Source organism: Delphinapterus leucas, chromosome 5, assembly GCF_059928025.1.
Source record: "Delphinapterus leucas isolate spDelLeu-1000000601 "Yukka" chromosome 5, BTC_Dleu_Yukka2, whole genome shotgun sequence".
Taxonomy (NCBI): Eukaryota; Metazoa; Chordata; class Mammalia; order Artiodactyla; family Monodontidae; genus Delphinapterus; species Delphinapterus leucas.
The window spans coordinates 30,827,548-30,899,636 of NC_143133.1; the positions used below are offsets into that span (position 1 = coordinate 30,827,548).

At 37.0% G+C, this 72,089-nt stretch overlaps 1 non-coding gene across 1 annotated transcript; it reads left to right on the top strand.

Annotated features, from left to right (window-relative positions):
• The first annotated feature begins 40,953 nt into the window (after nucleotides 1-40,953).
• LOC111171495 (uncharacterized) lies at nucleotides 40,954-54,563 on the top strand. Its single transcript, XR_016393220.1, has 5 exons — nucleotides 40,954-41,009; nucleotides 42,962-42,988; nucleotides 45,665-45,709; nucleotides 53,036-53,068; nucleotides 53,495-54,563. It is a non-coding gene; the product is annotated as an uncharacterized LOC111171495 (transcript).
• The last annotated feature ends 17,526 nt before the right edge of the window (nucleotides 54,564-72,089 follow it).

Genomic DNA, 72,089 nt, shown 5'->3' on the forward strand with positions numbered 1-72,089 from the left:
TCCACCACCTCTGCAGGAATTCCTGAAACAGGAAAGACCTGAGAATCATCATGATTGGAGACAGAAATTTTGATATGTGGGTGGTAAGACTATATTTTTTGACGCGTACTGCATTTATTCTGAGGAATACATCTGATCTGACTGCAAAATTCTGTTCACTGTTGTCCAAAAAAGATTTGATACATGTATTGTATGTCCTGAGTTGTAAACAGAATATCAGTAGAGGGAAATTACAGTGTTGTGTTCATAACAGAGTCTGTAGTTATCTCCATTCTGTACTAACATTTTGTACGTAAGAGTCCAGAAATCTTAAGCGTATGTACACAGATCCCAGTGTACCTGAGTTCTCAAGCTGACCGTTCCCTTTAAGAAATGGTTGGCTTGGGGGCCTCATGTGTCTGATTCTGTTTACTGTGTCAAACAAGGCAAGACTTAGAGCCAGGACAGGGTGGCATTAGGTACATGCTTGTTGTGTTTGTCCACCAGTGGAATGTCTGTGTGACGTTTTGTGTCGTGTTGTTTTGGTGCTGTGCCCTGTCCATAGGGTCTGCCAGGCTTCTCCACAGTTGCCGCTCTGCACAGTAATCAGATCCTCACCGTCAAGGTTCGTGGTTGGCACCCATGCCCGCGCAGTCAGAGCCCGCAATCAGCATAAGAGTGAGCTGCAACAGCTCAACTGGCTTTCCGAGTCCAGTCCTTTCCTCACACACACAGGTTATTGGGCACTTGGAACCTCACCTCCATCAGTGAGGTCAAACGTCCATTAAGAAGGAGAATCTTGAGCCTATAAGAGAAGAGCGTATTGAAGTCGAAGAGAGGCAGGCAAGCTCTGTGAGGCTGTGCCACGCCACGGTGGTTTGATTGGCATGCATCTCAATGCTCTGTGACAGTTTTCAGTGGATTGAACAATCCTAAATACTCTGGACTTCGGCCATCCATAAAATGACAGTCGAGTTCGTGCCGCGTTATGCTGGTTGAGGAATCTGACAGAAATTGAACTGGCGCTTCGTCTCCGGACTTTCCGCTCAGCGTGCAGGATGTAGGTGGCCCCAGGTTACCTGCTTCTTTAATATACAACATTGAAAGAGGCCCAACGCCCACAGCAGAAAAAGATTCATTTCTAACTAAAAATCTGGTTTCCCCATCCCGTTTCAGGGTTCTGTTTCTTTCAAGAAGAGCCAGAGGGTCCGATGTCAGACACAAGCGCCAGTTCTGTTTTGTTTGATGGTTATTATGAGTCTAATGTGTGTATCTTTCTTTCTTTCTTGGGGCCCTCTGATGCCTATTCTTCAACTCTCTCATCTCTGAACTCCAACCTTTGACCTCACCTGACTGATCAGATGGTGTTTCCTAAAATCAATCATGGGTTTCTCTCTGCTGATCAGCAGCTCATTAAACGCCGCCTGGTTAAGGTAGTGCTTACTCTTGCTCAAGTCTGATTTCTCCTTTACATTCGATTTTTACTCTGTATACTGTTGCTTTACCATTTATCTCTCAGAGGCAGAGTGTGGGTGGTGGGTATTTATTTTAAAATATCCTAGAGCAAAATTATGTTTAGTGAGCTGCATGTGTTTGAAATGTATGTGAAAATACCAAAACCAAAAGGTATAGAAAGCCAATCTAAGTTCTTCTTCAATTTAAAAAAAAAAAAAAAAAAGAAAGCTTAAAAATTACATGCAGTGATAGATCCAGTTTCTAAGCTCTCTAGCTTTGGTAATTTATAAATTATTACACAGCATGGCAAGAGCCTTGTATGTTTAATTTTATAGGTTATGAAAAAGTAAATATTTGTCCAACTATAAATGCAGCCATTTTTATTAAGCCAGGTGAATATAACTGTTGCAGCATTGTCATGGATAAAGTTATGCAAACGTTTTCTGCCAGCTCTGAGTATCATGATAACATATACACTATTTCCAAGAGCTGAGAGCGCTGGTTTCTGAGCTGCTTTGATTTCAACAACGTCTACTCAGCTCGCCCAGCATGAATATTTATTTGCTTCCTACTGGCAGGCAAATTGCCTACAGGCTTTACCATTTGTGGTTGTTCTGGGTCTTTTCACAGTATAAACGTGAATTAGATAATAGAAATTTAAAGTGTTGAAAAGAAGACCTGGGTCTTTATCTTTCACAGTTATTGTTGGTCTGTCCCCTTCTCCATTGTAGGGTGACCAAGGACAGGCTGGGCCTCCAGGCCCTCCAGGACCTCCAGGCCCACGAGGGCCTCCTGGGGACACAGGGAAAGATGGCCCCCGCGGAATGCCAGGAGTGCCTGTGAGTTGCTTTTTGGATCAGTTGTTCTCACAGGTTTTGCTTCCTTTAAAGCGCTGAGAATTGGGTTGGAGTTGGGGACGGGGGTGGCAGAGGTCAAGTGAGCGGAGTGGGTTGAAGGAAGTGGGATGATAGGAAAGTCCCCGAGCAGAGAGGGTACTGTCAGCTGGAATCTGCTTTACCACTCAACCCTCGGGGCACCCACGCAAACCACAGCGAGACGCCTGGAGACAGCAACTGACCTGGTCTTCAGGTAAGCCTCAAGAAGTCTGCGAGTGGAGACGCCCGATCTCACTTGTGTCCTGACTGCCATAGAGTACCTCAATGCCTTTGGCTGAAACGGAAGACTAGCTTGAAAAACTAGGTGGGAGATTGATAACATTTTACAAAGGATCAAAATAGAGACAATAAAGTCCTATGCAATTTATGGAAAGTAAAAGAGGTAAATCTTCCTAATATTTATCCCTTGCAAGTAACTTGACCCCCCCAATCACTAATAAAATAGTGAAATTAATGGTTAAAACATCAGTGGTTATGGTTGGAATATCGTTTGTCCTTTGTATGTGAAGCTTATTAATAGAAATGACTTAACAGCGATCTCAACACTTAGATCTAAGTACTAATTTACTTAGTACTTAGCTACTAAGATTGGTCAAGTGTCAATAATAGAGTAGCAGCACAGGGCACTAGATAAATGGTTTGGTTGGGTAGAGACAGCTCAGCAATTTAAAGAAATACATGGAAAAGGTCAAAAATTTGTACACTTATGACTTCAGGACGTGAAATTCAGGTTTATTGCTGAATTAAATTGTTTATTTAACGTATTGATTTAACTTAAATTATTTTCATCAGTGTTTTTGTAGTACAAAAGTAATAATAAAATATTTATCCACAAAGTAGAAAAATTTGAAAATAAAGGCAACCAAAAAAGAAAAAACAAATCAGCCATAGTCATTAATGTTTTGGTAGATTTCATTTTTATATGTATATATTTATGTAATTTTTGAGTGACTCTTTTTTTTAAGACTATAAGGTACTTTAAAACTTTGCTGGGACAACCTTCTTATAAGCCTCATACCCCTCACCAAAAGTTGCTATAATTTGTCATATGAAATAAGGAATTGACTTTCAGCGTAATATGCTGGTTGTTAGAACTGCCTTCACTGGACCATCAGAGGTAGTGGTTTCATCCTAAAAGTGTCTTCTAATGTCTCACCTTTTCTTGGGATGAAACCCCAAAAGATAGAGAACCCATAGCTGCTTTACAGTATAAACACCCCTACTCTTTTTATTTAGAATACCTTCTTGGCATAATTCTTAAATCTCTGCTGTAATATAGATTCGTTGTATTAAATCCTAAAACGTTTATAAAATGCATTTGAAGAAAGAACGTCAGCGCTCTTTAAATGACATTGTATTTGCATTCCTTTCTTTAGCCTAAAAAGTATATATTTGACATTCAAGATCCCTAGTGGATATTGTGAAAAAGAAAAAAAGAAGATTGAAATTGGTTTTTACTGTTTACAGCATTAATAAAATTATCATTATTCTTTTTTAAGGGTGAACCAGGGAAACCGGGAGAACAAGGCTTGATGGCAAGTATCTGAATTTATCTTTTTCGATACTGAAAAGAATGAAAAGACAAGTTACTCAAAACTGTGGTCAAGACTGTGTGTAACAAGTGTGCCTGTTTTGTGATCTGTAACAAAGAGTGAGAATTAGTAAAAGTTAAAAAGTGATAGGGATAACTGAATCACTGTGCTGTACCCCTGAAGCTAAGACAACATTGTAAATGAACTATACTTCAATTTTTTTTAATGGTAAAAAAAAAAAAAAAATGTATTCCTTTAAAACGAACAACCAAAAAAGAAGTGATAGGGCCTGTCCATCACATGCTAAGGATCACATGACAACACACATGCAGAACTGATACAGGAGGAAAAAAGAGGGAGATTCCAGGTGAAGCAAGTGACAAAGGATGCTGAGGAAGACTCTGTTATAAGAGATTAAATTCAGGGATGTGCCTATTAGCTTCAACAGAAATGAGATTTCAGAGGAACCAGGTGTCACTACCTGTGAACTAGTAGAGCAAACCTTCGACAGTGATTCCAGAGGTTTTTCTTTTGCCGAAGGGAGAGAACAGTTGTGCCTTCTTGATCCCTGAAACTGTTAATAAAACGGTAAGTTAGTGGTTAAAATGTCAGCAGTTATGGTTTGAATATCATTTGTCCTTCCACCCAGAGAGAAACAGTGGTGTGTTCCTGATCTCTGTCATTAAAAAAGATCATGAAATGATTCCTCTTGGACTTGCCCGTAAACACGCAGGTCCCAGCTCCTCAAGTTTGTTTATGCTTTGCCAGTGAAAGAGAAGTTAGGGCAGCCTGCTGAGCCCCAAAGAGTAGAATTCCTTCAACCTACCTCTCCCTGTCACTTCCTCCCTGTCTCTGGAGCTACCTTCCTGACCTACTTTGTGACACGAACAATATTGGGGAACACAGGATGACGCTCTAATAACTCAAATTCCAGAGGACAGCTATGTCTCACACTTGCCCTGGATGCAGTGATGACGATCTACTTGATCATGTCCATTTCACACGATGTGTGGCATGCAGCCTGCAGGTGCTCAGGATATAAAATGTATTTAAAAAAAAATAGAAGCTAGGTCTTAGTGAAACGAATGCACAGGAACACGCTAGTTGGTCAAGAATTAAAACAAATGTGTGCATGGGCTAAAGGTCAAAGGCTTCTCCCTGCACAGGATGCCTTCAACAGCCCTCCTGGGGAGACACTCAGCAAGCTGTAGTCCTAGCTGTCATGTAGCTGCCTTCAAAACATCACTGGTGAAATGGAAGCATCCTGGGACCACACCTGACCCACTGCCTGGAAATTCTCTGTTTCTGACCTACAGTATCAAGATAGATATTTGATACAGACAATCAGGCCGGGAGTACTATAATGGATTCTTTTTAAAAAGAATAAAATGAAAGAAAAACAACAACAACACAAGACCATATGTGAAAATTAAATAAAACATCTGTCATCCGTGGTAACTTTGCATACAAGGGCAGCATTAGCTCTCCAGGTTATAGGATCAGAGGGGGTGAAGAGTTTTTGGAAAACTACCATATAAATTTTGAAATTGCTTTATGCAATTGAATGCACCTGTAATTTCTATCGTGGATAACGGTCAAAACATATTCCTCCCATACACTCTTACGTCCAAGGCTACTTAGGATTCTTAGGAGCCATTGTTTGTCCCCAGATGTGCAGAGCCTATGATTTTTATCATTGCCGCAGGCTTTCTACCCTGATGCCCATTTGCAGCATCACAGCAGTGTTCTAAAATAAAAATGGATGTTTAAAAAATTATAATCTTCCTTAAATTCATATACAAGCTCTAGAATACACGGTGTGAATAACAAATTAGTCCCATTTCCCTACCACTCCTAGCTTAATGTCATTAAATATAAATGTTCCACCTAGTCCTAAATGAATTATGTCATTGTCTTAGTTTGCTCTGATTTCCCATTTCATATAACAACTTTTCAGATAAAGATGATCCTGGGTGTTTTTCTCTGAACCTCTCTTCTCTCTTTAAACTCTTCAGATACAGTTCATATTCTCATTTCAAAAAATGAAGCTGAGAAACTCAGTTGAAATCACAAATGTTCAAAGGATATGTCTAATGTAGTGATCTTCTAAAGTACAGCATTGTACTGTTCTTAAAGATGTAAAATTCATTTCTAAAAGAAAACTTGTATAATATATATTTAATAAGTAGACAAATAAGTATATATCTCAGTGAATTTTCACAGTGAACATAGCTGTGCAACCACAAACCAGATCAAGAAGTAGAAGGTTATCATATCCTAGAAACCCCCTTTACCCACCCCCCATCACCATCTCCCTCTTCTGCCAACACAGATTAATTTTGCCTGTGTTTGAATTTCATATTACTAGAATCATACAATATGTAACTTCTGTGTCTGGCTTCTTTCATCCAACAGTATATTTGTGAGATCATCCACCTCTGTTTTAATAGCCTTCACAGCTGGTTTAAAAAAAAAAATTAAGAGGAAGAACCTTACTTCCTTGACTACCCTGTTAAAACTACATCACTCAAATAGCAGTAAATGAATGGTCTGTCTGTCTGACCTTGGGCAAGTCACTTAACCTCTCAATTTTTCATCTGTAAAGAAAGGAAAATCATGCCCTCTCTGCCTCCCCTATAAGGTTGCCAAAGACAAGTGCAATGAATTAGGAGAAAACCCTTTAAAATATATAATGAAGAATTGTATGAGTATGTTATTATTACTATCACTCAGTTGTTCCCTCTACAGTAAATTACAGGTGAGCATGGATTTATATAACAGATGTATTCCTGTAAAGTTCTATATGAATCAGATTTTCATAAATCAACATAGCTTAAATGTGCTGGGAAATTTTGCTATTTAAAGCAATCCCATTCAGAGTCTTTTCATAAAGCAATACAATCCCCTAATTCCTCTTCCCAGCAAAATGAATTTTTACATATTTGCTTAAAGTGAAATATTTCTATTATTTTTAAAAGTATCATTTAAAAAAAATCACTATGGTTACTAACTTAAATAGCACCTGTGTATTTTAACCCATCTCAAAGAGAGAAGATACCGGAAATATAATAGCAGCTTTCATGCGGAGAAAAATTTTCTTTTTCCTTTCAAATATTATACATATGTGTGCATATGTGGGTGTGTGTGTTTTGACTCAAAGTCTGGTAGAAAGAAAAGTACATATTACTAGTAATTCTGGCCTCAGAACAATTTAGGAGTGTATGACTATCGTCTGTGATCCTTTTTACTGATCTATAAAATGTAGGCAATATTCCTATTCCACCTATATCACTGGAATATGGTGAGAAGCAAGTGAAATAATAAAAATATGAAAATGCTTTATGGAACACAGACTTCCATAAATGAGAAGTATTGCTGTTAAGACAAAAATGTCAAATGACATAACATGGCATACAGAAAGACCACTCTATGAGACATAAGGGCTAACGACAGTGTGACTATAGCTGTCAATTAAATTAGAGTGTGTCAAATACTGTGATTGATAATGCAACTTATTCCTTTTGTCCTGTTTGTTGCCATCATTGTGTTTGGCCTTCTCCTATATATCACATCTTCTTACCTCATCACCTTTTCATAACACACCCCTTCCCTTCCACCAGCTCAGACAAGGGAAGATAATATATACCACCACTCTCATCTTTTCCACAGTACGCAAAACCCACTACCTCTGTTGGTTTGCGCCATGGAGGAGTGTTTGCTTACGTGAGGATCTTGAGAGGCACTAGAGAATTTTTTAAAATGTAAAATGTCTCTAATGATGAAATGAAAAAACTAGGAATGGTCTAAAATTAGCTCTTTCAAAACTGTTTATGAGTGTGTCAGGTGGGGAATTCGTTTTCATAATCCACGCTATATATTTTATATCGCAAAAATAATCATCTGAAGATTAACAGCATCTCCAATAGAATAAAAAAGAAGTCCTGCCTCTCAAGCAGTTCCACATTTATTTAACCCTGCTGTGCACCTATTCCATAAACAAGACCTTCAGGTTTTGCGAGAAGTTCTAGAGGAGATTTTAAAAGGCAGAGTCATGAGCTAAAACGAACTGGACTCCATCTAAATAAGGAGAGAATCTCTCTGGCTTATAAAATTAGACTCAAGAATCAAACCAAGAACTGACCACAGCTGGAAATGCTAAAGCTCTGAACCCCGGCACAAACGGTCTTTATTTTTCAGTTCTTCAGGAGGTTAAATAGTTGTTAGAATAGTATTTTTGAAAGTGTCTTTCCTTTTGATATCCTTACTGTTTCTTTCTTTGACAAATATAGTAGTTCTCAAAAACATAAAAGACAAATGATGTATATTCAATATACCAACTAGTCCCAGTTTCCTGCAAATTATTTTTTTGTCCAAAGTGTATATAATCAAGGTTTCATAGACCATATCACTTTCCCTACACTGAAACCCTTCCTTCCTCTCCTGCCCCCCAAATATGTGCAAACTCCATAGCGTATCTATTCATCTCTTTCTGAATTATAAGAGTACTTCAAATGTCATTCGTTGGGCCCTGGTGGTGTCTGAGAGTTCAAAACTCAGAAAAGTTTTCCTGTTATTGTTCCTTAAAGCGAAATTTGGATTGTATCCAAAGAAGTTATAGATACTTTTTAGTTTATTTTGATTTTGCCTGCAAACACATTTAATACATTTGTGTCAAGTGAATATAATGTAGTTTATGGTAGCTAATAACATAAGCATAGATAATTGCTTCTGCTTCATTTAAAATAAAATTGAATTAACCAATATGTGAAGATTTACTTTAAACATATTTAGTTATAATGCACTGCTATCCCACAGATTTGATAAAACTTATCATTTTACTTAATTGTACTTTGCTGTCTCAACCGTATTGAACAGCAGGGTGGCAGACATCGGACACAGTAGCAGGCTTCTCTTCGTGATTTTAATCTGGTGAGGCAAACAAACCTTCAAATCACAAATAACCAAAATGACCAAAATCACCTTAGGATATTTAGTTATTAGACTAGACATTAGCGATGAAATCTTTCTTGGTGAAACTGCATTACTTCAGTTGTGCACGCTACACTGCCTGCCGGGGTGCCTTAGCAACTGTTCTACTGCTTTATTATTCTCACTTAATCTGATTGTCCATGAAGTACATGTAAATGCCACGCCGACAGCGTCCTTCCAACCCACCAGAGCCTGTAATACTTGGTTTTCCAAATGGGCCGAGGCCTGCTCCCCGGCTCTCCCACGGGTACCTAATATCCGCATCTCTATGAGACTGAAGCTCTCATGTGTAGACATTTGGGATGCTCACAGGATCAGACTCCATCCACGTGCCTCAAAATACCCACCTCTTTGCCCCGTCCTCCAGTTTATTGTAGTGCACACCAGTGGTGTGGTTCACCTGCAGAAGAACAGACCTGGGAGAGAGACAATTCACAGTCCTTGAAGGGAGCTCCAGTCATTGGGGCAGAGAATCCCAAGGTCCCAGGAACCCGAAGTACAGTCTAAGGTCAGGAGGTGGGCTACCACAGGAGGAGGTGTGCAGTCAGGGAAGAGACCTCTAAAGTGTGGACCCTAACACAGGAGCCCTCTTGCCCAGGGCTAAGGGCAGTACTGGGGCCATGTGTCTGAATGGACTCAAAAAAATAGACTTCTGCTCTGGTCACCTCCTTCGAGAAAACTTCACACACACTTCCTCATTCACAGACATTCACACTCCCCCAAGCTAAGTTAGAAGCTGCCTTCTCCCCTCCTCCACAGCATCTATCACATCACAAAATAATTGTGTCTGGTGTTTAGTGTATTCAATAAACTGAATGACTGAATAATATGAATCAATGAATCGATAAATCAGGTACTCATGCAAGGAAATCCTGTTTATATTTTTCTCTCATCCAATATCATCGCATGCCAGGAGTAGGATTAAGCAGGCTAAATCCAACAGAAAACTACTTTTTCTTCTGCATCTTCATATCTTCATTCATGTATTATAGATAATTTGAAGTATATGTGTGTTCATGAATATGCACGGTGTGATTTTCATGAGGGACTGATTTTCATGAGGGAAGGTAACTGTAGCGATTTTTAGTCACACTCTGTGACTGTTTTTTAACTAGAGTGTAAATGATCTAGAAGAAATCTTAGGAATCATCTAGTTAATCACTTCACAGATAAAGAAACAGCATCAGAGTGAACAAATAACTTGACCAAGCTCATAGAGTAGTCTGTGGCAGAACTAGGATAGAATCCAGTTCACCCGATTGTCGTCTTACGCATTTTACAGTGTAGATCTGCTAGGTCTACACTTTCCAATATAGTAGCCGCTAGCCACATGTGGCCATTTAAACTGAAATTAAATAAAATTTAAAATCCAGTTTCTAAAAGTGGCGCTAGCCACATTTCAGGTGCTCAGTAGTCGCATGTGGTTACTGGCTGCCTACTGGATTGGGCAATAGAGACTATTTCCACTGTTCCAGAAAGTTCTGTTGGGTAAGGCTGGTCTAGATAGAAAACAGATCTGGACAGTAGATGAGTACATATTAGAGTTCTAAATTTAAGTCTTCCTTCTGCTGGTCGTAGGATATTTAAATTTTAGCAGTTAGTGTTTCTTAGCATTGTTGATTTAAAATAGCAAAAGCACTTGCACTTTACTCAGTAGAAATATTTTTTACTGAGCATAGTGTAGGGTGATAGGCCTTCATGAACCATAAATTTGTTTCCTTTATGGTACACTAGGGAAGTATGCTTAATCACAGAGGGCAGAGGAAGCCTGTTAATTTTTCTTTCTTTACGGGTCATTTCCATTTTGGATGCAGCAAGGAGAAACAGTTTATTAAATATTTAGAAGGGATGGAATGAGCTAATTTAAGACTTGGATATTTGGTAAGAGGTGATAGAATCTCTGTTTGTGGACCTAATCAGAGCATAGATTCTCTAATACCTAGATCTGTCTTTCATCTGCTGGTGGTAGTTAATATCCAATATTTAGTCTTGGGTCCTGGTTTCCTCAAGTGGTGAGAAAAATGTTTGGCTTCTTTAATTTCCTGAGCGTTTAAGAGACCTCCAATAAAGAGGTCAGAGCTTCATGATTTGGGGAAACACCAATAAATGAATCATCCAGGTTTAATATTTTCCCCAAAAAGTCAGCACATGAGGTAGAGAAGTCAAAAAGAATGTATTCTTTTAAAAAATTAATGACTGCATTTAAAACTTTTCATCAAATATTCATGAATTAATATAATAACATGTCATCGTATTGATAGGCTCTGAAGGAGACCTGTTTTAGAGGAACTTCTTCAAATAATAGAAATTATGGAATGATATTATTGAAACAGAAGAAAATCCCAGATACTTAAACAGAAACAACTGCCTCAAACCTGAGAACTTTAAGGAGGAAAATAGAATGACGTCTAACTTCCCATAAGAAGAGCTTGTCTATGTATCTTCTAAATAGATGATGTTGGATGATTCACCCTAGTATTTTGATTCCATTAGGTACTACTGTGATGTAACCATTTTATTTCAAAATATCATTATTTATATAGACTAGAAAAGTTTTGCTTTATATCTTTTTCAATTTGATTAAAAGTTTTAGATGGCCATCTTAAAAAAAAACAGAACACTGAGAACTCTTTCCAGTGATTAGAAGTAAGATAGCTAGAGTTGCAAAACAATGGAGGAAATTCGGTAAATGGAATTTAATAATTTTCATATTTATTAATTCATTGTTTCAGTGTAGTCAATAATGATTTATTTGCTAGGCACTGCTATGTAGGTGCTGAGGATGTAAAATATATGGCCCAAAGAATTTGCTGCCTAGTCAAGTAGATTTGATAAATATGTAAATATATTAAAATACAGCCAGTTAAAATGTGCTAGAGAAACACAGAGGGCAAAAACAAGCTCTGCCTGGGTGCATTGGAGAAGGTTCACAAAGGAAGTGAGTTATGGCTGCTGAGCCTCGAAGAATGATTAAGACCTTTACATGAAGGCTAATGGGAAACTGCTTGGGAAAGATGATTCAATGTGACTGAAGACAGAGTCCATGGAGGACTTGAAACAAGAGATGAGGCTCTCCTATCTCAGCTCTGTCCTGCTCTTTTCTTGTTTATGCTACGTTCCTTCATACCCAGTTCAGCTAAATCATTGGCTTTTACGCTGAAAACATATCAGCACACTCTCTTACATTCTAAACATTTCCCAAAAGTTTCTCGTTTGGCATTTCCACACACTTAAGCTATGGAGTCTGAATCTTGTAAAACATCATTTGAATTATACTCCAGACTCACGTATAATAGTGGCTAGAGTTTATGTTTCTTGACCCTCCCTCATCAAACATCCAAGGAGAACGTGGAATTTTATATAAGTACATCTTAAATGAATCCTTCTTAAGTAAGACAAATTTCCATTATTTATTTCAAATTTCCTCTTACCCTTTATAAACCAAGTTGTATTTTCTGATCTTGTGACCAGGTTAGTAGCTTTCAAAAGGTTATAATTAAAGTCTGCTGCACCAAACCCTTGAGAAAGTCTGATACTAACATTTTATGACTCCAATAAGTTAGATTATACGTGTTATCATTTTTCCCCGTGGGAACAGACTTTAAAAAGTATTTTCTTCATTTTACCTAACTTTTATTAAATCTTGGAAAAATTCTTAACTCAAAAAGCAAATAATTTTAAATGGCTTAATAGATTGGGGCTTTTATTCTCCCCTTCACAGATGGACCACCTCTTTTTTGTTCCCTGCGTTTTTTATTACAGAAGCTGGTTGTATATTCTTGCATCCAGAAATGACCAGCAGCTTTTAGAGCTTTGAATTTTACTGTTAGCCATCAGGGACAGAACAGGAACTATGTCCGCCCCCTGCTCACACAGAACATCATTTCCTAATAGCAGGCAACCAGAACTTGCCTTAAAACACCTCCCAAGAGACATCCTAGAGCACATCATTTAGAAACTCTGCATTCTGTTTAAGTAATTAATACCTCAATCAAATTTCTGCTAACATCAGTAGTCAGAAAAATTCATTAATTTTTTTTCCATTCCATGATCTATCAAACAAAAGCTTTTTAATTAAAAATGTTATTTTTACAAGCTGGAAAGTGCAGCCAATGCATAATGGTTATAGAAACATCCATTTCTTAACTGCCTGCTTTGAAGATTAACATGGGTTGATAATTCTACTTACTGTTTGCATGATGGCTTTTGATATGCATTAGAGACCTTAGACCTGCATCCACATCCGTGACACTCTCCGTGTCAATGAGACCATGTAATCAAGATGATTTTTGCTTTGCCGTTTTAATATAGAAGCCATGAATTGAATTCCTCCACTCACTCTTGCACTTAGAGGTAATCTAGAGGCTGTAAGAATAGGCCAGGGACTTCCCTGGTGGTGCAGTGGTTAAGAATCCGCCTGCCAATGCAGGGGACACAGGTTTGATCCCTGGTCTGGAAGATCCCACATGCCGTGGAGCAACCAAGCCCGCGTGCCACAACTACTGAAGCCCATGTGCCATAACTACTGAAGCCCGCACGCCTAGAGCCGGTGCTCCGCAACAAGAGAAGCCACCGCAATGAGAAGCCCGTGCAGCTTCTGTGTATGATAAAAGACATGTAGAGTGAAGAAAGAAGTAACCTGACAATCACAACATTGTTGGTAAATTCTGGGAAAGAAGTGCTGTCATAGGGGTGCTTTGGAAAACAAAAGAAGGCGACCTAGCCCTAAGGGTGGAGGCACTGAGCCCTGAAATATGGAATGAGTGGAAGAGACAGGACCAGAGAGAAGAAGCCCATTAAAGGAACAGACAACCAGAGGTGCAGAGGTGTAGAGATGAGGAAGCATGGCTTATGTGGCAAACTACAACTGTTACAAAAGCTTGAACTTTTCTCTCAAAATCCATGGAAAGCCATGGAAGGATTTTTCAGCTGAGGCAAGGTAGAAACCAGTAAGCCTTTTAGAAAGCTCCCTCGGGCAGCACTGTGTAGAAAGGGTTGAAGAAGACTGAAAACACAGTGGCTTTTAGATGCGTGTCACAGTAGCTTAGGTGAGAGAGAAGCGGGTTGAACAAGAGCATGGTAATGCAGCTGAAGAAGAGGACAGACTGGAGAATGTTCCTGAGTAAGTATAGTACCTGGTGCACCCGGAGGCGGAGGAATAAACGATCACTCTCAGGCCCGAGTAACGCGCTTTTAGTAAAGGCAATCACCAAATGGGAACTATAGTATTTCTTTAACTTACTTGACTGCCATATTCTACATAATATTTTCCATAATCTTTAAAAATGGAATCTAGTGGGAGTGGGGAAAACAGGAAAGAAAATCAGTGCACTGTGTAATTTCCTACCTGTTTAGAACTTTTAAGTTTTCATAGCTCTCCATAGTCTTTTCTGAAAGACCATGAAAATTAGGTGTAAACATTTATCTGCAGATAAGTGATGTCGTTACTCCACACTTAGAACTTTTCGGTGGCTCATTTGGTTCTTATCTTTTGAATAAGGTTATGTCCATTGTGCAAAATCCTTTAATGAAAAAAGTTAATACATTCTACATCACCCAGAGCCTATACTGAAGTGAGTACATTTTAAGGTTTAAATTATAGTTTAACGCTTCTGGAGTTAAACTTAAAGAAATATAGTTTAACATGTTAAGATTCTGTATATTACACAGTTTCCAATCTTGAGACATATACAAAGAAATGATTACAGAAAATAAAAGAGACCAGATTATTCTCATCTTAATTGGTCGTCTGCAAAGTATATGCAAATATAAAAGTGCCCGCCAAGAAAATACCTAAGAAAGGAGCAATTCATTGATTGATAAAAATGGACTAAAAAGATTGACTCTTTGGTTTGGAAGACTATTTGATTCAAACTTTTTAAGACATGGGGATAACAATAATGGAATTATTTTAGAAATCTTAGAATACTAGAACAACTAGTTTTAATTTTAGGAATAATAAGATACACTAGCTCGACAAGTGAATAATGAATATATGACATTCTTCATCCAAGTCATTATTCAGGCTGAGAATATAAGTAAGTTTAAGAAAGATTAGATAAGTCAGTCAGTGGTTCTATGACATTTACCCATTCCTTTATAAATTTGTATTTGTACTAGAAACTACAAAAGTACTCAAATGTAGACACCTTAACCAACTGGTAGTAGCATACCCTAACTTCAAAATCAGTTTTTGATCAGTGAAGCTTTCATTTGTAAGCTTAAATTTATGACCACAATGTCACAGATATATAATGGGATTATTAATCAGAGAATGCTCAAAAAATATATACATGAGCAAAATATTGATCAAAATAGCTATTTGTGTGTGTGTGTACTTACTCGAATGTATGTCTGTGCCTTATATTCAACATTGCTTTTTCCCAGTTCCTCTCTAAAACAATGACACTATCTTTGGCTTGTTACCACTTTTCCTGCCAGCGAGATCAAAGGAGTATATGCACATTTTTGGTAGCTGAGGATATATCCTTGGCAACATAGTTATGAAAATTTATAAGATATGTATTCACAATTCAAAATTAATATTGTCTTTAAAACTGCTTTTATTTTTGGAGCTTAGCAAAAATGGCCGTAGTTTTCTAACAGTGAGAAAAATAACATATTTATTTTTTATAGCCATCCTTTGACTTTTATTAACTATTGTGTTAAAATATACAACTAATATAATTTCATAGATTTCAGAGTTGTGAGTAATCTTTCTAAATCTCTGACCTACTGTGATCATGCAGCAAAGACCAGATTAGAAAATACCAGATATGTTCATCTCTAGTTAAAACATTTGGTTTAAAATTTGCTCTTATTTTAATCTGAAATATTCCCTTCCAGGGTTATATATCAATGTAATGAAATGCGCAATTTTAGTGAACAATATTTTTTCAAGTGGCAGTTAGGTTTATAGTGGGAAACAAACCTGTTTGCATTGAACATATACATTCTCAGTCTAAACATTGAATTAATGTACTTTTTGTTATATGATTTCCTCTCTAACATCAACATTTTAAAAAGTGGAATACTCTGGAGACACTAGGAAAAATGGAATCATAGGCAATGATAAAACCCAAGTCTTTTCTTCACTCTCAGATCTCCTATCACTACAGCTTCCAAATTCTGCCTTTACTTAGCATTAACATTCACTTCCCAAACAATTTACCCAAGTAAGGAAATGATTACACATGTTTATGTGCTAAGGGGAAGGAACCGGTGCAGAGTGGGCGGCTCTGATACAGATGCAGGGATAATTGATTGAGAAGGAGCCCTGAGGGCGAAGGCAAGGATGGATTCCAGAGTCTACTGGATGCATTTGCCCAGTGGGAGGAGAGCATCTTCCTCCTCTGATATAGTAAGGAGGGCCACATGGGTTTGAGTTGATGAGAGACATGATGTTGGGGGAATTTATGCCTGACAGCCTCTGTTCTTTGCAAAATCTAAGACGGGGAGAATTTTAAATTGAAGGAGTGAGATAAGCGGAGAAAAGGTCAGACCACACAGATAGATGAGATAACAAGCTCATTAAGAAGGTTGAGTAAATTGAAAAGGAACATATATGGCAAAATCTTAACAATTGTTACATATAAGTGATGGATACATGGGTGTACATTATATTACTCTCCCTACCCTTTATTATGTTTTAAATTTTTTGTAATAAAAAGGGAAAAAGAAAAGAATTCACTTTCTTGCATTTCCTAGGCTTGTAGGCCAGTATTAATTTTTTCATATGTCTAACATTCGATGTCCTTGCCTTCAGTGTCACCGAGTCAATAAAACTACATCCTACATTTTAAAAAAGGAATCTATACAGGTGATATTGCACAGTGCACTTTCAGTAACCTAAAGCTGATTATATGAGGAAATTGTTAGTCTTCCTGTGAGGATTACAAAATAATTTATGAGGAACAGATTCTCTGAATGTTCCTAAACGTTGTGTATTTTTAATTAAAAAATTATGCATGACCAATTCTTCCTCTGATTACCACTCTAGTCCTTTTTTTATGTTATAGTCTGAATGTAAGATGCTGATTAACTGAAATGTCACACATTAAAAATAAGCTAGCCGTTAGTTTAATGTAATGGAACAAAGAGCTTCTTACATGGAATGATAGAGTACCTATAACTTTGTTAAAATATACTGAAATTAAAAGTGTTTTTGAAAGAATTGGAAGAAAAGTGCTTAATATTTTTATTTAAAAAGAGACATCAAAAGTCAGAATTACAGCTCTCTTTGTGCTCTTTTCTACCATCCCAAAGCATGCCTCGCTCTAAATAAAGCCAACAGAATTCCAACACTGACTTTGTGGTCAAAAAATTGCTAAATCTCAGAACTGCCACATTTCCATTTTAAATGTAAATATTCCCATTCGTCTTCCTAAATATTATATTTCTTCTCCTCTCCTCCCCTGCCCCAGTGTCACAGTTTATGCAACAGCTGACAGCATCTTTTGTTCCCTTTTCTGGTGCACACTACATGCCACAACTGACCTTGGCATCGCCTAGTTTGTAAACAAGTTTTTGGGCAGGTCAGTTGGCCACATTTCATAAGAGGAAGAATAGAGCAAAACATGCTTCTTTGTAATGCCATTCAATGACTTCCTTTGCAAATCTGCTTCCTGAAGTTTTGCAGATGCAGAAGTCATAGAACGTGTCAGTGTGCTGAGAACCGCGTTGTATTTTAAGTGCTTCTAGTAGCAACATCTCCAGCCTTCTATGTGAGACTGATGTGATAGATTTGCAGGTATCTGAAGAAACAGATGCGCTGGAATGGCAAAGATTCTTTCTGTTTCGTTTTAGTTGAAATCTAGTTGATTTACAATGTTGTGACCCTTTTTTTTAAAGGAAAAAAGCAGAATCCTACTGCATATGCTTAATGTTCTTCAAAAGAGAACAAGAGAGAAGAAAAGACCCATTGTGCACTTCCAACTGAAAATTTTCATTTTCCTTGATGTACAAAACATCACCATATTCAGCATGACAAATATCAATAGAACCTTACAGAATAGGACAGTTTTAATCAGTCATTTAAGTTTAAATGGTTGCAATATTATGTTTATTGAATTGTTTTTCTTTTCCTAGGGTCCTCTGGGGTCTCCAGGACAAAAGGTAGAGTATAAATAATACTGTGAAGGTAATTATACTCCCATCGCCTAATGGCTAGTCAGAGAAGTGAATGGAATTAGCTACTGTAAGTCATGCCAAAGCAGTCTGGTTTGTGCATTCTGCTTTCTAAAAATACAGTCATGTAATGTTAGCCATTAGATTTCTAATCGACTCCATTATAGGAAAGTCAATAAATCCAGAGCAGACTCTTTTTAAGCTGTTTGCCAAACTTGTAGGTTATTGAGGTTTTAATTCAAATCCTTGTAAAACATCATGAGAAAACTTAGAATGTGAAGGGTCATAAGACATTGCAAATTAATTGCATGGTCTTGCACAAATATGTGATTGTTAAATGACTGTTAGACCAGAACAAAGGACATTCTTGTTGCTTGGTGGCTATATTTAAGTGGTCCACTAGTGTCTTCCTTTGCTGAGGTAGCCCAAAAACTGGCTTCCTGACTGTCATTTCAACGTTATCCAGAGCCGTCAGAATTGACCCTTTACATTCTGATGGAGAAGGTCTAGCACTTCTAAAATTACATCAGTACATCAGTAGCAGGTAGATGGCCCTTTGCCAATAAAATATCACTAAGTCCCCATTCCCCATCACACCTCCCACCCCATAAAGATGACAAAAAAGAATATTTAACCTGCAGAAAACTAAAGAAAATAATTGTATTACAACAGGTGGAAAAGTGATTATTCTTTATCTTTGGAATCCATCAAAGTTAGAGATGTTTTATCCCCCAAGCTTGGGCATGTGGCATCTGTTGAAACATAATCCCACAAACCAAGTAAAAGCCAATGCGTTGTGAGACAACTTGTGTATAGGAACAATTTGCTCTTAGCAATAATGTCTCTATTAAGTATGGTGTGAAATTGTAAAGCTACCCTAATCCACATGCGACCAGGATGAAATTACTGCCTCAGGCTTCGGGAAGTCCTTTAATGAGCCACTCAATATAATCACCAAGAAAGCACTAAGGAACTTGCTATCTCAATTTGTTTTGCATGTAATGACTATATTTTTAATAAACTTTATTTTTTAGAGCAGTTTTAGATTTATAATTACTATTTTAATTTTTTTCCATTATTCTTAAAGAAATTTAATATTATACAGCTACTAAGAAAAATCTGTTTTCTAGTGCTAAACAAAAAATAAGCACATCCTATTTAAAAATGGTTTCTACAGAGCCTCAAAGGAAGGTGTGTGAAGGGAAATCACTATTTGAAAACATTTGTTAATGTTTCTGTATCCAGTTAAATGTCAGATTTTCTCAGGTAGTAATTAGCTTTCTGATTCTCAGTTCAACCACCTATGTCCAATCATTGTAATCACCCCAGTGCATGTGTGCACACTTCCAAGTGTGCGTGCACATACACACACACACACACACTTAAGATAATATTTTATGTGTAGAAGTTGTGTTGTTCCTAGCTGGTGTTTACCATTTGCAACATCCTTTCTAGTCTACTTTGGAAGATGTATTCACACTCATGTGGTTTAAACACACTCCCTGAGAGTCTCAGGGAAATGCTTTCAAATACAACAAATTTGAGTTTACAACATGGGTCCCTTATTTGTCTAACTGTGGAGCAAGTGGGTGTTATTTTAATTACCTTTCATTTTATGTTATTTAATTTCATGAAATTCAGGAGTTACTGCTAGGCTTTTTCCATATGAAACTAAGCATATTTAGTTCTCTTTTTTTAATATTTGTTTATTTATTTGGTTGCGCTGGGTCTTAGCTGCAGCAGGTGGGCTCCTTAGTTGTGGCTCCAGGGCTCCTTGGTTGCGGCAGGCAGTCTCCTTAGTTGCAGCATGCAAACTCGTAGTTGCAGCATGCATATGGGATCTAGTTCCCTGACCTGGGATCAAAGCCGGTCTCCCTGCATTGGGAGCGCAGAGTCTTATCCACTGCGCCACCAGGGAAGCCCTGGCAAGTTTAATTCTTTTGTGTGTGTGTGTGTGTTTTTACATATTTATTTATTTGTAACATCTTTATTGGAGTATAATTGCTTTACAATGGTGTGTTAGTTTCTGCTTTATAACAAAGTGAATCAGATATACATATACATATATCCCCATATCTCCTCCCTCTTGCATCTCCCTCCCACCCTCCCTAGGTGGACACAAAGCACCGAGCTGATCTCCCTGTGCCATGTGGCTGCTTCCCACTAGCTATCTATTTTACATTTGGTAGTGTATATATGTGCATGCCATGTTTATTAAAAGCACCCAAATTTAGAGCTATGTGGCCTTCTGATAGCTCTAAATCTCAATTTATGATGTGAATTTCTTTAAAATCATATTAGCATTAAGTAGATATTTACAAACGTGGTTAAATTTAACTTAATGGTTTTTGGAAAAGCTTGATGAATCTGTTTACATTATTGTATATTTGAACACGGTAGATAAGATCTGAAAAACAGCCTCCCAGACATGTTTTTAGCAAAGTAAAGTTATGGCTGACATAACTAATACAATATAAATTTAGAATTGAAATATTTTGTGATTATGATATCAATTTATTTCAATCATGTGTCTCCTCAGGGTTCTGTTGGAGCACCTGGAATTCCAGGGATGAATGGGCAAAAGGTGAGTTCTATAGAATATACTACTCTTGATCATTTGGAGAGGATTAAAATCACAAAGTTTTTCTAGCCAGTAATGTTGGTAATAAGTTTATGTGCTCATAAAAATATTACATATACTTTTGAAATATAGGAATATTATGGGGCAAATGATCAAATTAGTTTAATTTTTAAACTAGTGCATTAACTAGCCAGAAACTCTTAGAAAATTTTCCATTTTATTTTGGCATGTATGAGACACAACTATATGTTTCTCGTAAATATATTTGGAGTACAAAACATGCTGTGTTTAACATTAATTGTGATAAAATGCACTCTGGTTTATTCTTGTCATGGCAGGCTAATATACATTATTTCTTTCATTAACAAAAGTTATTCCTACAGAGGGACCCTATTGGAATCTTGTGAATTCAGAAGCAAGCCGTTTTTACTGTTAAGCAAAATTAGGAGTTAGACTTGCTAAGCTCTTTATTGTACTGTTAATAATGAAGGGAAAAAATGTAAGGAAAATGAACCCACAGCTCTGCATAGACATATCTATGTGCCTGTGTACATTTATTCCTGCAACATACTTGCATCTGGACAAAGCAGCTAGCTGTATCCCACAGGTGGATCTGATATTCTGTGCTCCTCAACACTGCTGAGTTTCTCTTCAATCTGGAACTTCTGCAGAGACCAGGAAAGCCATTGTGGTGGCTACCAAAGCCGCTATCTGGGCCCATCTACCAGGAGCCAAAGAGCTGAGCTAGGGACTTTCCTGTCTCCCTCGGAGCTTTTGGACTGGCCCTTTGAAATCCTGTGGCTCATCAGCTTGTCTTCCCAGAGGACTTTAAATCCATGCACTCTGAATTGAGTTCTGAAATCATAAGGAGCCCAACCCTTACAGACGTCCTTGTGACCTCTCCCATGTTGTCCACATTTTCTTCTCCAATGAGACATAAACAGTAACAATTTAAAACCTACTGAGTGGCTAAGAACATGGGTCTGCCACTTAGAGACTGTGTGAATTTTGGCAAAGTCCTTGAATTCTCTGGCCTCAGTTTCCTCATTTGTAAAAGGGAGACGGTAGCAATTCCTACCTAATAAGGTTAATGTGAGGCTTAATGAGGAAATAGACATAAAGCCCTTATGACCATGTTTGATATTACTATTAAACTTCTCCTTCATCTCATTTTAGTGAAATTCTGGAAATTTGATTGACCTACGTTTTTGGTTTTTATAATTTTTATTTATTTTTGGCTGCGTTGGGTCTTCGTTGCTGCCCGCAGGCTTTCTCTAGTTGCGGTGAGCGGGGGCTACTCTTTGTTGTGGTGCGCGGGCTTCTCATTGCGGTGACTTCTCTTGTGGCAGAGCACGGGCTCTAGGCGCGCGGGCTCAGTAGTTGTGGCACACAGGCTTTTTTGTTCTGCAGTGTGGGATCTTCCTAGACCAGGGCTCGAACCCGTGTCCCCTGCATTGGCAGGTGGATTCTTAACCACTGCGCCACCAGGGAAGTCCCTTGACCTATGTTTTAAGAGACTCTCTTTTTCCAGAATTTCTCGATTCCCAAGTGAAATTAGTGTTGTCAACCAAATCTTATGGTAGCCTGTGGTCCCCAAATCAAATATGGGCTCTCATCAGTAGTTAAATGCCCATGTCACAGCCCTATTTTCCACTTGGTAAAATGTATATCCATTTGCTTCACAAATCCTGGTAAAGACAGAAGATTAACTTTCTGTTTAGAATATTGCAGCTTACGGAGGGAAACATAAGCAAAAATTTGAAAGTGTGTTCATTCTATGAAGAATTTGAAAATTGTGTAACTCAAGATAATATTTAGAAAGGACAAAATAGGCATATAACATAAATGCTGTTTTTAACATTGGGTGAAAAACAAAACTTGTATGCCTAAGGTTAATGTTTTGCTTTCTCTTTGTTTCTTTTCTTTTTCCAACTTTGAGACAATCGTGAAAATTCATAGAAACCTTTAGCCTGAAACAAAACAACTTTAAAACTGTCACATATATGCTTATGAAGACTGCATATTCTTTATTTTTGCAAAGGAAATATGCAATTTCCTTAGCAAGAGAAAGGAATGTGACATTTTCTTGTCCTACTCACCAAGTTTAACTTATATTTCAAGGAAATACACAGTTAATATTTGCAGTTTTATGTCTTGTTATACATCTTTATAGCATTTTTAAAGTGTTTTCTGTAAAACCTAGGGAAGCTAAATGATTTCATACTTTTATGAAGGTATCAGCAAAGTGTAGTTCAAGATTTTTTTTTCCTACTCCATAGAACTTAACTAAAACTTTGTGTTAATCCTAGCCATTATCTAACATTTGTAATACTTGTTACATCATCTTTAGGACAATAAGGTGCAAAAACATGAGTCCACTGAAAAAGCAGATCATTTAGACAGTAAAAACAAAGTTGAAAGTGGAGTAATAATTCTATACTTAAACCTATGAAATGTATCTTGGTTCTCTAGAATTTATTTTCCAGAAAGAGAGCTTACAATGACATTAATCATTTTTTAAAGCACCTCGATGTCCTTAAACTGTCATAAGAAAAAAAATTTTTTGCACATCACAATTTCACTTTTTCCAAAGAAGTACTTCTGATGCTTAGAAGATCATTTTCAAGTAATGGTTAAGGATCAATATGATTTCTAAGCCATCAGGAACATGGCAAATAACAACTAGAAAATCAAAAGATTTCTCTCTTGTAAAAACAAAGAAACTGGTTTAAGCAAATATTTTGTTAGTCTACCCCTAAAATATTTCCCATCCGTTCAGGTTGACAAAATTGGTGATTGGCTTTGGCCAATAACTTGATGATGACATTTTTTTTTACATTATTTTTCTTTAAATTTTGGTCAACTTGATTGCTAATCTGAATATTTCTTATTTGTGTAATGGTCCTCCAGTTCTTCAGATCGTACTGGGAAAAAAGACTTACATAAGCAGTAACGTGGCATTCAACTCCAATCTAGCCCCTTCTGGCATCACAATCTATCAAGGGCTACTAAGCACCCTTCTCTGAAAAGTGGGAGGTGGTGTGGTATGTGGTCCTTGCAGTCCGAGAGAGAAGCCTTCAAGTCCTTGTCCTTCTTTGAGCAGGTTACTTAAATGTTTCTAAGGCTCCAGTGTAACATATTAATATAGACTTTGCAGTATTAACTAGATAATGTATCTAAGTGAACATAATGTAGTAGGGGCTCAATAAATATTATCAAGTATCTGTAGTACTATCACACTTCAAGAATTTCAACAAATGAGCCCTAGGCTTACCCTCAAGAAGGAAGTGAAGCCAGTTGAATTTATGATGGGAAGAAAATGTAGATGCAAAGTCACACATGAAGGTAAAATATTTCTGTCTCCCCTGACTCTTTCTTCACTGATGCACCCCATTCCCAGTAGTTGGAATACAAATACTATAGATAAGGGAAAGAGAAAGAGGAAGACACATCTCACATTATTTCGAAGCTCAGTCACTGGTGTGGGGTCGTGTAGGAGCGCTGACCTGGAGTTGAGATATTCTGTGCTCTTCCACTTTGAAAGTTCCTCTTCCTCTCTAGGCTCCAGGCGGCTCCATTTGCAGAATGAGAGAAGGGGCTGTACTAATTTATTTCTAAGTCTCTAAGAGATACTGTGCATCCACAAAAAGTCACCCAAGTCTCTTTTCCAATTCAACCAGCTTCTAGCATCGTCTGTCTCCAGTTCTGAAAGCAGTTGTTTCCATAATTTGGACTTCTTCCCAATAGCCAAAGCAGTTAGGGTAAATGTAATGCTAGGTCTCACCTGAAAAAGTAAACTGTTGCCTTCTTTGCTTCTGGCTAATTGCACTGGGCACAAAAATTTCTGTAATTCTCATGAACAGATCTTGTTGGTTCAGAGATATTATAAACCTTTTATTTGTGCCCCTTCATTCATTCTCTCTCTCTCTCTCTCTCTGTCACACACACACACACACACACACACATGCATATATGAAGAGATGTATATCTGAATATTTGTCAATTAAACCCTACTTAGATACTGGAGAAGTGGGCTTTAAAATTATTTTGTGGTAGAAGCATTTTTTAGACTAAAGAACCCTTTGACAAAATAAATTGCTGTCTGTAATTTTTGTTTCTCTATATATTTATATATGTATTATGTATATAATTTGTGTTTGTATACATATTTATATATTATATATATTTAAATATATATAGATATATATATATCTATATATCAACTCTTAATAGGTGTTATTAGAACACTGCTTTTTTTCTACTCTTTTCACATTTTCACTTTAATTGGCATACATAAGAATAAATCATCATTATGACAATATATTTGAATAGCAAGCAGTGCCCAGCACTGTGCAAATGCCATAGGAGAAAAGATCTGGGGGTAATGATAGGGCACATTAAAGGTCTACTTTGTGCAGCTGTCACATCCTTGTCTCTGTTACCATAAAATTAATGTTAAAGAGTTTCAGGATTAAAAGCAAATTATTTTGTCTAAGCAAGCTAGAATTTTTCTGAGGATCCAGAGTCATAGTTTTGCTTCCAAAGCAAAAGATAAATATCACATGATCTTGTTTCATGTATTTTTCAAATACTTTCTATAGTTTATTATATTTAAAACTTCAAAATACAATATAAATAAAATATTGATATTAGTGTATCATCTTGAATCTATCCCAGATAGCTGTATGATTTTTAAGTAACATTAAAATTTAATTAGTTTATAGCTATGGTATTAAGAGTTCCTTTTCATCTCTTATCCATGAGTCTCACAGTTCTCCACTGACATTAATCCTCACAGCATACTTCTAATGGCATTTTTATTGTAAATGTATTTAGAGAACAGATAAATGGAAGCTCTCAGACTTCCAAAGGTCAAGCTGTTGATTCAAGTCTATACAGTGAGCTATGTACAACGAACTCAAAATTTTTTATCCCTTATTCACTTTCTGTAACCACTAAATGAACTCTCTTCTTTTGCTACCTTTGACTTTATCATTAAAATGTCTGAATTAAATTCCTGAAGGATTTAAGTATGTTGTAGTTCTGATTATATCCTGACTAGGTAGCATAAATTTACCCAGTGATCTATTACCCGATATATTTATAACTTTCCAATTTTAGACTTTAAGAAAAGATATAGCGAGTAAATGAAGTGATTGATGCTTGATTCCAGATTAATTAATAGTTTAGGGAAATTGTCTTACAGCAATTTAATACTTTGCAGATTAAAGTTGAGAGTTAAATTATTTTTATTAATTTTTCTGCCTTTTGAAGTTAGTGACTATGTGCATTAGAATTCTAAGAATACATGACTGTGTTTTCTCTGGTAACTATGATAATAGGATGCTTTCTATCTTCTTGAAGAAACATCATCACTTTCCTATTACAGGATATTTCTCTTTTTTCCAATTTTATTGAAATATAATTGGCATATATCACTGTATGATTTTTAGGTATATAGCATAAAGGTTTGACTTACACATATAGTGATATGACTACCACAATAAGTTTAGTTAACATTCACCATCTCATATAGATAACAATAAAAAGAAATGGAAGAAAAAAAAAAAAAGAAAAAAGTTTCTCCTTATAATGAGAACTCTTAGGATTACTCTCTTAACTTTCATATACATCATATAACAATGGTAACTATAGTTATCATGTTGTACATTACATCTTTAGCATCTTATAATCCGAAGTTTGTACCTTTGGGGAAGGTCACCTTCCTGAAGTGGTCACCTTCTGTCAATTCCTACTCTACCCAAAACCTCCAAGCCCCAACCTCTGGGAACTACAAATCTGATCTCTTTTTCTGTGAGTTTGTTTTTTTGTTGTTTGTGTTTGTTTGTTTGTTTAGATTCCACATAAAGGTGAGATCATAAAGTATTTTTGTCTTTCTCTGTCTGACTTATTTCACTTAACATAATGCCCTAAAGGTCCATCCATATTGTCACAAATGGCAGTATTTCCTCGTTTATTATGGCTGAACAATATTCCATTGTATATGTATATACACCATAACTTCTTTATCCATTCATCTGTGGATGGACACTAGGGTTGTTTCCATGTTTTGGCTATTGTAAGTACTGTTGCTGTGAACATGGGGTGCAGGTATCTTTTTAATTTAGTGTTTTCACTTCCTTTGTATATATTCCCTGAAGTGAAATTGCTGAATCATGTGGTAGTTCTATTTTTAATTCTTTGAGGATCCTCCATACTGTTTTCCATAGTGGATGCACCAATTTACAGTCCCACCAACAGTGCACAAGTGTTCTCTTTTCTCCACATCCTCATGAGCTTTTGTTATCTCGTGTCTTTTTTGTTGATGGCCATTCTGACAGGTGTGATGCGATATCTCATTGTGGTTTTGATTTGCATTTCCCTGATGATTGGTGATGTTGAGCATCTTTTCATGTGCCTGTTGGCAATTCATATACAGGATCTTTCATATAGTAAAATCACATCATCCCTGAGTTCTATACATATATTCTCAGGCATTTTTATATGCGAGCTTACTCTTAAAGGGACTTTTCACTCAATTTTACTTGTTAAATGAAACAAAAGCTATTTCTGTTCTTTATATAATTAATTTTAAGTTCTTTTACAAGGAGATAAAAAGTTGGTTGAAAGAAGTACTGTAATGCTGGCTTGAAATAAAGCAATTATAGTAATTTTTTTTAAAAAAACACTTTCCCCCTGACTTCATTTAGGCATGTTACTATAAAAGTTAATACTAGTTATCATTCTGCTAAAGGGTAATATTGGGAGAGGGAAGACTAAGTAGTTGAGGAAATGGTATTGGTGGGGGAAGGGGTGTGAGAGGAAGGAAAGCTGATCACAGACTGTTGCAAAACAAAGCAACAACAAGGGAAATGTGTTTGAATGAATTATGACATCATCAAGTCCACTTATTTTCCATTTTAGTTGAAAAGACACTATATTTTATAGATGAGATCACCAAAATATTATTTACCAGATCTGATTAAACTGCATATATAATCTGGTGATTTTTTAAAAAAAACTTACCTTAAACGTTTTCATTGATTTATTTACCAATGCCTTCAATCTTCCATTCAACAAATCTTTTTCAGCCTTTACTACTAAGTACAAGGCACCGTCTGAGCACGGACATTAATGCTGTCTCTGCCTCATGGAATTTCAGCCTATGGTGAATAAGGACATTATATGAAGTTATACTAAAGATCTGTTAAATGACAATGCTGTTAAGTACTACAGCGGAGGAGCACAGGACAGCCTGGCCTGGTGCAAAAGGGTCAAGTAGTGCTTCCCTGAATAGGCGACTTTAGGTGCAACTCAGTGAACAGCAGTTGGTAAAGGGAAGAGAAAATATCACTACGTTGCAGTACTTACAGTTCAAGTTAGACAACCTTGGTCTTAGAATTTTGTTCCTAAAACACCATATTATTAACCACTTTAGGGTTTTTGTATTCATCTTGGACTACTTTTTTTCCAAGTTTCTTACCACTAAAATAGTAAGTCAATATAAATCACAGAGCCTGTTCTTGTATCATTAGATCTGGTCTCTGAATGACATTCTTGATTTTGAAATTTGCATTAAAAATAAGGCTGCAATGAAATAACTTATTGTGACAATCATAACAGCTTAACATTTACCCAATTCCATCTCTTTGATACTAGGCCGCATTGACAAGGGCATAGGAACCATTACCCAATTATGAAACAGCATCAGTGGGGTTAATTTAGGAGAAATTGAATTTCTTTCAGGATCTTCTTCTCTGTCTTCTCTGCCCAATGCAGAGAATAGAAGAGTGCAGTATGTAACACTAACATGTACTTAGCATTTACTAACTGCCGGGCACTGTCCTAAGTTTACCTCACTTATTCCTCACAGCAATTCTATGAAGTGGATACTATTATTATCTCCATTTCATTAATGAGGAAACCAAGGCGCAGAAAGGATATCTTTCCCAGGGTCACAGGTATTTGTGGTAGAGCTCAACTTCAAAGCCAGTTTGTTGGCTCCAACTGTTAAGAGTGTGGATTTTTAATTCAGAAAATTCCATCTTTGCTGTTCAGTATATGTGTGATCTTGGACAAGTTACTTTCCTTCTCTGAGCTTTAGTTTCTTCATTTGTCAAATGAAGATTGTCATGTTCACCTCAAAGTTTGTTTTTGTTTGTTTGTTTGTTTGTTTTTTCACCTCAAAGTTTAATTGGACAAAATAAAGGAAGTATAGAATGTTAACTGTTTATTTTAAAACATTATTAAAAACGAGCAGACTATTTTCCACTTTGAATTGGGGGCATTAAGAACTCCATGACTCAGAAACCTCCTGGGTGTATTAGTGAATGTTAGTAAGAACTATTATCTCTTTCTACTACTTTTCACTGATCTTTAGAGTTTTTCCCGTTAAGACATAACCACTTACCATTTCTATGAATAATTAGGCACATCTCTTCCAAGGGAAAAGAATAATTTATCATTCAAACTATACATAGATTTATTATTAGGAACTATACTTTAGGAAAGAGGAAATTACCTGGGTTTTTAAACTTTAAAAAAAGGGTATATTATCAAGGGCACGTTATGTTGCAAGTCATAGAATACTTAACAGAACTAGTTTTTAAAATAAGGTATTTATTGGTCATGTAACTTGAAGGTCCAGCACTCATGCAGGCTTCAGCGTTGCTTTGTCCTAGCACCTAAACCTCATCGCTAAAAACCCATTTCTTCCTTCTTGTCACTCTGTCTTTCACGTTGCTGCCTTCACTGTAATTCCTACTCTCCTCTTGGTTGGAAGGTGGCTGCCAATCATGCCTGGGGCTTCATTCTTTCCTATCTACATCCAGAGAGTGAATGAGAGTCTTTCCCCACACATCCAACACCACTTTTGAGTTTCTTTGTCATTGGATACACAGAAGTCCCCGCCTCTTCCTCACTCCTGCACTAGGGGAATATCAGATGCTGATTAGCTATTGCCACTGCAGTTCCTTTTCTAGCAGCCCTAGTCGTGCACAAAGTTGCAATAAACACTAATTATCTAATTTACAAGAGATCCGTGTAAGACACGAGAGCTGAACAAAGTGTGTTGTATCTGACTTATCCCAGTCCTAGCATCCTCTTCCAGGTCACATACCCCCTTCATCCATTTTGATATTTTGTCTTCCTAAAACATGTCTTTATTCTTAATCTTTTCTTTCCATAAGAGTACACGCAGAGAACAATGTCTCTGATACACGTAAAAGAGACCCCCCACCCCACACTGTGACATCATGTTCCCAGGCTGGTTTTTGGTGACTTTTGCACCTTTTATAAGTTATTTAAAAGGGAATACTGCACAGTGTTTCCCTTAGGCCCAGGCAGTGTTTCTCTTCACCCTCCTTTGTCCCTCTTATGTTGGGTCCGTCCCCACGGGGTGAAAAGTCCACAGGGCCAAGGAGACATGCCCACTCAAAGCCCAGATCCCTGCTTCTAGATCACAGCCCAGGTACCCAGGACTCAAGAATTCCTGCTTCTGTTGTGCTGGGTCTGCTTCTGTTGCCCGTAGTGGCCTCTTCCCCAGGTCCATTTTCCCAAGGGTGAACCACACAGCTGGCGTGTGTGCCTGTACACCTGTGAGGGGCCTAGAGCAGCTATTGGTGGGGAGCTTTGGGCAGAGCTTGCAGGCCGTGGTGTCCACACGCAGCCCCAAAGTCCCTTCTTGATGAATAAGAGAACTGGGGTTGGGAAGAGAAGGGAAGACGTTAGCAGGGAGGGTTGAGATGGGGGATCATCCATGTGTACTTCTCCCTAGACCTTCACATTTTAGGGGTGTGCTCAAGGCAGATCATTCTTCTCCCCTGTAAATTTCATCCAGATAAACTCAACTTAGCTATTTTCTGTGACCCCTAAATTCTTAGCTATCTCTTTGCATTTGAATTTCTTTGTTCAAATTATATCTAGTACATTTCTGTCTACGTTAGCCGTACAAAAAACGCGAATAAAAGTGTTAACCACAAACTTATTTCTGAAATAGTCCATACTATAGCACTATTGATACAACTATCATGTTTTCTTATTTTAGACATTTGTACTTTTTTTAAAAGCATAATGAAGGTTTGGTTATTAGGTTTAGTTTAGGTATTACTTTAATCAGTTTAGGACCCATTTCAGTAAATTATCTGAAATAGAATATTTTCATTAAGTTTCTGGCTGATAGAAGGGTCTACTTTTCTACTGTTATTCATATTACCAAGGTGGACAAAGAGATTTTAATTTTAGGGAGGGACTTTGCTGACTGGATAAACGAGACCAAACTCCCCTACAGGGATGCCGGTTCAACTCAACAGAAAGCTCAAAGAATTTTCTGTTTCCCTTTCACCAAGTAACAAAGCCTCTGCCTCCGGGAAAGAAACAGAAGAAGCATTAGGCATTGAGTACGCAAGTAGGAGCTAAAAACTACTGAATTGCTCCAAATAAGAGACAGTGAAGCTGAATTCCCAGGATGGTTGAGGAAGGAGGGAAGCAAGGAGGAACGTGAGGTGGAAGGGGGAGAGAGGAGAAGGCAGAGAGATGAGGAAAGTCTGAGTGCTCTGTGATGGGACACCTTTCAGGAACCCCAGGTATTCAATCCTGAGCTCCCAAAAGACCTGAGGAGACGCAGACCTACTAGAGAATGGACTTGAGGACACAGGGAGGGGGAAGGGTAAGCTGGGACGAAGTGAGAGAGTGGCATGGACATATATATACACTGCCAAACGTAAGGTAGATAGCTAGTGGGAAGCAGCCACATAGCACAGGGAGATCAGCTCAGTGCTTTGTGACCACCTAGAGGGGTGGGATAGGGAGGGTAGGAGGGAGGGAGACACAAGAGGGAGGAGATATGGGGACATACGTATATGTATAACTGATTCACTTTTTTATACAGCAGAAACTAACACACCATTGTAAAGCAATTATACTCCAATAAAGATGTTAAAAAAAATTTTAATAAATAAATAAATAAAATAAAATGAGTCATGTCAAAAAAAAAAAGACCTGAGGAGAGTGAATTTCTTGAGGCAACTGTTGAAGAACCAACTGACCCATCTGAATTGGTCTGGGGCAAAACAGAGATGACACATACAGATGTAAGAACTCAAGCAGAGTAGTGGGAAAGCAAATCCTAGACTTCCATAGCTGGTGAAATCGGGACTTGAGGCAAGTTTAATCAGATGTCTGAGGAATCTTTCTTTATGCCACCACTGACATGTTTAGTCCAACAACAACTAATAATAATAATAAAATAAAGTTTAATCCTTTACATCTGGGAGAGGGTAAGCATTTAATCTCCCTCCACACACTGCATAGAATAAAAGCTGAGCCCCACAGAAGCTCAGGCAATTAGCTCTGTGTCCCAGGACCAGAAGTAGAAAACGTGGGATTAGACTGGAGGCTTCCTGAAGCAGCTTTCTCATTTTTTGCAAAAATTAAAGACAAAAGAAACATAATAAATATGAATGAGTTCTTTAGACACAAGTTACTCAGATAGAGGAAACACAAGATGGGGAATCGGAAGACCTGGGTTCTAATCTCACATCTGCCTCTTTGCAGCTCTTTGCTTCTGGAAAAGGTACTTCCCCTTTCTGAATGTGTTTTTTCATCTATTAAGAATGGCTGGCTTGGTTCCTTTCAACTAAAATATTGCCCTTGGGACTTCCCTGGCAGTCCAGTGATTAAGACTCTGCACTTCCACTGCATGGGGCATGGGTTCAGTCCCTGGTCGGGGAACTAAGATCCCGCGTACCACGCGGTGCAGCCAAAAAAAGAGAAAATATATATATATATTGCCCTATTTTGTGAGTGCTTCTGCTTAGGGAGAAGCATTTTGTTAGAATTTTGTTAGAATGAGTTCATGAGGTAAATGATGACACATGTAAGTTTTCCGGGAAAGTTGAGATGACGTGATAATTTATACAGCCAGCATTGCCCCAGCTACTAGGTGCCCTTCACTGAGACACATGGGGCGAGGGAAGGAGCAGATGCAAGAGGGGAGATAACCGAATAGATAGAAATATTTCTAATGGCCTGGTCTCTGTACCCACAGGCGCAACTGTTGGAGCCTTCAGTCCTCTAGGCGACCACTCTTGCCCTGACAGAGTCCTGGAGGGGCTCAGGGCTTTTCCTTGGCAACAATGAAAGTTCTACTTATTCTCGGCATCCTGCCCTTTACGGGACTCCTCCCCTCCACTAACTCCCGCTTTTCACTGACCCCAGGCTAGTCCTCTACTTTTCAATTCTGTTTCAGACTGACCTGCAGGACATGGACATGTCACTGCTGGGTTAACATCTCTCCCATCTTTTTCCTGGGTCCCTCTTTTCTCACCGCTGTCTTTCGCCATAGTCCAGACAAAGAGCCATCTCTTGCCACCAGATTTATAGGTCTTTTCCAGTTTCCCAGCAGAAAAGTCTTGCTGTCTTCACCTCTTACTAGGCCTGTAAGGGCTTCACATTTTCATATAGTCTTAATGTATTCGCATCTCCTGTGTTCATCCATTCCTCCAACATGGATGTACTGAACAATTATTATGTGTTAAGGTACAGTTTCTAGGCAGTGTGGAAAGTTCGTATTCTAGTGGTGGAGAGCGGGTGGGAAATCCAGTCGCCAAGTAAAATACAGAAGGCTCAATCAAATTTGAATTTCAGATAAACAACCCATCATTTTTCATGTGATATGTCCATTCAATGTTTGGGATACACTTAATTAAAAATTATTTGTTGTTTATCCGAAATTAAATTTTAGCTGGGTGTCTTGTATTTTTGTTTGCCAAATCTGGCAATCCTGATGGGGGTGACGGAAGAGGAACCAAAAAATTCTCCCTTAGGTGGAAATTAGTGCAGCGGAGAAAGCAAAGTAAGATAATGGGTGGGCATAGGGAGTGGTGGTGTGTGGTGGTGGGTATTCCAGGCAACCCCTGTAATAAGGGGACAGTTGCTCCAAGGCTGAGAAGATGAGAGAGTAAATCCCTGGATATCAGAGGGAAGGTGGTCCACGGGAGAGAAGCCCAAATGCAAAGACTGTGGGCCAACTCCTGCCTAGCATCTTGAAACAAAGAGTTCAATGTGGCTGGAGTGGCAGAAGGTGAGGTCAGAGAGGTCAGAGAAGCAAGGGCCAGACCTTGCAGGGGCCCTTATTCTGAGTGCGATGGGACAGCCTTGGAGAGAACTGAGTGAAGGAATTATAAGTTGAGGAATTATAAGTTGACTTGCTGTTAGGAGAATGTTGGAGGCCGGTGGGTGGCACGGAGGTGGGTTAGGAGGTCCCTAGGGTCAGCCTCTGCCCCCGCACCAACTGTGGCTCCCCGGCCCCTCAGCAGCCTCTGCTCCAGAGCAGTCCTCCGCTCTCAACCCCACACACACCACCTTCCTTGGCAGAGTCCAGTGGTGGATTTTAACTCCACAATGGCGTCTCCATTATGAAGTCTCGCCGTACGTTGACTTGACTGAATACTGATGTGCTCCTTCCCTGCTTTTAAAGGTTTCTGGTTCATCGTGTCTTCTAATAATTATATAACTTTATGGTTTAAACTAATGCTGTTTGATAGAAACATAAAGCAACTCCAAATACAAGCCACATATGTAAATGTGAATTTTCTAGTAACCACATTTTTTAGGTGTTTAAAGAGCAGGTAATATTAATTTTAATAATATGTTTTATTTAACTGAATATATCTAAAACTACCATTTCAACATCATATAAATTAATATTTTAAGGTTAATAGTATTCACATTATTAATGAGACATTTTACATTGTTTTTTTACAACTGAGTCTTCAAAATCGTATTTTATGCTTACATCACATCTCAAAAACTAGCCTTATTTCCAGTGCTAGTGGTACCATATTGGACAACACGAGTTTAAACTCTGCTCATTTTCAGGGTTCATCCCATACCACAGTCTTTATGGCATGGAAACGGGGCGGGGGGTGGTCAGAGAGAAGTGGGACAATTGCCTAGGGAGCAAATGGGATCAAATAATGTGGGATTGAGAACATTCTTCCATTGAAATTCTAAATACATTGGTGCTAGACATCTGTAAACAACAACAACAAATAAATTACCAGTTTATGGTTTAGCTAGTATAAAAATCTAATACGGACTACTCTGATTTCATTATGGCTGTGTGGCTTAATTTTTGGTGTTTGTTTCCAACTTGTCCTTCTACTTTGTGCTATTTAATGCCAGGTTGTAAAGTTCTAAATGTATTGAGCTATAACATCATCAAAGATTTGCTTCTTGTTGAATACAGTGGTTGACAATCTCCAATATACAAGTGGGTTGTGTTTTTGATTTTACATATATATATATATATATATATATATATATAGACAACATATATAGACAAAAACTGATGCATTAGTTCAGTGGGTCAACCCACACAAACTTATGTAAAAAGGTGGAACTAAACTGTAATATTATTAGAGTAAACTGGATCTCCCTTAAGTCAAATTTCTTAAACTAGGGGTGTGTACCCCTGGGAGTTCATGGAAGTGGACTGGAGTACAAAAAGACAAAGGATTTATTTAGAGCATTAATAACACTTGAGGTTTGGGGCAAAGATTCTCATTTTATAGTTTTGTGTGGTAAAATGCTACATTTCTAGAAATTTCAAGGTAAAATATGTTGGTCATTTTCTACCTCCTACCTTCGCCTAAGTTTCTATTCATCCTCCCTGGCATTAGGGGACTAGGGTGGAAGACTAAACTAAATGAACTAGAGAGAGAGAAAATAAATATGAATGGAGAGCAGAAACTCCATTTTCCTGACTCTTCCCCAGATAGTTCTAACTGGAAGTCCCTGTGGGCACCTCACTGCCTTCAGAGAATCTTCCTCTACCAAGGGTTATCTACCCAATAGCTACCAAAGCCTCTGAGGCTCTGAAGCCTCATACAGGGTCACCCGACTCCCCACCATGACTACCCGCAGGAGAGAAATGGCTGGCGGCCGGTTCTGCTCACCACTTAGGCCACTGAGATCCTTCTATGCGCTGTCACTGTCAGGAAGAAAGGCCCAGTCCACCCAATGCTTTAGAGAGGTATCAGTGACCAATGCTGCCGGTTTTTAGTCTTTATTTTATTACACACAGGCACCAACCCCACCAACTCCAGTGGTAGGAGAACAACCTTAAGACTGATACCATGTTATGTTCAAGATCATTCATTTCATCTGCTGCTGTTTCATGTTCCTTGTACAGTAGTCCCCAGCCCCATCCGCAGGGAATACGTTCTAAGACCCCCAGTGGATGCCTGAAACCGAGGAGGGTACTAAGCCCTATATATACCATGCTTTTTCCTATATGTACATACTTATGATGAAGTTTAATTTAGAAATTAGGGACAGTAAGAGAATGTCTGAATTGCCCATATTTGGGGCCATTATTAAATAAAATAAGAGTTACATAAACACAAGCACTGTGATACCACGACAGTCGATCAGATAACTTAGTGGCTACTAAAGGACTAACGGGCAGGATACGCTGGACAAAGGGATGATGCACGTCCTAGATGGGATGCAGCAGAATGCACCGGATTTCATCACGCTACTGAAAACAGCACACAGCTTAGAACTTATGAATTGTTTGTTTCTGTAATTTTCCATTTGATATTTTCAGACCTTGGTTGACCATGGGTAACTGAAACCAAGGAAAGCAAAACAGAGGATAAGGGGGGACAATTGTAGTTCTGTTTAGATGAGTTCTTCCTGAAAATGGAGTACTTAAAGGAAACAAATCTATATTGACAAGGTGAATGTAAAATTATACTATGCTAAAAATTTAAAGCTGTAACCCTTTGTGATTGAAGTGACAGGGAGCAGTATTACTGCTAAATGGCCTGTTTCTCTTTAGCACTCAATTTTGTAGGAAAATGACATTCCTTTCTATTGTTAAGTATTCTTTCAAGATGCCCCTGAATAGCAGTAACTAAAATAACTGTAAAAGCCTTGGGTGATGTTTTACATTAGAGTTCTAAAGAGTGTTTGGTTTAAAAAAAAAAAAAAGAAAGAAAGAAAGGAAGTAAGCAGCGTTATCCTTCTTAAGTCAGTTCAACTTATTTTTAGCTTAAATACACTAGGAATAGCCCTAGAATTTAAAGTGTAAGAGAGAAAACTCTATCAATCTACCTGTAGTTAAGATGTTAGCTGCTAGTTTGCTTCATTGCTATCTTTGGAATGTCCTTAGTAGTTGTGAATATGAGATGCATTCAGAACTAGATGAATAGATTATCCGGTAAACATGAGACTAGTTCCCACACGCACAAAACCCAATTCCCATTTTTTTGGTCTATACTTCTCTGATATATTTCTCTGTATATGTACTTTTTTACTATATTATGTAGTAAAGTAATATCATTGTAACTTTGTTTGAAGAGGCCTCATGATATTTTGTCCTCATATACCAGAAAATATTAATATGACATATGCTTGATTCTTCATTAAGACTTCCCTTTGATTTCTATTTATTATGCCTCTTTATGAAGTGCAAGAAAACTTTGCTCAAAGAAAAAAGTTCCATCTTAATTAGATGTCCTCTTATTTATGTAGATATCTCTTTTCTCACTCAAAGACAAGCCCTCTGGGCACAGGTACCTGTCATGTCTATTTCATCTTTATATCTCATGCAGCACTCTGCTCAGAATAAAACATATAGTAAATTTTCACTAAACGTTAGTTGAATGAATTAATGCCTTCCAGAATCCCACTGCTTGGCCTTGGTACTCAGAGTTGTACAGCATTTCATCTGTAACATTCCTTTAACACAACCTGGGAAACTAAATTTGAATAATAACAGAATGTTCCATAACCTCTTAATCTGAGTTTGAATATATTTCTCTTGTTATAACTTTTTACAAAGGTAAAATGGTACGAGCCATGTTTTCTTTTTACCTTCCCTTGATTCATTCAGGAAACGGCCTTATTCACTTTTTAGCTTTTTTTGTGGGGGCGGTGGTACGCGGGCCTCTCACTGTTGTGGCCTCTCCCGTTGCGGAGCACAGGCTCCAGACGCGCAGGCTCAGCGGCCATGGCTCACGGGCCCAGCCGCTCCGTGACACGTGGGATCTTCGCGGACCGGGGCACAAACCCGTGTCCCCTGCATCGGCAGGCGGACTCTCAACCACTGCGCCACTAGGGAAGCCCCACCTTTTAGCTTTAAAATCTCGCTACATACCTATTTAACCTTACAAGTGATAAACGTAAAACGGCCCCAGTAAATTCTCATTTGTGCTTATTAAAATGGCCACAGGGACTTCCCTGTGGAAGTACCACAACTACTAAGCCCATGTACCACAACTACTGAGCCTGTGCGCCTAGAGCCCATGGTCCGCAACAAGCAAAGCCACTGCAATGAGAAGCCACCGCAATGAGAAGCCCGCTCACCGCAACTAGAGAAAGCCCGCACGCAGCAACGAAGACCCAATGCAGCCAAAAATAAATAAATTAAAAAAAATAAAATAGCCACAAAAGTAATTAAAATTGTGATATCCAATGCTGATGAAGTTGTGAAAAAGTAACAGAGTGGGTGCCTAGAAAAGCAGATAAATCTCAGATCCCTTTTGGAAAGCAACTTAGAAATATTTACATAGATGTTTATTTTAATTTACCTTTAATAGCAATAATTGGAAACAACCTAAGTATTCAGCAATTTGGGACAGCTTAAACAAATGATCACACCTGACTTTGATAGATGATAAACTATTCACAAGACAATCACAAATACTGTGTAAAAACAAATGTGTGGTATAAAATAATAAAAAATCGGAACGTCAAACTATGTAAGAAGCTTACAATTGCTTGAAATATGAAAGTATAAATTTAAACGACTAGAAGGAAACAGGACAAAATGAAAACAGTTATGATAGAGTGATGGGATTATGGGTGCAATTTTTTGTTTCCTTTTACATTAAAAGATTATTTTAACAAAATATAAAATCAAAGGGAAAAAAAGGATCAAGTTTTAGTCCCTCGATGTTCGTATTTTAAGAAGGATGTTGTGCAGATACCTAAGCAACATTTGTCTTCCTTGCTTCAAAATCTCAGCATGTATTTTGTCTGGTTCCAGGGGCTTAACCATTTTTTAAAAAAAATAATTCTGGCTACCATAGTTATTCTTTGAAAGTCTAAACAAAGTTTGTATTGTTCCCTGGCAGCATCTCGTTTGCAGTAAACCATGAGTTACGATATTAGTGCCTCCTGGTGTAAGTTTTTTGAAGAAAACAGACTCGATAACTCTTTTTCTGGTTGCGTAGTAAATGACAGTCCTCTTTCAGGGTGTATTCAATTTCCATTGGAGTTCTTACCCTTGGTTATGTACAAATGGCTTATCAAAATTTTCTTATAATAGCCATCGTTATTGTAAGTCAACATTTTTGCTATTTTATCGAGGAAAGAGCAAATGATTATAGTGTAACTTTATATAGGAAGCAGAATTTCTTCCATGAGTTAAGACTTTAACAATTACAATAATCCAGTATAAGAGAAAAACATTTTTTGCTCTTCTAGAAAGACACTATTAACTTCACATTGCTTAGTTTATCTGGTAGGTGAACAAAAATCATCTTTATAGAAGTTACATTTAATTCAGGTCTGTATACATTCTGGAAGGTCATTTATAAATGGGGAGTATAAACCAAACGATAATAAGGATAGAAATATTCTTCATCAACTCTCCCAGTTTCGAGATGCATTCATTCATTCAGCAACGCATCATTGTACTAAAAGCACAACCTCTTAACTCAGAGTTGTGTACCTCTGGAAAAATTACTTTACCTCTCTGTGCCTTAGTTTCTCCATCTATTAAATATAGATAAAGATAGTACTTACCTTATAGACATTTGTGAGAATTAAGTGAGTTAATGAATACAAAGCTACTGGAACTTAAGAAATGTTGCTGTTTTACTAATGTAAGTGTTCTTGAAGGTGAGAGCACAAATACTAAAATGGCACAATTTCTGCCCTCCAGACCACCTAGAAAACATTCTTAAAAAATCAACTTGGTTTGCCGTTAGCCTAAAACTGCTCTGAAAAATAAAGTCAATTTTTTTTAATCAACTAAGTAGCAACTTTTTTTTTTTTTTTTTGCTGTTCGCGGGCCTCTCACGGCCGTGGTCCCTCCCGCCGCGGAGCACAGGCGCCGGACGCGCAGGCCCAGCGGCCACGGCCCACGGACCCAGCCGCTCCGCGGCACGCGGGATCCTACCGGACCGGGGCACGAACCCGCGCCCCCTGCATCGGCAGGCGGACCCTCAACCACTACGCCACCAGGGAAACCGATAAGCAGCAACTTTTTAACCCTCAGGGGAAAGAAATTTGCCGAGAAGTTGAAGCACATAATAAATGGCTTTGGGAATGTTTTTAAATGAAAATGAAATTCTAGTTGCTCTACGTTTGAGCTACACGGAAGTATTAAAAGCTACACTTTCTTCTCCCAATTTTACTGAGATACATTGGACACATGACATTGAATTAGTTTTAGGTGTACAACATAATGGTTTGATACATGTATATACTGTGAAATGATTACCACAGTAAGTTTGGTTAACATCCATCGTCTCACATGGTTACACTTTTTTTTTTCCCTTGTGATAAGAACTTTTAAGATCTACTCTCTTAACAACTTTCAAATATACCATACAGTATTGTTAACTACAGTCGTCATGCAGAATATCTTTCCTTTGCTTTTGAGCGCAAGAGACTTCCGCTTTGGAAAACAATTGCTGGTTCAGAGTCTAGAAATATTGATATACATCATCATCTTTCTGAAATGGAAAATCCTTCTAGCTAATAGCCATCATCTTTTTCTCAAATGCCTATCACTCAATATGACAATGAAAACCACAACTCCTAATGTTTATTTTAATTATATTTACAGTGAAACTGGAAAGAGAAATCAAAGCCATTTTTACTTTTGTGTCAAATGTGTCTAAATGAGTTAAGTAGATGTTCAAAGGTGTGTATATTCTTCAAGATTTAGGTTTGGAGATGCTCATTTGCTTAAGTCTAATAAATAGAATGATTTAGTCTCTATTTTCCTGAGCTGATGAATCATTTGAAAGTTCTCCATCAAGAAAGTCTTAAATTTTCAGATGTCTTTTACTCATTCAACAAATATTGTACCTAGCATATACCTAGCTATATGTACCTAGCATCATGCTAGATATTCATTTCCATTGGTAATTTGCTTTCACTTTCTCAGTGGAGAAAAAACTCAACACAAGGAAATTAGCCCTCTTGTATCCTCGGTCCCTAGCACATAGAATTTTGGACCAAACAAGCTAACTTGTGTAACTAGTCTAACATACTATGTACTTCTTGAGCATTATTGGATGGTTATATCCTCTAATGAGCTATATAATGTGTTGATTTTGTCTGTTTTATTTAGTAGTATCTATTTTATATTTTGAGGGTGAACCCGGGTTGCCTGGAGCAGTAGGACAGAATGGAATACCAGGGCCAAAGGTTAGTACAAAGAAAACCAAGCAGAATCATTTGAGGCGTGAGTTTTCATGAGATTGTAAGCTGTTACACTTTTTTTATATCTCACTGGTTTTACTTGGATGGAATTTTTTGTCAATAATATAATACACTATAGTATAAAAGTTTGTGACTAAGGAATAAGTGATGTTAGTGATTAGCATTAAAAATGCAGAGAAACAGTGTAGGATATGTCTAAATTTTTATTTCTGGGATACTTAAATAACATGAGAAAGCCTGTGTTTCAAATGTGACTTTGTCATTTTACCACTTAATGAACATATTACAACATAGGCCATGTCCATACTGCCAACATTTGCATAATTTTTACAAGATGTACTAAAGATGTTCACAGCGCCACTGTGACTTTTCCTCAAGATTTGGCCACCTCCAAGGCTTACACAACCTAACCAGTTAATCAAATGAAGAGCATAATAAAAATGTGGCATGTTTGAAATTTAAAAATGGATGTAGTCTGAATTACTAAGTAGGGAAAAAATGTAATAGAGTTTTTTTGGGGGTTCCAAATTTCCTTTGTTTTTGAAGAACAAATTACTCTTAAATATAAAACGATTGGTGACAGTTTAGTTTAAACCAAATAGGCAGACAAATCCCAAGTCCTTTGATGAGTGACCATCCCTTGAAGTACAAAACTAATGTCTAATCCCATCAGCTGTGCTGGTGTGTATCCATAGCCACAGATGCTTGTCAGCTGATTTTACAGATCACATTGCTATTGACAGGAGCCTACGACAGACCTAAAATTTGTAGACCTGTCTTTTGTCCTGCAGGAGAGGAAAGAAAATATTCCTTCTGGGACGACAGCCATTTTCCTGTCTTCTTCCCTCTCTTGCTCCATGCTAAAATGCCAAATGATAGGAGTTAATGCTTAATATATGTTCTCAGTACTATTCTTCTGTTGCCTAGCGACCATCAGGATGGCTGCTGAGCAGTGAAAGGTAACCAGAAATTCAGAAAGCCAAAGGGTCAGGCGGAGTTTCAGGGGGTGCAAAGAGTGTTGCCTTCAAACAGACTTCTTGAGTGAATTATAATTTTAAAAAACACAATAACCACCTTAAAAATCATTTTTAAAGTAGTCTGATCTTATTGCAACACTTTCTCAAGCTTTTCTTAAGAGGAATATTATCAAAATGTGTGTGATTTGCTTTAGATTTATTCTCTGACTCTGTCCCCTGTCCCTTCCTGGGTAAAGTGAAAATGAGATTCTTTTCAGAACACAATTTTGCATTTTAGTCCTTGTACTGTCATGGTCATCATTTTGAGTAAAGACATCTCTCCTAAACTCACTTAGAGTCTGCCCCAATATAGTATCTTTTCTGAAAAAAACTAATGCCTCCTAAAGTACACCTAACTTGGAACATAGTGGTTAACAACAGATTGAAGAGAGTTCATGACATTGTGAAGGGGTCCAAGTTCAGGCCTTAGTCACATCAGGGGAAGACAGATTAGAGAACTACACTGGTACTCTGACCCCTGAAATAATCCGTGCACCAGGGGCTGCTTTGAATGGAAGATTTCATTGAAGGATGTAAGTAAATAAACTCACCTTACTGAGTCTGAGTTTGAGCAGAATAAAGTGTCATAATCTCAAAAGCCTCTTGAGACGTTGAATTGTCACAACATTTTTCTCCTTAGTGCCCTAAAAGCCGGGTTTTGGCTGATCATCTTAAATATCTTTCTTTAGTCCTCGAAAGCAAAGAATTAAAATTACATTTGCTATTGATATCCATACTCAGTGCTCCAGGAAACTCGTCTTAACCTTTTGTTTTTATAGAGCAACTATATATTGCCAAAATAGAAAATGTCATGTATAATTTATCTATTAATAGTACGTTCAATATCTGATTTTGTTTAGTGTTGATTGATTAGGTGTTTTATAATTTAATATGTCACTCAATCTTTGTTCTTTTGGCCAGGGACAACCTGGAGAACGAGGAGAAAAGGTGAGAATGATTCTGCTGATTTTTATTTTTTTTTCCCCAAAGAGGTACCAAACTGAACTGTATTTATGTGTGGTTGGATAGACAGATACAGGTATACAAGCATACCTTGGAGATATTGCAGGCTCTGTTCCAGATCACTGCAATAAAGTGAACATTGCAATAAAATGAATCACACGAATTTTTCGGTTTCCCAGTGCATATAAAAGTTACGTTTACGCTATACCGTAGTCAGTTAAGTGTTCAATAGCATTATGTCTAAAACACAACGTGCCTGCCTTAATTGAAAAATGATGCTGTTAGAAAAATGGCACCCTTAGACTTGGTTGACACATGGTTGCCACAAATCTTCAATCTGTAAAGAATGCAGTAGTATCTTTGAAGTACAATAAAGCAAAGCACAATAAAACAAGGTATGCTTAGTTATATAGATGTAGATAGATATAATGACCACTGTTTTTTCAAACTGCTAATTAGTGGAAGGAGAAAATAGTGTAATTCTTATATATGTATAGAAGTTTGGGTAAAAAAGATTTAAAGAAATGGAGGAGAAGGGTGCAAATTTAAACATTCTATGTCAGGCTTTTAAATGACTTTCAAAAATCCCTAGGCCTGCAAAATTTTTGTTCTACCTATTTGCTAATGCCGCTCCAGTACTTTTCTAAGCATCCTTCTCTCTCTCTACTACTTCTGAGGTCAGTAGGTTAAAGGGATACAGATGTTTACCTGCAGCAAATACACTGAAAGTTGTCCTAAAAAGAATTCCCATAAAACCCAAAAAGAGAAGCAAAAGGAGAAGCAGAGTGCATATGTTAAATTTCTCTTAGACAAACATCCTTCCTTACTGCTTTGGGAGAGTTCTCATGCTATGTCCTTGACCAGTGTTTGAGAAGTATGCCGTCTCTGCAGGCAACTACCAAGATACCACATAATGCCCTTCATAAGTGATACGATCTTTCTGACAAATCAGTATCATCACCACTAATCCCCAAAGAAGTACATCTACAGATCCAGCAAGCTTCATGAACGTAACTGTAGCTTTGAGCTGTATTTTACAACTGTATTCTTGTAAAACAAAAATAAAAAGGCATTTATTTAAATGGAAGGAGAGCAGAGCAGAGAGGCAACTCAGTCAAACCCTTCACTTCATGGCCACTCTGAACCAGTTTTCCTAATAAGAAAGTTTGTTTTGTTTGTTTTGTTATTTAATAAAGGGATTTCCAAGCAACTTTTAAAAGTGTGCTAATGAGATGCCTATCAAAGGTCCCCCATAACTTATGATCAGTGTATTTATTTGGCTTCCAACCAGTTCATGGTAATTAACCTGAAATGAATTAGTCATCAGATGACTCTTTTGTGTAGAAATTAAGGAGGGAAAGGGAGCAGTGCCAGCACCATTCCAGGGACTCATCAGATAAAGCTGCTCAGGCTCCCAGGCCACTGTGCTGTCCCCGTCACCATAAAAGAATGCCCGAGCAGGACAGCCTCATGCTTATTTGAAACAAGAAAAGAAAGTGAAGAGAAAAGGTTAAACTCTCCCTCCTTCGCCACCCCTCCTTCTCCCAGGGAAAGCATTATCAGTAGCTTCTCTCTTATTTTACGGAAAATTTTAAATGATACAAGAGTGACCTCTTACGCAGCTGGGCAGAAGGGTATTCCAGCTTACGGAATGTATGAACAATAATGCATTGTTATTGCTAATGATGATCATTAACAGCTTATGATGTGTCAGATACTGTCCCAGTTGCTTTAGACGCAGTAATTGTTTATTTCTTATAACCCCATAAAATATTCTTACCCTTACGTTGCACATGAGAAATTTGATGTAAAGAGAATTTCATTTGCCCAGTAGGGCCTGGACCTGGGCTCGAACTCTCTGGCTCCAAAATTCATGATGTTTCCACTAGAGCATTCTATAAGACTTAAAGAATTTAGAATTTAAGAAAGCAAAGCATGGATAATAAACAAATGACTTTTTTCCTAAAGCACTGCTTGTGGGTAGAAAGATATCAGTGAGGGAATAGGCATAGGAGCTCTCAAAAATAACAAAGGAAGCATAAACTCCCCAATTTATTTTACTCTAATTTTTTAAAATTTTCTAATAAGATATAAAACATTTATTTCTCAAATGCAAAACACTTAGGCCCAGATAACTCAATGTTATCTGGGTGCAGCAGTTTTGATGGCTGGGTCATGCACTTTGAGGGCCTGGAGATTTGAGATGCGTAGAATTCACAGATTGAAGGGAAAGGAGAAGGCAGGACTCCAGGTGGCAGGAGTGGGACAAGGAAGGAGACAGAAAGGGTAAGGCACACGGCACATTGAGGGAGTCAGGAGAAAGCCTTTGTTAGAATGACTCTTTGAGCAGAGAAAAGAGAAAGGGTTAAGGGGGCCAGAATAGGCTATTAGTGCCAGAATAAGCTATTAGAAGTCAGAGAAATTACCTTCTGTTATTATCGTGGAGTAGTTTAAAACTATTTAGCCATGTTCATTGTAATAAAATTTATTTGGACTAGTTGATATCAGGCAGCTGGTCAAGTAAAGTACATTAGCTCTGTAGAACATTTACAACAGATTTTAATATATAGTGCCTATGAAAGGAAACTTAAAATAATGAAAAGTACTCTTTGCTGAATGTCACCAATATATTTTACATGTATTGCTTTTTTCCCCTCCTAGGGAGATGCTGGAGAGAATGGCCCCAAAGGTGATACAGGTGAAAAGGTACAGTGTTGCGAAATATGAAAGAGTATGTGTATGAGCAAGAATATTTCATGTACATGAAAATGGGAGATCAGAGATAATTCTACACAATTAGAAAACTTTTAAATATTTAATGTATAAAAGGTGATTATTCCACCAGCTCCTAGCTACAAATTTAAATATTTTAAAAGTAAAATGCTATGTCAAAAATTCTAGAAGATGTGTAATTGGGTTTCTAGTAATATGACTTTCAAGACAAAAAGAAACACACCACTATTTATGTGTAAATGGAACACTCCCTTTATACACAGAGATATAAAAATAGAGTTCCTAAAGTGATTCCATTTGTCCCGATTTTAGGATAGAAGATTGCAGAGGATTCGGAGGGGATGTAAGAGTTTGATAATCAGCTAAAGTCAGTTGATTAGAGCCTCTCATGCAGTCTTGAAAATTTGCTTCAACTTGAAATCTACTAGATCCAGATATTTTGTCAGCCTTTGTATTCTCTGTCTTTTTTTTTTTTTTTTTCTTTTTTGGCCTTTAAGCCATTATTAGCACTTATATTGCGGTGGTCTTTTGTTCATCTTCCTACCTCCTGTCTTTTTTTCCTCAGTCTATCGAAGTTTTTGCTTGGATTCTTACTTCACACACATCTCTGACATAGGAAGGAAATTTTTATTTCATTTGTGCTGTATGTTAAGAATTAAGAAAAAGATCTTTTAAGAAACTAAAAATGGAATAGTCGGATTTAATTTAAATCAGGCTAATTGATGAAACAAAGAATGATTCATTTAGGCTTGTAGTTGAGAATAAGAATACTTTGAAAATTATTATGGTACAGATGGACAATTGTTAGTCATAAAAACATACCCATAAAGTAAAGAGAAATTTGTCTTCCTCATTCTTATAAATATTAATATAAATATGGCATGGGTGGTAGGGAGAAATTAATGGTAGGAATAAATGAATGTCACCGAGTAGCAACTGTGTTTGTATTCAAAAGGGAGTCTAGAAATTAGAGTGGACTCTCAGTTTCTTGTAGACCAGGGTTTCTCAGCCTCTGCACTACTGACATTTTGGGCTGGATAATCCTTCTTGAGGGAGCTGTCAGATGTCTAGCCTCGTTCCTGGCCTCTGCCCAGCGGATGCCAGTAGCATCTCCGAGTTGTGACAACCAACACTCTCTCCAGAGGTTGCCAATTGTCCACTGGGGAACAAAATCATCCCTCACTGAGAACCACTGCTGTAAACCCATTTTATTTATCTGTCAGATTTAAGTATCATGCTGCAATCCACCATGACATGAGTATGTTTAATACTAATGGGACCAGTGATATACCTCTATGACTTCTTGAAGTCAAAATTTAAAACCCTAGGTATATAAACATAGATATTTTATTTACCTTTGTTGTGTTTGCTTAAAAGCAGGAGTCAGCAAACTTTTCCTGTAAAGGGCCAGAAAATAAATATTTTAGGTTTTGTGGGCCATATGGCATCTGTCACAATTACTCAACTCTGTCATCGTAGCATGACAGCAGCCATAGACAATATGTATACATATGAGAGTGGCTCTATTCCAATAAAACTTTATTTCTGGACACTGAAATTTTAATTTCATGCGGTTTTCAAATGTCATGAAATATTATTCTTTTTATAATTTTGTTAACCGTTAAAAATGTGAAAACCACTCTTAGCTCTTGGGCCACACAAAAACAGGTGGCTAGCTGGATTTGGCCCTCGGGCCATAGTTGCCAACCTCTGTTTAAAGAAAGGAAATCTTCTAAACAGAGAGCAGTTTCTCCAAGTGAAAACCATTTATGCCAAGCCTGAGCTACGCCTATGTGGATTTATGTAGAGAATTTTAATCTTTAGAATATGTATTTTTAGAGCTTAATTTTTGAATGTAGGCCAATAGTTTCTTTAATCACACATTTTTAAAATTTAATATTGCAATAGTAAAGCAACTTTGTTTTCTCTGTAAAAGCTAAATTCATCTCAAAGGAATACGGTTCTTATTTTTTATATTAACACAAATCATTTACCATGCTGACTCACACATAGTAAACTCTCAATAAATGTTAGCTTTCTTACCACATGGAAATGGAAATCAACTAGATTGGTTATTTTTCTTTTTTATCAAAAAGTTTTATTAGTCAACTGAAATTAAGTTTGAGAAATGCTTCAGTTAAAATAGAAGTCATTTCTATAAATTTTCAGTGAGTCTAAACAGGGGATTGTAAATAGGAATCTGTAACATATAATACGTAATCTGACCTGTAGCATTCATCCCCAAGAATGCTGTAATTGGAATATAATTTTTGATGTGTTTTTTAAACATTTCCTGCTTCTGTCACATAATTTGTTTCCAGCATGTTAGAAACACTCTTCTCATGGCCTTTGGGTTCAGTATGTGAAACTCATTCATCATTTACCAAGTTTGAGGTGTAAAATCAAAAAAATGCTTCTTTTCTGCCATTGATGTAGTAAATTACGTCATTGGCGATTCACTTTAATAGGATTTCTTTCCTTGTGATCCAACTAGGTGCTTTTGGATGGTAAAGCAATCTAAGCCTTTCCAGACTGGTCATCTGGAAATGCTGTGGGACTGTAAAAACCTCTGGGCTGGGTTTTCTCTGTGGCCAGAAGCTACGATGAACTCTAGAATTAAGAATGACCTGCCAAAGACTGATTTTAATCATGTGTGGAGTTACTACGGGAAGGTTATGTTCTGCTCTTTGGAGTGTTAATCCCACCAACTAATGTAGAAATGCATTTCTTATCTATTATCCCAGCACTTGAAAGTAAGTGTTGGTGCGGACCACTGAATGGTTCCATCATGCCACTCTATTATTCACAACCTTATCTGTTCGTTTAGAAATTTCACATTCTTTCTTTTTTTTTCCTGAGCATTTTTTAAAAACTTTTTTATTTTATATTGCAGTATAACCAATTAACAATGTTGTGATAGTTTCAGGTGCACAGCAAAGTGACTCAGCCATACTTATACATGTATCCATTCTCCCCCAGACTCCCCTCCCATCCAGGCTGCCACATAACATTGAACAGAATTCCCTGTGCTCTACAGTAGGTCCTCGTTGGTTATCCGTTTTCAGTATAGCAGGAAGCTTCACTTTCTTGGTATTGCCTGTCTGTATCTTCATTTTTCTTTTCTCCCCCAATCTCCATTTCTATAAATAACCTGCCTTCTTACTTTACACCTGCAGAGCATCTTTGATTTGCATCCTCAGAGCCTTTTCAGAAGCGGCACCCATATTTGGAGCCACCCACCAAATTGCCTTTTCTTAAGATCACATAGGAAGGCTTTTCTTTTGGGCATAGGGCCTTCTCCAATTTAGCACATATGATGCTTCCCTTAGCTTAGAATACTCTTCTCTGTCCACCTCCACCTCCTCACGTTCTCATCCTATTCCTGTCTACTGAGACCTGGATTTATTAAGTCATTTCCCTGGGGCAGCCTTTCAGTCTCCCCTGGACTGTCTCTGTTACCCTCTATGTGCTCCCAGAGCACTCTCTATGATCCCTTTCATAACCCTTATCACAATTTATTGTAATTCCTTGTTTAATTGGGCATCCAGCTCACTGGAAAAGAAAAAATAAACAAACAAAAAACTATAAGTTACCAAACTGTTCTATTCCCAACACCAATCCAATTTCCTGGCATGTAATAGGAAGATAATAAATATTTATTGAATGAAAAACCTTAAAAAAATTTTTTTTTTTTACTTTCACCTGCTTCTTATTTTCATTGAATGGTAGAACTTTTTCCTGTACCATGCATTTGTTTATCATGTCTTCTGTGGTGACACAAAATTTCCCAACATGACAATTTCTTCCTATCCCAGACTTTTTTGTACGTGGAAAGAAAGAAAAAGAAAGTATCTTTTATGCATTCAATCAATAATATTTTTGAATACATGTATTTGTGTACATATATACTATATACATATATACAAATGATTACAGTAGTCCTTCGGTATCTCCAGGAGATTGGTTCCAGGATGCCTGCAAGTACCAAAATCCTAGCACGTCCCTTATATAAAACGGGCTAGTATTTGCATATAACCTATGCGCATGCTCCCATATTCAATTGACCCTTAAATAATGCGGGGCTTAGGAGTGCTGAGACTCTGCCAGTTGAAATCAAGGTATAATTTACAAAAGGCCCTCCTTATACATGTTTCCTTCACATCCCTGTTTTCTCCATATCGTGGTTCCCCATCCGCCGAATTCAACCAACTGCAGATCATGTGGTACTGTAATATTTACTGTTGAAAAAAAATCCACATGTAAGTGGACCTTTGCAGTTCAAGCCTGTGTTGTTTAAGGGTCAGCTGTACTGTAAAGCTTCTCTAGATTACTTATGATACCGAATACTATGTAAACAGTTGCCAGGCACACAGAAATTTAAGTTTTGCTCTTTGGAATTTTCAGGAATTTTTTTCTCAGAAGATTTTTAGTCCAAGGTTGGGTGAGTCCGCAGATGCAGAACCCAGGGATATGGAAGGGTGACTATATCGTAAGCACAGGACAAGGGCAGGGTTTGAAACAGCATTGTTCGCTTTATAGCCCTAGCTCCTAGTGTCCCTGCATCCAGAACATGGTTGGCACATAATCGATGCTCAATAAATATTTATTGAATGAATTAATGACTGATAGAAATATCACCACATTCACTTTATTTATCCACATAGACTTTAGTAACACATACATATAATTACATACCAGATGTTGTGCTTGAAAATAATCACAGCCAAAGACAAAAATTCTGTACTTGAATGGTCAATAGCAAAGTCAAATTCATTTACCTCAAATATCTTCTCAAAGTATTTTTTGCTTTATGATTTACCCTGTGGAAACTTTTATTTTCAAACCAACTGATTTGTGAAGCTAAGGGTATACTTAGAGAGACACAGTTGGGTTTTTTTTCCTACTTTAATCCTGTATTCATTTTCACTTTTAGAGGAATGAGGATTATAAACACTGACTTTTATTTTCACTACTTGCAGCATTATCCTTTAAAATGTTTAACTTAGGAATGTCTTCCAGCAATTGCCTTGCCACTTAAAAGTTATAAAAATTCCTTGAGATTTCACAGTTCTAATTTTTGAAAAGAAAGTTGATATATCAGTCATAGTTGTCCATCAAATGAAACTGTTCCAGTTTCCACAAATAAATCAGGCTTCCTGGAAACTGTCCTTTCCTTCCCATCCACTTTTTCTGAGAACTAAATCTAGTCCTTATTCTCGTTAGTGGATTATCCAGTCACTTTCCATTAAAACACTGGGAAAAAAAAGTGTTTAAACTACAGTTAATACAAGCAACTTCCTTTTATTTATAAGTTTACTACAACCATTGTGCCCTGTTGCCAAAACGAGATAAACCAATAATTCTTTTCTTATTCCAATAAAAAGAACATGGCAATAGAATTCAGGAAGTCCAAAATTCACTTAGGCTCAAGTTGCTTCAATTTGCTCATCTATTGAGTAAAAATAGTAATATCTGCCCTATCTCCTGGGAGTCTTATGAGGTATAAATAAGATGAAAAAGGGGGCTTAGAAAAGTCAAAATTGCTTTTATGAATACAAAGGTCTCATTGTGCAAAATACTGATTCATTGGTGTTGATGGCTTTCAGACAGACTTGATTTAGTGGAAACAGAAATAAGTATTATTTTGTTAGCCACATTTATTTCGCTGCCCACTCGGAACTCAATTGATTATTAGTGATGGGGAAAAGAAACCAGTATCATTTTACAATAAGACAGTATTTGGTATCCTGTTCTATATGTTTTGTCATGTTTTAATTTTTCCTTGAGTAGTAGCCATTACAGATGTCAAAGAAACTCATATGTTTCCTCAAATGAGTTAATTTATCATTTCCTCCTCCTTCTTAAGCTTTGTTTTTCTTCCCAAAGGTTTTTTTTTTTGATTCTTGACTACTTGCTGAAAATATTCTTTCTGAGATTTGTTCATTTATTCACCATATACGTATCCAGCATATTTTATTCAGACACTGAATAAAAATAGACCCTGAACCTGCCCACAGGTGGCTGATCCTCTAATGGAGGGACAAGCAAAGAATAGGCAGAAAACATATATACATAATCCATATGCAGTGAGCTTGCAGGACTTGAACAGGTGCTGCAGAGTGAGATGTGGATGTGAGGGGCATGTGTCTAGGTTGTTCAGTGAGGGGTTGAGGCAAAGCCACTTAAGACCTGAACAAAGAGAACTGCCAGCTGTGGGGAGAAGAGAGAGAAGCTGAGGGAGAGGGGCAAGTACCTCAGGTGTAGAGGCCTGAGGTGTATCTCCATCTCTAAACGACATTGATGAGCAGCTCTCTAAACCTAGAACGAGGAAGTAGACCCCTAGAGCTCTGTGAGCCCTTGCACAGATAGGACAGCTGAGGAAACCTCAGTATGTGCCGTCCTCCTTGTGGCTGTTTCTGTTTTCTCAAATGACTATGTTTTCTCCCTTTTATTTTCCTTGTAGCATGTTTATGGGACAGAGGACTAGAAGGAACTGGAAAATCTAGGCCCTTGTCTGACCTCGTATCAGAAATAAGCAGCCACCCTCCGTGCTCTCTCCTGTTAGCCCCTACCTGTGTATTTAGAGCACATTTGCCTTAAGAATGTAGTCACACTCGGTGAAATCTGGATGGAATACAATGCCTTTCAGAAAACCAGATTCTGTCTCAAGATTTTCTCTCAGATCTTCCTTGTGTCCCTGTCACCCACAAGTCATCCATCATCCTGTAACTTTCCGGTGACTGCGTTACAATGAAATAAGTGTAGAGCTAGAAAAAAACGTGCTGGTCATAACGGTGACGGTGCTTCATGAGGAAAACAAACTGACCGGCGGCATGGCCTTTTCCAGCTCAACATCATTAACCCTTTGACTTCATCTGTTGAACCCTGACTTTCTGAAGACTGAAAGGGTCAGGGAACTCTAGTAAATGACAGCCAGTGACATTAATAAATTCCTGAAATAGAGAAAACTGAAATTCCAGATCCACTAATATATTGCTTTAGAATACAATTTTAGCACTGTATCAAGGGAAGAGATCCATATTTATATACTTATATTTATTTCAAGGAATGTAGTCCTTATGTATTTTGCAAAGTAAACCCATGTTTTTAGAAAGTATATTGTTTATCTTGGAAATTACTGACATCTTAGCCGTATTGATACAAAATCTTAGGGAGCATAGTTCGGCCCATTGGTCATGGGGTTTCCTTAGGCGCTCCTGTAGATAACAGCTCTCTATGTGTTTGTGTGTTTCCTATTCCCATCACTTGTAGAATAATCTCTCATGCGTTTCATTTTAGGGTGACCCTGGATCGTCCGCTGCAGGAATTAAGGTAACTATAGCCTTGCAAGTGTTTGTGCCCCAGGAGTTACAGCTTTGACTTTTATAAGTCTCTTGTTTCCCTTCCCTTTTACCAACTTTGATGGTTCTAACTCTGTTCCTATACTACTGCAATAATCAACTTCTAGACACAACACGGAGTATCTGCTAGAAATCTCTGATAAAGACTTAAACAAGAGGTCTTGCCTTTTCTTCCCTTTCTGATTGGTTTTTATGGAAATGTGGATTTGTATGTGAGCTTTAGGTATATTTACAGCAAAAAAAAAAAAATGTTCATATGTCTGGTGAGATGTAGAACAACAGAATAAAGTGAATGAAATGCATGTGTCATCGGGGAGGCTGAAAGTGTCCAAGGGCCTAAGGCTTTTGGAAAATTCTTATAAGGCTTCCCTTTTCATCTTTGATTTTCTTTGGCCAGGGAGAGCCCGGAGAATCTGGTCGTCCAGGGCAAAAGGTAAATCCCTATTCTGGTGTGTTCTTTGTACTGTCTTATAGTCACCATTTGACTATGTTTGCTATCACTGTATAATATGAGAACAATTACTGAAAATGATGCCATTTTCATGCCTTATATGCAGAGTGTTTTTGAGTGTTTTTCATTTTAAAAGGGTTGATGCTGACCATAGTAAAAGTACAAACATAATCTGGACGTGTAAAAGGATGCTTCATGAACTAAAGTCAGCATATACTGAGCTGTTTGAGACTAACAAAGATCTACTGGGTTGGAATGCCAACAACCTATCTTGCATGTTTAAAAATACTCTGCATGTTTCTATCTTTTATGAGAAGAAATGAATATTTACTAAACTGTCTCAATAGGGAATGACGGACAGTTCTTTTAAAATTATATTCCTTTCCTCTCATTTCAAATACTTCCCTGCTGATAACTTTTTTTTGTGAATAATATCTACCTAAGCAGTGAATGTTATGCTGTAAAAGAGGTTTGTTCATGAACTAAGTTTTAATTGGAGACAGTAACCAAACCACTTTAACCAATCTAACGTTAATTTTTTTTATCATTTGTGCTTCACTTCAGTGATAAATTAGAGGACATGCAATGAATATGTTTATTCTCATTTGAGTCTGAAGCAGGAAACGACTGTTCGTAGTCTATCGTCTGAGCATCTGGATATCAATGCCCAGTGCAGATTTTAGATTTTTAGATAACAGATGTGGCTAACAAGTAAACGTGAATTCCACATTATGATAAATCTCTGAGATCATGACTCTGCCTTTGTCTAGCAGTAGTTAATGTTATAGAAAAAATAATATGAATAGAAACATAGAATATACCTCATTAGTATAAAGAGAAAGAGAGAATAAATCCCATTGTAGTCGTTTGGAACCTTAGAACATAACATAAAAAAATATTCCCACATTCTTGAAGTTATTGAGAGGATCACTGCTTTGTTTAAACACTTCAGATTAAAGTGTTTTTTGAGAAGGTCTTTCACATTCTTTTAACATTTCCCTAATTGAAAAATAGATTTTCTTGAAATTAAGAATCTAAGAGTAATGATTCATTAGACCCAATTTCAGGTAAAGTTGAGACTTTTCCAAAGAGCCCAGCATAACTCTGCAAATTTTGCTCTTCAGTGCCTAAGATTTCCTAATGATTCTTTATGTAAGAAATTTGAAAGTAGTGATATCACAGAGATCCATGGTCTGCTTTGGTTTGAAAGAGCATCTAATTTTCTCAGATGATCTCATTTTAAGTCCCTCAGTCTTTAAAAATTAAAAGCTAAATTTAAACTGCTCTCCAAAACTGTGATAAGTTAAAAGAATTGTCTGCAAAACTGTTACGTCTTTTTAAAAAACAAAACAAGTCTGCTATAATTTCATATAGGTTCCACTGTTTTCAGAGTGGAAGACAATTGGTTAATAAAATATTGTTTTATCATGATTATTTAAAAATACATTTTAGATTCATTTCTGGAAGTTTATAGGTTTACATATGGAAACATTGGCTTTTCTTTGTATTTCATTAAAAACCTGTTTTAAATTATATTGAGAGAAGTGGATTCTACCTGAACAGATATGTTTATGAATATTACAACGCATCTGAATGAAAATGTGCCCTGAAAAGAACAGTATCTTTTTCATTAATATTTAGGCCAGATTCTACCCGTTGACACAATCTCACTTTCCCACAATATTTATGACTTCCTTGTCTAGTATCTGGATTTGGCAATACTTACCCCAACACTGATTTAAAAGTAGAGTGTTTCCATTCTTGCTGGTTGCTTAGATTGGAAAATGACAAACAGAACTGAGTACAGAATCCATTCAAGGAATCTTCCACGACATTTTTCTCACCATTGCAGAACTTTGTTGTGGGTTCATGGGTACTTAAGCTCCTGCATTAGGGACATTCCCAGAAAAGTAGAGGATATCCTGCTAGAATTAAAGTGCATTGATTAGCTCTCCACTGTCTGGTATTTTGCAGTATGAAAGTTTGTTATTTAGAGTAACATTCATAATAGGGAATGATTTAATTATAGTTTTTTCCTTTTATAGACTCAGCAGGAGAGTGTGTGATTGATATGTGAGTTAGGGTATATATGTTTGTAAAGTGAGTGTGTGTTTCATCACATAATTTTTTCCTTCCTAACTTCACATTCAATGGCATTGGTGGTATAGTGGTGAGCATAGCTGCCTTCCTAACTTCTCCACATCTTTTTAAAATATATTTTTTAGTTTTAATGGGGTAAAAATACATTTTTGCCCATTGTAAGGGACTGGCACAGTTGAACTGTATCTAGAAACATAGGGCACTGTCACAGGGACATGGGGTGAAAGCAGAGAACTGACTTTAACAGTAGACAAGGGTCTCCGATAATGGAGAATAAAGAGTGAAAGGGAAAGAAAAAAGAAAACCAGAAGCATAACATATCAGTGTAAAGTGTAATATACTTGGGCAAGAAGTCTTTGAATGGAATAACAAACCGATTCTTAATTATGACCTAGATCTGAACTTGGGCTGTGCGTGACCAAGAACTCAGCTCAGAGAAGCTCTGAGTCAAGAAATAGGCAAGAATGGAGAAATTAACTGAAAACTGTCTCTTAATTAAAAGATAAACATTCATGGTATAAGGACAGGAAATTTATATAGGAAGAAATATCTTCCTAAAAATGCTGAGATGTTTCACAAAGGGTAACATTAAATGTTTTATAATCCTTCATTCTGTCAACTTTTAAGTAAACATAAATTTGGAAAGGTCAAAATCCAAGAGTATGAAATATGAATTCCTGAAAGATGTGTTCATTAAAAAGTACATTTATAACCTATATACTTACATATATATGCATATGATGTAGGGAAGAGCTAAGTGCTCAAACTCTCTATAAGTATCCAATCTACATTATGAAATAATCCATAATGTTTTATACATCTTTCTCATTGTGAGAAACATGGATGTGTCTATGTATGCATGTGTATATAAATATCTTACTTTAAAGTAGTCATCAGATCCTTTTAATTTGACCCTTCCGCTTGAGGGAAGGGTCTAGTAAAAACTTCTTTGAGGAAACAGTGTTACAACCTATATGTTTCCACACATGTCTTAAATAGGATGTCTTGAGTTTTGGGGGCTTTTCTGAAACAATACAAAACTATCAATATGTCACCAATATGTTTACTTTTATTGGTTGTATATTCTACTGCAACTTACTGTGTTTTCAAGGGCCTATACTTTTTTCTTAGTAAAAGAGAATCTTCACTGAAATATGGATAAGCTCTTTTTACTAGAGCTTCCTAAAGTTATTGACTAAAGGGAAATGGGGGGAAAAAAAGAAAATCAAATGTATAATGTATCTATGTAAAGTTTAATCTACTTGGACAAGTTTCTTTGAATGAAATATCAAATTCTTAATAATCATTCTTTCTTCTCTGGCTTAATCTCATCTTAGTCTTTTTGTTCACAATGCAAACTTTCACTAAGGTAGTTTCAGAAAGAATAGCTTTTCTTTTGCATTCCTGAAGCACCTTTGACCTAAACCATCAGGAAAGTCATTTTCCTTTCTATGTCTAACCATACAGCTTAATATAAACAGTATCTGAAGTCATTTTGTGATAATACCAGAGCAAATTATAGCCCTCCATAATTTGAAAGTAATAATATTAAAGATGAAATGTCTGGTTGTTCTTAGTAGATTTTTCTTGGAATGAGGGTCGTTCAAGCATTTAGATTAAAGAAGTGCCTTCTACCACTTGTATCTTTAGTTTGATGCTTCTATCTCTTTTGGTATAGTTGTCATAACACTGACTCACCATCATGAAATGATGTGACACTTTTACCTTCAAATATTATTTTCTACAATATTTAGTCACCTCAGTCCAACACAGGATGGACTTTCATTTTCTCTAGTAATTCTTTTATGCTTCTTTAGTGGAATTCAGGAGATTTTCTAAGCAATATAACTTCTTGTCACTATACTTTGTGCTTAAAATAATGTAAACAATTATGTGAAAATGAGAAGATTTAGCTTGACTCCAGTGTGCTCACCCAAAATGTACCACTTAATCTCAAAACTGTATTCAGAAGCAGCTGCCTGGTACCATTAGCCCTCAATTGCTAAGCAGGGTTACCCAGACTCAACAATTGTCTGATATACGGGCTGGAGTTAAGTATAATCTTAACCATGCATTTATCTTCTCATCATTCAGGAATGGAAAAGAAACCTTGTTATACTTTTAGGTGAATGAGACTTTTAATGTATATTGTTTTGATATGACCATCTGTTCATACAGCCAACTCTTGATTATCTGAGGTAAGAGAGCCCTGGAATAGGATGCATTCTTTAAATGCACGTAATCCTCATTTCAGCAAATAGATTCAGCCTCCTCAACAAATCATTGACCAGGGAGTAATAAAACACAGGAATTCCTTCTCCCTTTATTTCTCTTTCTCACCTTCTGGTAGTGATGACAATGAGCAGTGAACTGGCAGCAACAGGGAAAATCCTGAAAAATCTGCAAAATGGTCAACCAGTCCCTGAATCAAGAGTTGACTGAACTGTATAATCTCACCAAATATCTTGAAACTAGACAGTATATATATTAGACATATATATACATACAGCAAGAATTCAGCTGGGAGCATTTGCCATGTTTTTCTCAGATACTGTGCCTGAGTGAATACTGTTCTATAATGCTGTGTGATTTTCCTATGTAGGGTGAACCAGGGCTTCCTGGGCTTCCTGGACTTCCGGGGATAAAGGTAAATACTGCACTGACAGTCTTGGCTTCATAGAAATGTAACTGTGAGAGTCATAAAAATGAAAAAAGCTAAAAATATAGTGCTGTTCTTTAAATACTCACCAGCCATTTCAACCAATTAAATTTTTAAATTAAAAATGAAGCACAGGTAACAGAAATAGATTTACAGGCATAGAAAACAAACTTAAGGTTACCAAAGGGGAAAGGGGGGGAAAGGATAGATTAGGAGTTTGGAACTAACAGATACACACTACTACATATAAAATAGATAATCAACAAGGTTCTACTGTATAGCACAGGGAACTATACTCAAGATCCTGTAATAATCTATAATGGAAAAGAATCTGAAAAAGAACATATATATATACATGTATATGTATAATATATACATAAATATATATATATATGTATGAAACTGAATCACTCTGCTGTACACCTGAAACTAACACAACATTGTAAATCAACTATACTTCAATAAAAAGAAAATGAAGCATGGGTATTTCTAAAGTTTGCCATGGCTATCTGGACTGTATATTCCACTATATAACCTACTATGCCCCTTAAATAAATGTAAAAGTCATTTCATTTGAAGTCATAGGAATTCTTTAAAGTCTACAATGTCTCCCTTCACATTTAAATTTTACTCTTAAGATCCTATCAGATTTTGACCAGAATTAAAATCTTAACATCCCCTTAAATCTAATATCCAGGCAGCTGTTTTTGTGATTCACCCATTATAATAATCTTTCCAAAGTTTTTTTTTTTTTTTTTAATTTATTTATTTGTGGCTGTGTTGCGTCTTCGTTGCTGTGTGTGGGCTTTCTCTAGTTGCGGAGAGCAGAGGCTACTCTTCGTTGCGGTGTGCAGGCTTCTCACTGCAGTGGCTTCTCTTGTTGTGGAGCACAGGCTCTAGGCACGCAGGCTTCAGTAGTTGTGGCACATGGGCTCAGTAGTTGTGGCTTGCGGGCTCTAGAGCTTAGGCTCAGTAGTTGTGGTGCACGGGCGCAGTTGCTCTGCGGCATGTGGGATCTTCCCAGACTAGAGCTCGAACCTGTGTCCCCTGCATTGGCAGGTGGATTCCCAACCACTGTGCCACCAGGGAAGTCCTTCCAATGTGTTTTGTGCTTCTACTTCCTGTTAATAATTCTCACTGCAAAGTACAAATATTACTAAGCTTTATTGACCTACATACTATTTCCATAAAATTTGTATGTCTTTTGAAATAACTGCTTAAAGCTTAGCTTGAAAACATTGTTTTACATGTTTTTAAATTGTCTAAAAATATTAACAAACATTTTTTTTAGTTGTTTAAAATTTTTTACATGGCAACTGACAAGGCTTAAAAGTTCTAGTGTCTTAGCTGTAGTGCTCCCTTAAAATCAGCTTCTTATTTTAAAGTTTTTTCTTTTAATTCTAGAACTGATAAAATAACATAATGCAAGTAGATTTTTCTTTACATTGTTCTCATCTTATAGAATTTTGAATTAATCTCTAGAGCACATTAGATGATTCTAAAATTAATATTCCTAGTTTCAGTAAGAGGGTTGTATATGCTGCTTTATGAAGATTGTGTTTGAAATGTGCTACATGAATAATATGATTTTAGAATTAATATATTAAATTACTGAGTTCCCAGAGATCATATGGTATCATATGTAATATTTTATGAGTATATTTGTTATAATTAACAGCCATGAAAGCTATGAATTCCAGGTTGGCACTCAGAAATTGTGGTTCTGCTTTTTGTTTGATGTTTCCAGATTAGTATCACAGATGTCCAGATATGTCCTTTTAATATATTTTTAGTCTTTGGCTGCTTCACTGAAAAGTACGCTCCATGACAACAGTTTACTAAAGAATCAAAGTCATTTCCTTATCATTTGATATTTAGCAAAAATAACTTAATAAATTATATGTGATTTCATACTGCAGAGTTAATTTATGGCAGTTCCTTAATAATCCCACACATTAAAAAAAAAGCTTTTTACTGATATTTGGAAAATCACAGATTTTTAAAACAAATTTAAGAACACTAAATTCAGCACTAAGTTAAAGAAGCCGGTAACATTATAAGTAAGGGGGGAGGCATTTAAAAAGAGGGGCATTTTGGAAGGACTGGGGCAGGGTTTCCTGCAGCACTTGCTTGTAGGTTAGTTGGGCTGTGCTACCAGCACCAGATCCTGAGGCAGGAATCTCAGTGCTGTGTAGAAATCCAGTTGTCCCTTCTCCTGAGGGTGAGCTTTCTTGTTGAGAGAGAGTATATAAGGGGGAAGGTATTGGGGTTTTTCCCTCCAAAACGAACAAACAAAACAATTACAGTTACTACTATTCGTTCTCATTACCTGTGATTTATGTCCTCCACTGTGAAAAATACCCCCGCTCATTTCCCTAGTCATCGGTGGACCAGTTTGAAGGTTTTGAACTTTTTCAAATTGGGAAAGATGTTGGTGATTTGCCACCTCCAGTAAACGTTTTTATTTCTAGGGTCATGGGATGTTGCCAGACAAATTTTGTCAAGATCTTATAGCTGATACTTTCCTTTGTTTTTCTAACCTGACTAGTGACTATGGTGAGAAGAAGGCATCCACTGACAAAAATCTTTCTATCATTAACTAGAGATACTTTTCCATGTAATTATCGAGTGTTGTTGGGTAACTATCCAGTATTCAGTTTAAATCACAGATTCTATTTTTGGATTAATAAGCTCTGTCTTCTCTCTCTCGTTCAGAATGTAAGTGATATGCTTGCCCTATAATGTAGTAGGTGCTCAGTGTAATTGAGTAATTTTGTAAAGGAGGCAATTTAAAAACACATCATAGTCATGAGTAGTTATTGGATATTTAAAAATGTACAGTTAAAAGTTTATAAATTTATGATATAGCTTCATTAACTTGGGATATTCTTTACTCCTTTAATATACTTTGCTTCTGTTAGGTAGTTAACCACAGGACAGTTAACCTTGATTTCATAGTTTGAATGAGTAATAATATTTAAAAGATGAAACCACCATATATGGATTTAGAATGTGTGGTAGCAAGAGCATTAGTCATAACTTTCCTAGACCTGTGTGTTTGTTTATGCTTTGGAAATACTTCCTTGCTATCCATCTCCTAATCTGCTGGTACTACAGGGAGCGTGCAAATGCCATCCGTTATTTCCAAGATGTTGAGGAAACCAGCCATGACATACCAGGGGAGCTTTGATTTGCCACCTGTTGCTCTCGGGGAACGGTTGGAAGCTTAATGAGCATCCACATGCCTTCCACACTGCTCTCAGGAAATGAGCAAAGTGCCTAAATACAGACAGCAGACTCATCTATCTATCACCTCAGGGTCCCACTCAGAGATAAGTACTAATACCTTCGGCATACATAAAAGTCACTAAGAAGAGGCATCACTTAATTTCAAACTACTCTTAAGCTTCCCGAACAAGTATTGGAAAGTGCTCTGACCAGGTGGAAGACATTTGGAATTCCTATTTCATGCATCCATGGTTCATATAGTGTTAAGATGTTCAGCCGGGAAGATTAAATTATTGTACGTTGTACATTGCACAGTGTGCCATGCAAACATTGGTCTTCCGGAGTAAGGATTGAGCTCAGAAAAGCTTTTTGATTAACAAGCCTTTAAATATATTTTTCATGGGTAAAACTTTATTGTGACTAGCTTTTCCAATATCACATAAAAGGGTGAGATTCAAAGTTCCTAGTTTTAAACATGTTTTTCTTTCCATACATGTTGAAAATTGCTTACCCCTTTCATGGTTACATCACCCTAGTAATTAAGTCACGAAGAGCAGTGATCAAGAGCCTGGGACCAGACCACCAGTGTGTAGATACCGGTTCTACCCCTTACCAGTTTATGAAGCTATATCATGATACTGGGCAAGTTACATAATCTCTCTGTGCTGGGTTTCCTTATCAAATGGGAATTATTATCATACATAACTCAGAGGGTTGTTGTGACGATTAAATGAATTAATATACATGCAGCTCCTAAAATATTGCCAAACATATAGTAAACGCTATATAAATTTTAGCTATTGTTATTTCTTTCTCTTGGAGCAGCTCAGAATGTTGGAAACATTGTTTATGCACCTGTTCTATAGAGTCTTTACTCCTGTGAGTCATTTCAACCTAGAGATCATAAAGCCATTTACACCCTCCAGGTTCATAGATCTAAATTCTGAAAACTCCTTTGCGGTGATGGTTGAATGTTACCTTTAAGAGCAGTAAGATAACATATTTTCTCTTGAAACATGACATCACACTATTCCCCTTTTCCTATAACCCAATGTATTCCAGGGATAAAGGATGAGGAAACACAGTGTTCTGCACATAAGACATGATACTGTCTTAGTTCTCCTTCCCGACACTCTTCACAGGAAAAGCAAAAGGAAAGCTTGACATGTAATAATGGAAATCTCTAGGCCCCATTCATAGTGTTGCCCAGCCCAAGACATTTTTTATGATTATGAATTTTCAATGCTTGTTTTTCTCCTTTCAGCGTTGACTACCAGTGTATCTCATCATGTTTAGAAAGTAAATTGGGAAAAATGTACCTGATACATTAAAATGAATACAATAGGGAGACATAATACAGTAAAAATTACATCAAATCAGAAAAACAAATCATTTAGGTGGCAAAGAAATTTTTACGGTATTTTCCCTCAAAGCTTGATATTTTTGTTCTGGCTTCCACATTAGTGACAATTTGAGATTCAGATCAAGAACTTGAGGATCAGGAGACAGTAACTAACTGTTTACACTTCGTTATATAAAATCATCCTTGACACTAGATCATATAAGCACTAACTTTTACAGGTGGCAGAAACATTATTTTGTCATTCTTAGGATTAAGTATAGTGCCCAGTCATCTATAGAAACTTATCTTCTAAATACACTGGAGATGAGGTTCCTTCCTTAGAAACATCAAATCACATTTTTAAAATAACAGAAGAAGGTTTTTGGAAGTGACATAGGATGTGAAATGAATTTGTAAAAGAAAAAAGAAAAAGAATACTGGTTAAAAGGATAGCAGTGTGTTATTGTTACTTATAATTACTTCCTGCTTGCGCAAAGTGCGTCTGAGCAGTTGAATAGTTTAAGAGTCCAATCAGGAAAATCATACAACCAGAAATCAGAGATTTTTTAGCAGCCATAACGAAACCTCGACTAAATACACCAATTGTGCTTTCGTGATGTAATCCTGTTTAAAAAATAAATCAGAAACTTATGTTTTCTGGATTTTAAATAAACTTGCTGTTGTAGTTCATTTTCATCACAGCCACCAAGATGTTTTAATTTATGCTCAAATGTGATCCTTCAGGGAAATAAGTGTTTGGGGGACAGACTCTACTTTCTCATCCTTTTTTTCCCCCTCAATAATTTTACAAATCAATCATTAGCAAAACTGGCTGCCTGAAGGTTCTTATTACAACAAATGTTCTTGCTGTAATCCTCAAAAGTAGGTATCATGCTGACTTGAATTCTAATTAGCCCTTCAGCAAGAAGAATATTGTATGGTTAATGCATTCAGTGTCAAGATACATTAATCAAAATTATTGGTGATGCTTTTAGCACCCAGGCAAGTCAGCACATATTTTTCAAGCCCCATTGTACTATATTTTGGGCAATGAAAATTGGATCTGCTCGGGGTAATAAATATCATGGAAAGCATGACTTGATTTAAACTGGTATATTAGAGGTTTTTTAGACAGATTAAAAAAATAATATCTTTTACTCCTTTAATTGATAATGACTTATAAAACTAAAACAAATGGTATTAAATGAAAAACCAGAGATTTTTCTGTGGACAAGAGATAATCAGTTAGGACTTTCTGTTCACTATTCCATTTAACAGATGGTAGGTTCTGGAAGTTTATAGGGAAACACCTGGTGAGCCATTTCTGTATGAATGAAGCTGCCTCTTCATTCTTACCTTGACTAGTAATTCCATCTACATATTTGATGACTCTTCTCACCCATATGAAAGACATCCTTTATGTAGATTTGACAACAGAGTATTAAGTGAACTGTCCCAATGGCCATTTAAAAGATAAAGTAAGATCATCTAAAATACTTTCTTGCCATATATTAAATGTGAGTTTGAAGAAAAATCAGTCCAGATTTTATTATGGAATTCCAAGACTTAATGGTCATTGTTAGATTTCAGAAAGATCATGTTTTTAAAGAACTTCCTAGTTTTTCCTTGTGTTTTTATAATATAGAAGGCCAGGTTTTGTTGCCTTCTTTGTTGGTGAAGATAGTAATTGTTTGAGTTATTGGAGGGTTTTTGTTTTGTTTTTTGGGGTTTTGGGCCAGAATACACAGAATTTAAACTATCGCAATAGACTGTTTAAATTTTTTAAAAGTAATAGCAAATGAGTTGAGCAAAAGTGGCTTCAGTCAAAAATCTTACCTTTGCACCATCTTCCTTTTATCCTTCCCGCCTTCCCATAGCTAAATCTTCTTGTAGTTTACTTCATTTCTCTGTGTACATATTGCCAATTTATGAAAGAAAACAGAGAAGGAGAGAGAGGGATAAACTTGAATACTGACACTCTAATCAAGAAGGAACTTTTTGTTTGGTGCAAAAAACAGGATCATTTTTCAAATATAGCCCATATTAGTTAATATGACTTATTTTAATTGAGCTTTATACTACAAGATCAAAATTGTGGCTGCTGAAAGCGTTAACTATAGTTGGAAAGATCAGTGTGAGACCATTAGGCCTTCCTAAATTGGTCATGTATAAGTACACGTTTGATTTCAGCTATAGCTATTCTTTGTAGATTTGTTTCTGCATCTTTATGTGCCCTGGCTGTTTAAAGCTTTCATTCAAATTAGCAAAACGTGTGTCAGATTTTCAAATAGGTCTGTTTGCTGCTGTTTCTCCCAGCAGTTTATTACTAGACCTACTAATTGTGCTTTATCCTGAATTAATAGCATTTATTCTTCCCAACGTGAATCCCAGTTTAGCTGCCAGAACCACAAACACTTCATTATTCATCTTTTCTACCAGCTCAACACAGGAAGATATGTTACTGTCTTGGAACTGAGACCTAGTTTTTTAACTCATTGGTGGTGAGCTAATTAATTGATGTTGAGAAGAAACAAAGGACAAAACTCATGAAACAACTCAGGAAGAAATCAGATGTAATATTTAAGATAAGACCAGAAAGTTAAACCAAATTTTTATTTTCATTTTGAAATTTGAAGCTGCATCAATGCCGTATTGCAGTAGCATGAACAGAGCTGAGATTTCTGTTTCTCTGGCAACCATCTGATCACTGGTAGGCATGTGGTTTGGGTAGCAGAATTTGGTGCCAGCCATTACTTGTGTTTTAGTGATTAAAACGTTGGATTGTTTTAAAGGTTCTGATAAAGAGTGTTGTATATTTTTTATTTCCAGGCTTTGGTTAAATCACAGCTCTGTATTTATTTTAAGAGTTAGATATTTCATTGTTTATATTTTTCCATTTGTCATAAGGGTAGATCTAGTTGGACATTGCCAGGACCGGTGAAGACAAAACAACAACAAAAATAGCGGATTATCCTGGGTTTAATTGTTCTGGTCATGGTAGAGGAACAGAACATTTTAAGATGCTTGTCCCTCTCCATTCTGCCTCTCCTCTTGTCTTATCTCCCTGCTAGTTGGTTGCTTTCACACTTTTGCTTTCCTTCCACACAGGATCAACAACTCCAGTATGAATGGAATCCCAATTAACTTTGTAATCTTGTTCTCAATGATAAGAAAAGTAAAAACCTAAAATACTGTCTCACTTGAGATAGTGAGTGAATAGGTAGAGAGGTGAAGGAAAATTTAGAATACATATATATATGAAATTATATATATATATATATATATATATATATATATATGAGAAAAACAGATTAAAGTGGCTGTGAAGTAATCAGTGCTCTTAACTTATTCTTATGCTATTGACTGGTGCCTTGGTATTCATGGCAAACCAATGTTTAATGCCTCTGCCTTTCCTTCATTTATCTTAGCCATGTTTTGGTTGTCATTTTTTTAAAAAGCACTAACACATCATACTGAAAAGATGAATATTGTTTCAGAAAAGGTCATATTTTAGTGTTTTCACTTTAATGGTAGAGCTATTTTACTTGCAGCTTACCTGTATAAATCCATGTTTCCCTAATTATGACAGCCAGCATCTGCCCTTTTCAAAGGATCCCTGCTTTATGTTCCCATGTTATTCCAACAATGGCTCACTCAAATTATAATTGGGTTTTCTAATTTGGGTAATTGCCTTGTAAATAAGAAAAAGAAAAAAAAACTCTACATTTAATTGTTCCTTAATTAAAAGTATTATAAGAGCTTAGTTCCATTATAGTTCCAATTTCCTCGATTGCATCTCTCCCCCACCTTGTCTATTCAGAAAATACGTGTGAATAACTTCCAATTTAGCAATCTCCTATTTCCCATTGATTATATGAGACTAGATATGTAAAAACGGCTCGAGAAGCATCATACAGTCCAATAAAAATAGTCACTTCTCCTGTGTATTGTCCTGAAAAATTAGGTAACCTCATTTTTGTGCGGTTTGATTTACTTCAAAAAATGATTTTGCAAAAATGTTTTGTGTTTGAATCATATTTCAGCTGCTTTCCCCTACCTTCCTTTGACTCAGTCTCTTTCCTCTCTCCTGGTTAACTAGAACTGTGACTAAAGTGGGTTAACTTGCTTATTCTTTTAATCACATTAAAGTATTTGTAGAACCATAGGTTGTCATAGCCTTTCTCCTAGACATTTTAGGAAATTCTAGGACCTTTAAACTCTACATCAATCCTTGCCGAAGAGGCAAGTTTTTTTTTAAGGATTACATTTATTTAGGGAAATTTAATAGGTATGACCATTTTCTCCTTTCCCTTTCTTACAGGAAGAAACTCATTCTTAGTAAACCTGTCATTTCTCTACCTTACACACTTCGTTTTGCAATCCTAAATGCTCTGGCAGATGGATATCGTCTCATAAAATGATGATATAGTCACATGAGAAAATTTAGGGTTACTTCTTGAAAGGAGTTGAAGAGGTATTGAGTATAACCCCATACAGTTGTAAAGAATCAAGAAGTCACCATGTATATCACTAATTAGCTGCAGAGGTGTTATAATACTACTACCACCAATAAAATAATGATAGCTAGCATTTGTGAGCCTATAATATAAGAACAACAATAACATTTATTGTTTACTTACTTTGTTCTAGAAGTGGTGCTAAGAGCTTTGCTTGAATTATCCAATAAGTCTTGACTAAGTCACCCCTTAATGACACCAGAATCTTTCATTATTTGGCACCTCAGGATCACAGCCTGCAAAGCCAGGCTTTAACTCCATTCTGTACCTTTGTACCAACAGTTCTCAAATATTTAACCTCAAAACCCTTTTACACACTTAAAAATTAGGATTGAAGGAGCTTTTATTTATGTAGGTTATACCTATTGATATGTCTGTATTAGATATTAAAACAGAAATTTAAACAACCCATTATATGTTAATTAAATAACATTTTTATGAAACACAACTGAATTTTACAAAACAAACAAAAAAATAGCAGGAAGAATGACATTGTTGTCTTTTTTTTTTTTTCCAAATATCTTCGATGTCTGGCTTAATAGAAGGCAGCTGGATTCTCATATCTGCTTCTGCATTCAATCTGTTGCAATTTGTTGTCTTGGTTAAAGCATATGAAGAAAAACCAGCCTCATACAGATATGTAATTGGACATGGGAAGATTATTTTAATAGCCTTTCCATGAAATTGTGTTATTCTTTTTTTTGAGACTACCCCAAACTCTACAAGTAGTAGTTTCAACTTAAAGGCTAGGTGCAATGTGAAATCTGAAACCATATCAATGAATCAATCTTTCCTACTCTGTACACTAAAAATGGTAAGTGAAAAGGCACTCTGAGAACCTCTGGTATAAGTCTAGGAAGGTAAGAAACAGTCCAACCAGCTCAAGACCATGAGTAGAGATATTTATGCCTTATTTCAATAATTGTCTTTCAAGCCTGAGACAGAAAAGAGACCAATGATTATTTCCTCCCAATCCTGCCAAGATATAGACAGGATGGAGACAATGTCTCTGAAGTAATTGAGAGCTCTGGCATTAAATAAACATGAAGCTGTGATCCTAAAGTTAAGTATGCTATTGTTCCCCTTGAATAAATTGAAAGAAGAAACGAATCGAGATGGTAGATGCTTTCTTAGAGTGGCGTGATAAAGTACCACTAATCACACTCAAAGCCTTTAAAATAAGCCAGTATTAATAATGCTAAAATTGTTGAGTGTCCAATGCATTGCTAATTTTATATCTTGAAATAAAAATTTTCACCCTGAACATTCTGTATAAAGGAAATTGCTATCCATTTAACTCAGGAGGACTTAAATATATTAATGTTTTTAAAAAGGAAGAAACGACACTTTGGTCACTTAGATCACAAAGCCTTATTTATTTATGTGTGACTTATGAAACTGCATGCTTCAACTTTTTATAAACTAAGCACTAACCTAAATAAGAAATACATTTTTGCAACATTTACTCTTTTTTCTTCTCTTTTATTAGTATGCTTTAATGGTGCTTCTATTTGCTTTGCTAACAGTGAAATCATTTTATTTCTACTTGAAGATTTGCAAGAGTCTTATCTACCTGTAAACTTTCCACCTATTAACTTGCATTATATTTTCATGACAGTAAGTTGTTACTAATGATACACATGAACTTTAATACAGCTTTTTTCTTGAGGGTGGAGAGGGAATATTTATGTATTTATATAAATCATTTTATTGGGAGAAATGTCTTACTTGTAAGTAAGTATATTTCTTATGTTTTTTGTTTAAAATAACAAGTTAAATTTTTTTTATAAGAAATAGAATGGTCATCATTGAGTTTTCTGAATATAGTTGATTTTCACTTTAGACGATTAAGAGATTGATCCAAAATTATTTGTTCAGATTTTCCTCTCCGTTATATGTAAAGATATAGAGACAGGTAGAACAGAGTTATAGAAATTTCACAAACAATAAACCTAAAGCATTCATTCCCCTACACTTTTTATTTTCTTAAAGCAGTACCATGAGCATAAGAACTAGAGATAATCCATTTCAGTTATTTATCACTGTTCAGCAAATTTTGCGGTGCTGATATCCTTTTGTTCCCTGCCCAACACCAAGGTTTTATACAGCATATTTTAAAAAATCATTATTGCAGAAATATTTCATGACACTCTAACACTTCTCATCAAACATCCTCTCTGTATCTTCCTGCTCAGCTCCGAAAAACAAATGTTGAAATATAGCTACCTTAGAAAAAAATCAAATATATCAAACAACATTAGCTACTGCTCCAGAAATAATCCAATGGAGGGAAACAAATGAACAAACAAATCCCAGAAAACATGGGAACAGAGGCATTATGTTTTTGTTTTGTTTTTCTTTGCTTTAAAACTTCGTTATAGATTTCAGGAAGTTAGACTTTCACATTTGAGCTCACGTTGTTAAGAAGAAAATAAAACTTTATAGTTTATATGTGAACACTGGTGTCGGGTGTTTTCTGATGCCAAACACCTGGTGTCTTTTCCAACACCAGTTCTCCAACTCTGATTCTCTGACACCAACTGCATGTCCTACAATTCAATCCTGTTGTGACACTAACTACTCAGGGTTAGCATCAGATTCCGTAGGTTTAAGGGTTCAGTCCCATAAGACTGCCCTCGCTTCAGACCACAGTTACAGGTACCACCCACCTCACCCTCTCCCCCTTACCTGGACTTATGTCTGACTTGGCTACAGATTCCAGGGTACTCACAGCCACCCTCTGCCACTCCCACTCAAGTTTGATAATTTGCTACAGTGACTCACAGAACTCAGGAAAATACCATACTTACCATTACAGTTTGTTATGAAAGATTAAAATGAGCAGTCAAATGGAGAGGTACAAAGGGTGAAGTCAAAAGTGTCCTGAGGGCAGGAGCCTCTGTCCCCGTGGAGTTGGGGGGGCGCCACCCTACCAGCACATGGAAGTGTTCATCAGCTCAGAAGCTCTCTAGTCCCCACGGCTTTGGAAGTTTTATGAAAGTTCCATTATGTAGGCGTGATTGATTAAAGCATTGGTCATTGGTGGTTAAACTCAATCTCCATCTCCCTCTCTGGAGGTGGTGAGAGGAGGGGAAAGGTTGAAAGTTCCAACCTTCTTATCACAGCCCCGACCCTGAAGCTGTCTAGGAGCCCACCATAGTCACCCCATTAGCATAAACTCAGATATGTTTGAAAGGGGCTCGTTAAGAGTAACAAAACATGCTCCTGTTACTCTTATTACTCAGGAAATTCCAAAGGTTTTAGGAACCAGGAACAAGACCAAATATATATTTTTTATTATACCACAACTGGGTTTCCTCCAGATGGTAGAGAAGAGATTTTGAGGCTGGGCAAGAAGAGATTTTTTGCTCTCCATCTGAACATTACTGACTCTCTTCCCTAGCCACACCCGCTGTATCAGTTATCAGTTGCTGTCTACCGTACAAGCCCCCGAAATGGGAGTGGCTTAAAACAACAATCCTCTCACGCTTCTGGAGGAACAAGAATTTGAGCATGGCTCAGCTGGGTACCTCTGTCTCAATGTCTCCCATGAGGATGCAGTCCAGCTGTCAGCCAGGGCTGTGATCTCATCTGAAGACTCTACTGGGGTGGAGCATCTGCTCCCAAGTTCACACATGCGGCTCTTGGCAGACCTTGGTCCTCACCATGGGGACCTCTCCATAGGGCTGCTCATGGCAGCTTGTTTTCCAGAAAGCAAGTTGATTCAAGTGAGAGAGAACAAGGAAGAGTCCCCGGGATGGAAGCCACTGTCTTTTTATAACTTAGTCTCAGAAGTGATATCCCATTACTTCTGCCATATTCTGTTAATTAGATATGAGTCAGTAAATCCAGTGCACACTCAAGCAGAGGGATTACGCAAAGGCATTGAATACCAGGAGGTGGGATCATTGAGGCCCATCTTAGAGGCTACCTACCACATCCACCCTAACATAATGGATCTTGATTTGGTAGATGTTAGGAAGCACTGGACAACAGATGAGAAAGGAAATTGTAAAGACATTTGTCTGGTTTCTTTGTCACTTTTACTTTCTCAAGCTCCTCCAAAGCTTTGCTCAAAGTACTGTGGCTGATCAAAACCAGTTCTGATTAATTTTATAGTTAGTAGCTGGATCTCAGCAAGAAAGCTATATATAATCAAAGGAGTGAAATCCCAGTAGAAGGAAATCAGTTTAACTTTACATATTTACTGTCAAATATGTAATAATCTCGTATGCCCATTTTTTTAAAGGGAGAACCAGGTTTCATTGGTCCTCAAGGAGAACCAGGCTTACCAGGGTTACCAGGAACAAAGGTAAACGTAGTGTTTTTCCCTTCCTTCCTTTCTGAAATGTTTGGTCATATATTTTTAGTCCATTATGTTACTTAGGTGACCAGATATTTTTGCCTAATGGAGAACTAAAGCAGCTTAGCACCTATTCCTAACACTTCTAATGGGAATATCATGTTAAATAGAATAATAGGAAGTTAATTCCAGAAAGCCTTATGCAAAACAACAGGATGGTGGAATACATTCATTGTTCCAGTTGTCCCCCAAATTGTACCTAAATTGATATGATGCTATTAGTCTCCTGGCCATATGGAAAAGTGAGGGAATTCTGAGGAGGAGAGGTAGAACTCATTAACTCCTGCCCCTCGTTACCCATTTTAAGACATACGCATAAATCAAACATTATT